This window comes from Ziziphus jujuba, chromosome 6, assembly GCF_031755915.1.
Source record: "Ziziphus jujuba cultivar Dongzao chromosome 6, ASM3175591v1".
In the NCBI taxonomy this organism is placed as follows: Eukaryota; Viridiplantae; Streptophyta; class Magnoliopsida; order Rosales; family Rhamnaceae; genus Ziziphus; species Ziziphus jujuba.
The window spans coordinates 12,011,492-12,072,439 of NC_083384.1; the positions used below are offsets into that span (position 1 = coordinate 12,011,492).

General features: G+C 30.9%; 5 protein-coding genes and 1 long non-coding RNA gene across 7 annotated transcripts; 3 read left to right on the top strand and 3 right to left on the bottom strand.

Annotated features, from left to right (window-relative positions):
- Positions 1-15,263: 15,263 nt before the first annotated feature.
- On the bottom strand, positions 15,264-17,682 carry LOC107407869 (transcription factor DIVARICATA). The gene is made up of 2 exons (XM_016015195.4): positions 16,401-17,682; positions 15,264-15,983 (listed from the first exon to the last, which is right to left on the bottom strand). The coding sequence occupies exons 1-2, from the start codon at positions 16,823-16,825 to the stop codon at positions 15,482-15,484; spliced, it is 927 nt and encodes a 308-aa protein (XP_015870681.1). The 5' UTR covers positions 16,826-17,682; the 3' UTR covers positions 15,264-15,481.
- A 7,791-nt stretch (positions 17,683-25,473) lies between these two features.
- LOC107430702 (laccase-4) lies at positions 25,474-29,088 on the bottom strand. The gene is made up of 6 exons (XM_048463439.2): positions 28,865-29,088; positions 27,874-28,025; positions 27,494-27,738; positions 27,247-27,375; positions 26,235-27,161; positions 25,474-26,029 (listed from the first exon to the last, which is right to left on the bottom strand). The coding sequence occupies exons 1-6, from the start codon at positions 28,949-28,951 to the stop codon at positions 25,899-25,901; spliced, it is 1,671 nt and encodes a 556-aa protein (XP_048319396.2). The 5' UTR covers positions 28,952-29,088; the 3' UTR covers positions 25,474-25,898.
- Positions 29,089-33,535: 4,447 nt separating this feature from the next.
- Positions 33,536-36,354, top strand: LOC107430703 (protein NRT1/ PTR FAMILY 8.1). The gene is made up of 4 exons (XM_025078777.3): positions 33,536-33,641; positions 33,825-34,042; positions 34,169-34,719; positions 35,340-36,354. Exons 1-4 carry the CDS (start codon positions 33,536-33,538, stop codon positions 36,166-36,168), a joined length of 1,704 nt encoding a protein of 567 aa, XP_024934545.2. The 3' UTR covers positions 36,169-36,354.
- Positions 36,355-46,015: 9,661 nt separating this feature from the next.
- Positions 46,016-50,505, top strand: LOC107430722 (protein NRT1/ PTR FAMILY 8.1). Of its 2 annotated transcripts, none has more exons than XM_048463998.2 (5): positions 46,016-46,119; positions 47,603-47,780; positions 47,920-48,137; positions 48,398-48,948; positions 49,508-50,505. In XM_048463998.2, the coding sequence occupies exons 2-5, from the start codon at positions 47,675-47,677 to the stop codon at positions 50,337-50,339; spliced, it is 1,707 nt and encodes a 568-aa protein (XP_048319955.1). In that variant the 5' UTR covers positions 46,016-46,119; positions 47,603-47,674; the 3' UTR covers positions 50,340-50,505. The 2 variants fall into 2 exon arrangements, with proteins under 2 accessions (XP_048319955.1, XP_048319954.1); XM_048463997.2 differs by lacking the exon at positions 46,016-46,119 and adding an exon at positions 46,163-46,375.
- Positions 50,506-51,291: 786 nt separating this feature from the next.
- On the top strand, positions 51,292-52,687 carry LOC107430717 (uncharacterized). The gene is made up of 2 exons (XM_016041590.4): positions 51,292-51,852; positions 51,942-52,687. Exons 1-2 carry the CDS (start codon positions 51,523-51,525, stop codon positions 52,383-52,385), a joined length of 774 nt encoding a protein of 257 aa, XP_015897076.1. The 5' UTR covers positions 51,292-51,522; the 3' UTR covers positions 52,386-52,687.
- A 693-nt stretch (positions 52,688-53,380) lies between these two features.
- On the bottom strand, positions 53,381-55,163 carry LOC112493447 (uncharacterized). The gene is made up of 2 exons (XR_003057920.2): positions 54,464-55,163; positions 53,381-54,387 (listed from the first exon to the last, which is right to left on the bottom strand). It is a non-coding gene; the product is annotated as an uncharacterized LOC112493447 (long non-coding RNA).
- Between the last annotated feature and the right edge of the window lie 5,785 nt (positions 55,164-60,948).

The following is a 60,948-nucleotide window of genomic DNA, read 5'->3' on the forward strand; positions in this document are numbered from 1 at the left end:
TTGGTAATAGTTGCTGATTGCCTTGATTGTCCAAATCTAACAAATCTGGTATTTTCAGCAACTCCTACGATATTTCCCAAAAATAGATTCAATAAGTGAAAAAAAATATTTTCAATATGGGTTTGGCTTGATTTTTTCAACTTTTTTTTTATTTTTTTCTATTTTTTAACTCAAATCAACCGTAACCATAACCATGCGAATAAGTCTTTGTTTTTTTTAATAAATAAATAAAAATAAAGTAATTAGGCAACAATTAAAATCCGTAAGCTGTAGTTTGTAGTTTGTAGTAAAACGAGCAAGATCTTCATTTGCAATTTAGCCCCATTTTGCTTCTTAATTCTTCTTACCCGTGAGACAAAAGACCGGTTTTTGCTAATTTAAAAAATAAAAATAAAAATAAAAAATCTTATCTTCTTCCAAAATCCAAATAATGGGGAGCCCAGAATTTTTATTTATTTATTTTAGGTATTGTCATATAGACATTGACATAATTTGTAATATAGGCATTGCATAATTCATAGATAACAACCAGAGTCATGAAAAAATATTTATAATAAATGAAGGAATAAATAATTAACTTGCGACTTATCTTATTAGTGTATATGACTAGCAAAAATAAATAAATAAATAAAATCATCTGTAGGTTCTATTATAGTGCTTCTAATGTACATACATACATATATAATTTTATATAATGTAGACATTTAAACATCTGTACATTAAAAATGTGTAAATATACATAAGACAGATATGTTATTTGATGTGTGTCTATATATTTATTATGGTAACAAATGTGCAAAAATTTTCACTTTATATAAATATATTTATAATTAAATATAAAAGAGTTAGTACAAATATGATTTTAGTGGTACGTAAGGCAGCCCACCATTAATAAAAAAAAAAAAACACAACAAAAAATGTGCCATCATGTTGCTTTGGGGTAGCAACTGCAAGGAAAGCCATGTTTATACTCTATATAAGAAAAAAAAAAGGCATGTTTATAGTCTATAACAGTATCTTCACCCGACAAATTTCTTTTGCCTTTTCCCATTTGCTAGTACGGTATTCTAATCAAAGTAATCAAACTCAATTTTTCCTTTTGACCCTAAAAATAAGTTAATAAATTTCATGCTCAACGTGAAACATGAATATATAGATGTACAAACAGATAGTTTCTAGATACCCAATCATTTTTTTTGTTCCGTACAGGGAAAATCTGCTTTACCAAAAACAGGTATATATAATTAACATGTTTATTGTGTGCGGAATAGAAAACACTTCCAAGTTCATGATCGTCACCCTTCTTTTTTAACTGCGGCTTGGCCTTATTCTATTTGAAACTAACTAGGAAACTAAGCAATTCCTACTTTTTCTTTTTTATTCATTTTATTTATTTATTTTTTTTTCTTTTTAAACTTTAAATGTGAAACAAGGCAGATTTCCACATTGTCTTTGTAAGTGGGGCTGTTAGGCGCCCATACCTTTACGAGAAGCCAATATATTTGAGCAAAGAGATAGAAGCTATGGTGAAGAACTAGTACCAATCAACAATGCTTACATAACTGCATTTATGTGTGGACAACCTGGTAAAACCAATATTTCATACAATGATTTAGACTGGAATATGCCAAATTTAATGTCAAAAAAAGAAAAAAAGAACCGTTCATATATTCTTTCTTTTATATGAATTTAATTAGCTTCATATATTCTTGCTTTAACTTGGAATTGCAATGGAAAAAGTAAGAGAATATCTAATTCATGTTCCTAAGTTTAATGGGCAACGTTCTTTCTGCACATAAATAAAGCAAAATTTTATTCTTTTTTTTTTAATATTATAATATCGATCGGCTTCGATTGAACCTGCCAAGAGCAAGTTACTTATTGCGAATATTTATATCTCATTATTAAATTAAGAAAAGCTTCCAATTAAAGGTCCATATCTTTTTTCCTATTTAATTTGAAAAATCCTTAATTTGGTTTTGAATTCATTGCTGTGAAATTCTAGCACCTTTATATATATTCTATAAATTTAAAAGATACGAGATATGTAGATATTAGGGGGGTTAGATATATTCTTTTCTTTTGCAATTTTTAGAAAAGCTGGTTGTTAATTTCTAATTCCTAGAGAATTGATAGCAACCTAATTTCAAAAAGGGTAAAGAAATATACACTAGCTAATTTATTTGCGAGCTATAGATTTAGATACCAATTGATGTGACATGAACAATATGCAAAGATTGCTGAACTCAATAAGTAAATAAAATATTTTTACATCAGTTGATATTTAACATGGAAATCCTACTTAATTTTAACTTACAAAAAATGACTTATGATAATACTATTGAATTTTAACTTATATATATATGACTTCGATATTCATATCAAATCTCAAAAAATACTGATTAAATTATTTATATTTTTTATTGTTAATTTATTTATATTTTTTATTGTTAATTAAATGGTTAATTGCATTTTGATATGTTTGATTTTCAAAATTTTATGATTTAGATATTCAACTTTTAAACATAATTATTTTGATCATTAAATTTTCACTTTATTATAAATTGGTGGTTCAATTCCCAACTTTAGCTAAAGAATTTGGTCATAGTTTCACTCATATGGTTGTTTTATTCTCCTTGATCAAAATTTTAATCTCCTTTTTCAAGAACATTAAAATTTTTTTGAACAAAAGGACAATGTTAACTAAATTAAAAATCATATCAAAAATAATCAAATCCAATTTAATCTAATCCATTAAATAAATAGGCACTATATATTAAAAATATAAAATCATAATTAACTCTTAATTAAAATAAATATGAAATGAAAAGTCTAAAATACTAAACAAACTAGTGATAATCGCATAGCAAACTTATTAAAAATGATATATAGGCAAAGAGCGGCCCACATCATTTTGGTGTCTAATATACTAAATTATTAGTGCTCTTGAACAAATCTAAGCAAATCTAAAGTGACCAAAAAACATGTCTATATTGACGGATAAGAACTCGGGAAAGTAACAAAAGAACCATGGATTTATGCACCTGAGGCCATTATGCATTTGTTAAATTATCTCGAATAAATGGAGCCCATCATCAAAAAAAAATAAAATAAAATAAAACTTTGTTCCACCATTGATACCACATCCATTCCAACTCCCAAAATTGCCAACGAATAGACCATTACCTGTATCGCATGCTTAAGCTTATTTTAGCCTACAGCCACATGTCAAACCCACTGGCTTGCCACAATCAAATACTCTTATCATTCATTCTCTTGACTTTCTATCAATTGTTTACTTTCTTTTTCAATGTAAAAACTAAATAACAAATATCTATTATCATAATTTTTATCATTTATTTTTTTAAGGTTGGAGATTTTGAACAAAAAATTATTTATAGCTTTATCATATGACTATTCCTAGGAATATTATTCATTACAATCTTGTTACGCCTTGATTGAACCTTTTTTTTTTTTTTTAATGGACTAATGATCAAAACTTCATTTATATAAATATTGAATGGCAGGGCTTTCAAATTTCAACCACTGAATTGTCCTACTTCATATTAAAAAATAAAAATAACATAAAAACAAACCCACTGATTTGTCCTTTGATAAAGACGGTCTTTTTATTTCTTATTAAAAATTTTAAATAATTGAGAAATATATTTTAGCTCCTACTGGACCTAAGCCCATAGGATTATAACAAGAAAAAAAAATGAGGCCCACTTTACTCCATGATTTTTATACGCCAAAAGAAAATTAAATAAATGAATAAAATAGACACGAGTCAACTGTAGTACGGCCACGTTCATGCATCTAAAGGAGTTGACGTCCCTTATTTTTAAAATAAAAATACGGTTGGGCCAGTTTTGTAGGCCCACATGTCATTGAATTACGCCAACCCTGTGAATTTTAAAAATCAAGCACTTACCTATGCAGCCTATAAGCCCCTTACGCACAGCCTATGTTATAATAATGAGATCACTCACCAAAATATGCAATCCCTTATTGTCCTTTTCCAAAAATTTACCCCATGTTAAAAATCTCTCTCCTTTCTTTTCAAAAATCATCATGATTGATAAAATCATTTTCCTATTTTTTTCGTAAATTCATGATTGATAAAATCTTTTCTGAAGATCATACCACATATTTTATTTTTGTTTCTAAACTTTATTGTTTCATAATGAACATCTAAAGTGATAATTTAACCAAATGAAACGTTTTAACTTTTATATATGTGAGTTTGAAAATTAAAATTTAAAATTTAAAAAATTTTATTAGTTTTTTAGATGGTACGATGCGGCAATATTATACTATATAGAATTACAATATGATATCTATGATACTTTTATAAAATATTTATTTTTTAATTTTTCAGGTAAAAAAATCTTTATTGTTCATATCATAATGCAATTTATTTGAAAAAAAAAAAAAAACTCACAAGCTATTGCGTGCCTGAGTTGTTTTTATGGATAATCTAATAATAAAGTTACGAGAAGAAAAGGAAAAAGAGAGTTAAGGCTGTATAATCCGTTGCAAAAGTTTTACAGCCACAAAATTAATATCACATAAGTGACGATGAAATAATTTACCACCAAAAAGGAAAAAGTGACAATACAATAATCTTTTCTTACAAGTTTTGGTTGTTAATGAAATTTTATGACGCTTGGGTTGGAGATATCAATGCCTATGATTGTTTGGTTATTGGTTGTCTAATAGATATAGGGCTATTCTATGAGATAGAAAAATAAAGATTATATTATACTGTATATTTTTAAGTTTTTTTTTAATTACAATCAGATACTTTCATGCATTTATAAAAATATAAGTACAAATGTATTTAGTTGTAATAAAAAAAAATCTCAAAAGTATGCAGTGTAATATACCAAAAAATTAAAATGTCGGTAATGAATTATTTTATCAAGCAACCAAGGAAAAAACAAAGTTTAATTAGATTTTAATGTTTTAAAATTTTTTTATTTTTAGATAGGGTTAAATATACTCAATTCTTTTTAACTGTTACAAATTTTACATCTTACTTTTTAAACTATAAAAAAAAAGTGTCATATTACCCTCTAAACTATTATTTTTTGTTTAACTTTTATTATGCATTTTCAACATATGAATTTTATGAAATTACTTATATATAATTAATGTAACTCTATTGAAAAACTGTTTTATTCTGTTTTGTTACATTTTGAACTGATGAGCATGCTTAATTTTTATCAAATTTATTGGAGAAAATTGAAAAATTAGATTAAGGTAATAAAACAACCAATAGTTTATGAAGCAATATGACACTTTTTAAAATTTGGAGAGTAAAGTGCATAACATGTATGATAATTCAGGAGGGAGTTAAATATAGTTTAACCTTTTAATTATTGATTAAACAAAAGAGCTTGGAGTCTTTGTTTTGAAGATGTATTCAATTTTACAAAAAAATAATAAAAAATACATTAACCATGCTAAAAAACTTTGTAAGCTAGTTCCTAGGGCGTTGAATTTCAAGCATAAAATAAAAATACTGAAATCGTTCTCAAGGAATAAATTTTCATGAACCGGCCAAGTCATAACTAGCTATTCAATAAGCGGTTGCCATCAAATATTGTAGCAAACATTATGTCATGACAAATGTCTAAACCTCGAGATAGTTCCAAACCAGAGTTGGTAACAACAACCAAAAGCCATCTAAACAAGTCTTAAAGCTCTCAAGTACACGTTCCATTCATGGCATATATATATAAAAAGTGCGTTTTTGACTATCATAATAAAAAAGTTCACTATTCAACTTCCCTTGAAAACCAGGTATGAAAGCAAACTTTTCACACCATACAGATAGTGGTATTATAGATAAGGAAATATGTATCATATGTGGTACTATTATCATTGTATTGGAAATATGTGTGTATCTTATAATTAATGGCAGAGGTAATATTACTATTGTAATACTATATAATAAAAAATTTGTAATAGATATACCAAAAAAATAAAATTATAATAGAAATGAAGACAGAGGCAGTAAATTAAATTTGATTTTAGATAAACTCAACTAAGAGGGGCAAAACTCATTTTTGGATAAGCTCATATGTGGATTCAAACTAATCTGTTGGAAGGATTAGTATCAGGTTCATGGAATAATTGATAAGAAATTTGAAGTATATTCTCAACAAATAGGTAAGCTGACTTAACATTCCAATATTCACCATCCACCTCAAGGTCCAAAAATTAAAAGAAGAAAAGAAAAAAGGAACAGTAGGTCATTAAGTCAATCCAATCACAGAAACACAACACCGCCCCCACCTCCGAACCCACCCCCCCTCTCCAAAAAAAAAAATAAATAAATAAGAAGAAAACACAAGAATAATATTATATGAACAGATAAGCTGTATCCACGCTCTATGGTATATACATGTATACGTGTATGTGTGAACAAGTTTGATATTGATATTGTAAGGACTTATTAAGTGGGATTATGAAGGAGTCGTTAGATCATGCAGATTATATGATTTGACGGCTGTTGTGTTAAATTTCATAAGCTTTTACTATATATATACAAAAATAATTAGTTATAATTAAATATTATTAACAATTAAAATATATAAGATAAGATTATCTATTTAATGAGTAATTAAAAACCCAAACAGCAACATTTAGGCATATAGTAATTTATAAAGATGAAATAGTTATTTAAAATTGACTGTGGATAGTTGTCTTTTACAGTTTTTCTTCATAAATCCTTTACCATATCAAAATTGTACATGTAAATACAAAAATAATTAGTTATAATTAAACATTATAAACTATTAAAAATAAGATATGTAACTAAAACATTACAAACAATTAAAAATAAGATAAGATTACCTATTTAACAAGTAATTAAAAAACCAATCAGATTGTTTTTGATCGATGTTAATTTGTAAGGATAAAATAGATATTTAAAATCATGGAGAAACAAAGTTGTTAATTTTTTATTTTAAGTTTTTTATTTTTTATTTTTGGTTAAATTGGTTTTAAGTTGTTTGTCATTATTATTATAAAAGTGAAAGCCGTATCTTCCATCTTTTTACCTCAAAAATTATATAAGAATATAACCCAATGCTTGTGCTTTTATTTCTATGTCATTGATCAGTTTTGGTGACGGAGATTGGATAGTTCACTAGCCATAGGAGGAAGACAGCCAACCTTCATAGTCAATACATTTCTTCTTGTGAAAAATATATATATATATATATATATATATCAATGATCACTTGAAATAATAATATGTTATTGGGATCATCGATTTTATAAAGATATCAACTAATGTTTCGTTTTACATGATTATCCATTCTCAAAAAGTAAAAAATTGTGACATTTTCTTCGTAGTCTTTGTGACATTTTTCTTCGTAGTCTATTTTTGAACAATTAAAGTTTTGTCATAGTACATGCATAGTTAACAAAATTTAATAATTTTAGTATTTTTCTAATATATAATGTGGTGACTAGGAAGGAAATATTTTAGTGGTGAATTGTCCACAAAATAATCTTTCTCAATTATTATACACTTTTTAAATATGGAACTTCCCTTGGAAATTAAAGAAGGATTAAAAGTCAGTCATGAGCATCTATAATGCTGGTTTTAGCTGTTATAAAAAAGTCTAAAAAAAGAAAACGAAAAAAGAAAAGAAAAAGAAAAACCCAAAGATAGATAGAGAATCAATGTTGTTGGAGATTACTGCATAAAGCTACAGGTTATAGGTATGTATGCTAACGGTATATGCCTTTGTGCTGATGTTCATCATATAATAATCAATTAACAAACAAACAAAATTATAATATAAAAAAAAAGAAAAAAAAAAAAGAAAAACAATTTCAGTTGAATATTTGCAAGCTCTCTGTAAAATTTTCTAGTCCTGCATGCACTTTTGACTCTTTCCGGGAATCCCCACTTGTCAGGCATAAGTTTTTCTAAAACAATTAATTATTGATCTTTTTTCCTTTTTCTTTTTATTTTATTTTCTTTTCTCTATTTTTATTTTTTGGAAGAAAAAGAAAGATTGGCCGAATATGATCTTTGATTGTCCTCTCATCAACTTGTACAGCCAAGTGAGAGAGAGGGACGTGTAAATCATATCTCTCATCCTCATCTCTAGGATGAAGAGGGAGTCAAAAGACAATGGCAACAAAATTAATATTAATTTTAAGAACACTTTTTCCACACTATTAAAATGAAAGATGGTATTGTTTGATTGCGCTTTGGACAAGATGCTAACCGCCCACTAATCCTGGTCTAGAAAGTTTGGTGTTTGTGGGTTTTAGGCATTTAACATTAAATTTTTGGCAATAACAACTTCATTATTGGAATATTTGGCTAATGATTAGTCTCCCACTTTGGTGCATGAATGTAATCATTAATTTACCCAACACCACCTTCAACTTGAGAATCTCATATCTGGACTCTTTCACTTGCACTTTGATACTTTTAATTATATTATTACCAGCTTGCAAATTTTATGTACTTTAATTCCAAATTTCATTTGCTAAAAAGCTGTTTTCCATCTTCTATCACCAAATTGTAGATAAGAATCTACACTGCAGGGTACCTCTGCTTCATCTTAACCTGTTTCATGGTGAAATTGGAAATAATAAATAAATAAATAAATGAACAAAAAATAATATCGTAGAGGAAACAAAGAGATGTACATAAAATTAAAGTAGTATCAAAAGCACATGATGATATGGTATTTTCTTGGCCAAGCCATGCTGTCTCTCCCCCATCTGCCATTGTTAGGTTCAATGCTGGACAACAACTCATTAGGGTGCTTCACAAGCTCACATAACCATGCTTTCTGACAATTGTATCTCTTTCTCTCTCTTCCCCTCTATACATGGTCGGGATGAAGACAAGGTAGCTAAGGCTTTCAAACTAGTTGGCAAGGCATTTTAACAAACAGTTGGCAGAGCTTTAAGAGCAGTGTGTCATTTAGCTGAAGGGCATAGGAACTATGTGCCATGCACCGAGTGTTGGTGGTTGGTTTTCGCAGTTAGAAGTAGCCCATGTACAATGCTTCACATTCTACACACACAAAAACAACAATGGCCCATTCCTTTAAAGGAAAGTCTGTCACATTTGTCCAAACAAGCAGCTCTTTATTTTTAATATTTTTTGCTTTTGGTCACAATCGCCTAACCAAGCAGGTCTCTATGCTGGCTTTTGTGAGCTTTGTCACCACTGTCTGATTCCCAGTTGGGCAAATTAGCTACTTCTTGTAGTATACCAATCCACCAATTATGCACCAAACCAATAACCAAAAAAAAAAAGAAAAAAAATTAGCCTCCACCCTTTGCTGATATTTTAGGTACTATGTAAAAAAAGGATCAAAACTTTAAATAAAAATCATCCTATAACCACTATATAAGAAGTCACATCATATTATATTATTGATTATTCTCATTTTGTTTTGAAAGCATTACTCGACACAATTTTTCAAGTTAGTGTCCATGTGCATGTTCATTTGGAATACTAAAAACCAAATGGGATAAGGCGTTAAACGTAGCACGGTATAAGTTAAATTTGGTTGTTGGTGGAAAATTTTGGTCAATTATTGAGTGCGGCAATGATTAGGCACAAGGCTATGCAACATAGGGAGACTTGCAACAGGGTGGTGGCGGCTGGCTTTGTCGTAGGCCTTGTGTGTGGGGGGGGTGCAGACGCCATTTCTTACTAGTACTAGCAAAGTTGGTGATTATTGAACTAATCCAATTACTAATACTATGTAGGTTATGAATTATAATATGTTTTATTCCCCATTAGAGTCCATGTTATAGCTAGAAAATTAGGATGGGTTTGGTGGTTATTAATAATTAATGATTAGATTTTTTGAAATATACATCTTATCTATTTGATTCACATGTATTCAAAATCATACATGAATAAAGTTAAGGCTTGTTTGATATGTTGAATTGTACTATATTAAACTAAGATTATTTTAAATTTTTATGAGACCAAATTTAAAATAGTTTATTCTAATCAAGTGCAATTCAGCATTCAAAAGGAGCCTTTAATGTTCAAAAAGAACTTTCAAAAGATTATTGGGTTAATACTATGGCAAATTAGTGGCTAAACCCACTTAAGCTATCAATTTTTTATTTTTATTTTTTCCCTTTTTAAAAAAAATAAAAGCCCAAGTGATAAACTAGTGTCTGATCCTTCTATCGGTAACTCATAGTCCTGGACGGATTTAAGAGGGAAAAAAAGAGGAATAAAATATTTTTTCTTAGTATTTTAGGAGTTTTACATTACTTGAATGTTTTCTCAGTGGAAAAAAAATGTATTATTTGTGACTTACCAATATATTTGTATATAAAGCCATCCTATTTATTATCATTATCATTATTATTATTATTATTATTATTATTATTATTATTATTATTATTATTTTTATAAATAAAAAAGAAAAAAAAAAACCTATCCTAATTAAAATATACAACCCCATAAGCTACAACAAGAATAAGGAAAACCCCACATGTTCAGGTTCCTCCGAATAATAAATAAATCAGTACGATGAAAATATTTGAAACTCTACCTTAAGCCAGGATTAATGTTTTTTGAATAAAATTACATGATTAATGTAATGGAGCTAAGCTTCTGTGGTCAAATATCTGAATCGTTTTTTTCTCCACTAACCTTCTTCATAATTTAATTTATCAAATATATTGTAAACAAAATACCAAATATGTATGTTTGGAACTGTTTAATATTTAAATATTTATAATGTATTCAACTCATTTGCCAGATCAATAGGTTTAACCTTATGTTTATTTATTTTTTTATTTTTTTGTGGTCTTTGAATATTTCACTCTAAGGAAAATTGAAAAAAAAAAAAGTAAAAAAGGAAATTAAAATTGGGAATTTTATTTTATAAATTTATTTATATTTTCCTGCTGGTTTAAGCTCCCAAACGACACCTTAGGTGAGTGGTGACAGGTCACGGTTGTCCAATAACCTTAACTTCCAAAGGTACAACGCATGTGAAGAGTAAAGACAAAATTTTGGTTGACACGTGTAAACGTGGGTGGGAGTAGGTGCATGCATGAACACCCTGAGCCCAATCAATCATGATGACCAAGCCTAATGATTTTCCGAGTCGGTTCTAATAAATATTCAATGGTTAGGGGCAGCCGATGGACTGGGTGTTACATGGTTACACGAAGGTTATGAACAGCTATGGATGTTAATGGAAGTTTTCTGAACCGATGATATCCATCGGGAGGAGAGGAAGCTTATTTTTTATTCACCAAAAGAAAAAATATATTCAACGGTTAGGATTCATTAACATTTGGATGCACCAGCAGCACCTGATAATTTATTCATTAACTTCAGTCCAATAAGAATGAATGAGCCCACTAAAGATGGGCTTGGGTTTATAAGGGCTTTCATTAAGATTTCATCTGAATCTGGCTTCAAGGGTAGTTCTATTTGCACCATTATTTGGATTCTATACACTAAATAAAAAATTATAAAAATTTGGAAATTTCACCTCCAAACGAGCCACAAAAAAAAAAAAAAAAAAAGACACTTCCGATGATATTGGCCAAAAAAAAAAAAAATTAATAATTTTGTTCTTAAAAAATTAACTATGTAGTGATTTTAACATAAGCATCAATTAAGTAATTCTTGAAAAACCACTTCTTTTTTAGGGAATGATTTTTGGCAATTCCAAAACGGGCACCTGGCAGAAGGACCACTTGAAGTTGAAACTCAAAAAGAAAAAAAAAATAAAAAATAAAAAATAAAAAAAAGAAATGAAAGAAGGTTTTGGTTTTAAGTAATTTGAAATAAAGGGCGTATATAAACCCAAATAGTTTAGCAAATATAACCAAATAACCAAAGAAGGGCTTTCTCAAGAAAACTCGAGTCAAATGAATGGGCCAAGGTTACCTCTTCCTTTTTGGGGTTTTGGTGTTTCTTTTCCGTCGTGATTTGGATCTTGTAGCCCGTTACATTCTCTATATTATCATATTGATATGTATTTTTTATTTTATTTTATATTTTGGTAGAAAATAAAAGTCTTTTAATAGTATCATAAGCATCAATCAAAGTTCTCTCCCATGTGGCATTGCAGTAATCAACATATATAATACGTATTGAGTATCAGCATATATAATATGTATTAAGTTCTTTCTACTAAGCTACAACACCTTTAATGGTACCATTGTTTTTATTCTTTTTTTTAAAATAATTTTGGCTAAGTTTTGTTGTTCTTTGTTTGATAGATTTCTTCTCTAAATATACAATAAATCATTAATATTCCAAATTCACCGCCTTTCAAGGATTTGAATTCAATACCCTCATTTCCATTGAATGTTGTGTGTGGAATTGAAAAGCCATTTTTTATTTTTTTTTTAATTTTTTTTCCTATACCAAGTTTTGGTGATTATTATGCATATTAATGCTTGAAGCGAAGATTATTATGTTCATCGTAAAAGAAATATGGTAATATTTTGTGTAAAAAAAATTGCGTGTACATATTTGCTGCCTATCCAACTACTCCACAAACTAGTTGCAATTGTTTAATCTTTGGAATTCATGAGGAAAAGCTTTTAAATTCTTCAACCAAAAAGGATTTTAATCTTTTCTCTTATTTCTTTTATCTAATGGATTCAAAAATTTCGTCCAAAAGGTAAAATGTTTTGCTCTTCAGCAACACTTTTTTACATTCTTGAACCAAGAAATGGAAAACATGACTTGGGATTGCACACTCAAATTGCTTACGCAAATAAAAACAAAGCACAGCTCATAAAATCCACTTTTGGGTATGGATTGCTATTTCCCGACATCACTTTTTTTTACTATACAAAAAAATATGTTTTTCAATTCAATACAACCACTATTGTATGCCACATATCTCAATTTCCTGGCTATATATACACACACAAAATATATATATTGCTTTACTTTTTTTATGCTCATTGGTTTTATAAAGACTTAATAAAATATCTTCCACTTTCTTCCTACTCTTAAAATCTTTTTTTAGTGAGGTGGAAAAAGAGCTCTTAAAAGAGATTGTTAATTAACTCAAATATCATGGTCCTACAGAGGTGCACCTAGAAGAAAAAAACAAATTAATCCAATCAATATTTTATATATTTTTCAATCAAACATTTTTAAAAAAGAAGAAAAAATCATTATTGAAGAGTGATTTTAGTAATTGAAGTTTGGAAGACAAACTTGTTATTGTTCTACTGTAATTAAGAAAGTGTAATTGACTGTAAAATTAAGCAAAACAAGAAATCAAAGGGGCAAAAAGAAATAAAGTGTAGGCTTTGAAACCAGGTATATGGACTTAAATCAACCTAAAAGTTTGATCAAAATTAGAATAAAGAAGGCAAAGTGCTGTCCTATGCAACTTGCAGAAAAAGTTGATGCTTTTTTTTTTTTTTTTGTTAAATAAAAATAAAAAGTGGCAATTTTGTCATTTACTAGATGAGTATTGTAGGACTTTATAAACTCTCTCTGCTTCATATTGGCATTGAAACAATTGTTCAGTGGGTGGGACCTAAATAATGTGTGCAAGCAACATGGTGGGCACTAGGCATTTCATCAAGGCTTGCAAAAGCAACAACAATGTTAGTGCCACCAATTACCAACAGCATCAACCAGAAGAGAGCCAAAATATTGACACATCTAGGTAAAGCAACCAAAGGGGAACAGTAAATATGTATATATATATATATATATAAATATATATTTTCATTCTTCAATTTTAACTAATTCCCTTTTGTTATCTTATGAAATTTAATTGCATATTAAGAATATTTGTATTGTTCTAATTGCATATTAAGAATATTTATTGTTCTAATTGCATATTAAGAATATTTGTATTGTTCTAGTCGTTTGGAAGATAATTCAAGCAATTAGTGGATATAATTTCATAAGCTTGAGTAGGATTGTATGTCAACGGTATAACGTTTCTTTCAATACTGTATATTATATAAAATAAATTTTGTATTCTGGAAATTAGTAACTTGTTGTACGAGTAATGTGATACAATGATTGTAGCAAAGAATTATTTTCACTGGACTTGACTAGGGAGAAGATTCTCACTATCTCAGGTATGGCAGAGAAAAAAAAAAAGAAAAAAAAGAAAGATAATATTTCCAAATCCAGTTAGAGAATCTTAACGCCAATCCTGAGAGCTCTAAAAGGGATTTATATAATCTGCCTTGACATCCAAAATGATTAATTTATATAAACTACACCAAATTATACACTTAAGAATCCCAAAACCAGGATTCCATGATTGATTACCAAAAGGAGTCATTTAAATGCAAATCTTGGGTGCCGTACAGGATTGGTTCTTTCTTAAAGTGAATACAAAGAAGAAACAGACAAAAGCAAAAGAGAAATAATTAAAAAAAAAAAAAAAAACAAAACAAAAGAAAAAATTAATTATGACAAGAGTCGGATTGTTTGGTTTGATTGCATTATTTCACTAACAGACACTAAAGGATCTTCTTCTTCCTACCCACACCCCAGCATCTAAAATTTAATAAAGGAACAAAAATTACTGTCACTCTCATGAAGGGGGAAAAAAAGAAGAATCAAGCATGAGATACTCAAACTAGTGGCCTTTATTGTCAAGGTCTGGTCAAGATTCGATTGTCAAGACCTGGTCAAAATTTATAATTTTGCCCATTAAATGTGTAAGTCATTTTTTAATATTGGTTAAAGAATAAAGGAAAAACTAAATTAGACGAAAATCATGTGGGACTAAAGAAATTGCATCATGACTAGGCATCCCATGCCATTTGCCTATTGGCCATATTAACTGCTTCCACTATAGTTAATGAACCATGAATGGCTTTAAACCACACATGATTTTGCGCTTTGAATTTATTATCAAAACCCATTCTGTATCCAGGTCCAGCTCAGAATATAAAGTCTGAAAGGAAATCAAACCTTTCATATTTAAGAGAAGAAATAAATGATTTTATTACAGAAAAGGTGGATTTTTATGCATCTGCATTTTCATCACCAGGTTTAACATAAGGAATTTATTTATTTAATTTTTTTTCCATTGACGTCTGTAACTCATCCACAGCTTGGAAGCTTTCGAGTTTGCTTCATATTATAAGAAACTCCTAAATAATTTGAATGGTTACCATCTATTAGATCTATCATGGTGCTTATTTTCCAGAAATCCTCTTACCTAAACAAGTACACCAAAACTCACCCCATATCCCAAACATACAACACAACCTGCAGAGAACATCACAAGTGATCAAAGCTCAACCTTTTCACTTGATTAACTTCATCAATTTGGTTCAATGATTCAGAATTTGAATCTTAAATAAGAATATGGACAAAGGCGATCGATCACTTTATAAGAGTCTAATTACTAGGGACTAACTCAAAGTCCTCATCAAATATATTCACATGAAAACCACCATTTTTTTCACTAGATTTCTAAAACATCTCCACTCTTTGCACAGAGGTTCACTGATGTTGCAGGGATTGCATCTGCAGAATTGTACCGTAAGAACCCAATTGAGATCCATGAAAATTGCTACCGAGGAAATTCTGCGCCTCAAGCTTCGGTTCATACGAAGTTATACCACAAAATGGTCCCATGAATGTGTTACCAATTGTGGGGTTGAAAACCATAGGCATCCCTTCATTTGGTGATTTCCAATCATATTGCTGCTTAACCATAGCACTAATATTTTTTGGATGCTGCTGTGGCTGCATAACCATAGCAGAATGAGCTGGTGATGGAGGTTTCTTAGTATGACATGGTGGAGATTTAGTGTCAGGGACATTAACGGTTGTGATGTCATGGATGCTGGATCTTCTCTTATCTTTCCCTCCGGTAAGCTGCCTGATAAAGTATTTCTGAGCATGACTAGCCACCTGAGTTGGAGTCCTAGTAGTCACGAAATTCCGAGAGATATTTCTCCAATCCCCTTTACCATACTTTTTAAGCCCCATCAGAAATTGCCTGTAGTTTCAATTACCAAATAACACATTATGAAACATGCAGGCCCAAAAAAGAAGTGATGTGAACAGTTAAGGGTTATTTTAAAACCATACAAGAACTATTCATCTGCATATTTATATTCAAGTCTAAAAGGATTTTGAATAAGTTTTTTAGATTTAATCAAAAGAAATAGATTTGATTCTTAATTTCTGCATCATTTTCATGTTATATATATATAAATATAGATACCCATATCCGTTTCAACATCTCAGCTCAACAAGCTTGACAATCAATCTACCTATGTTCAAAGAAATGCATTGAGCAAGCAATAAATTAAAGCCAGGTTCAAAGCTTTCACGCACTTGCATTTTTTTTTTTCCATTGCAGAGTAAATATTAGGGAGAAAAGCAGAATATTCAAAAGACAGGTAAAAGATACCTGTGCTCTTCTTCTGTCCATGGAACCCCTTTCTTTCTTTCCTGTTCAGAAGGCCTTGTTGATGTGCCTCTCTTTCCACTGACACTGTAATATGGTCTTAACCCATCAAAACCCTGATTATTAGCCCACTCCAACGTGAAAGAGTTGCTGGAATACCCAGGAATTGGGATCAGACCAGCTTCAATATCACTAACATCTTCTTCCAATTCTCTATACTGCTTCATCACATCACCTACCGTCTTTCCTGGAATCATAGCTGCTACTTTCAGCCATCGATCTGGGGTATCCTTATCATACAAAGCAAGGGCATTTTCAAATTGCTTGTTTTCTTCATGGGTCCATTTGGCTTCTTTGCTTTCCTGAAACAACCAATTTGAGTTCTGAAGATAGGAGGCTGGAGAGAGAACTTCAATTCCTCTATACATGGTTGGGGGTTTCAGGGATGGTTATACTGTGCAATTGAAGCTTATATCAAAACATGCCACCTATAAATAAACAATGAGTCTTTGTTTGTATGTGTGTGTGTGTGTGTGTGTGTGTGTGTCTCTCTCTCTCTCTCTCCGTGAAAGTTCAAAGAGAGAGAAAACCCAGACGGGAAAATGCAGAGGTGGAGGTTTCTATGACCAAACATGCATTAATCAAAGAAGCATTTGAAAAAAGATTCTCAGAGACCTTTTCACAAACGCATAAGTTGAGGAATCTAGAAAAGGTTTCAACTTTCCAAAAAACAAGGAGAAATTCGGGAAGCAATTTGAAAAAGCAGATCTTGGGTTGTCGAAAGATAAACCCTAGAATTCCATACCAGATCCGAAAACAAACTAGCTAGACAATAAAGTTAAACAAATAGAAGCGAAACCCTGCCCAAAAAAAAAAAAAAAAAAAAAAAAAAAAAGCAGAAAAATAGTGTTTGGAAACTTCGATAACTTGAAAGTTCATACAAGCTGCTGAGATTCGGAGCTTCCCTTCTAAAGAAATCGAAAAGATTCTCAAAACCCAGAAAAGAATACCAAGTTTAGGAAGATTACGATAAAAGAAAAACAGAGAAAGAGATTACACAGAGGTTAAGTTGCTAAAGATGGAAGCTTTAGTCTTTTTTTTTTTTTTTTTAATTTTTTCCCCTCCTCTTTAGAGAGAGAGAGAGAGAGAGAGAGAGTGAGAGTAAAGCGAAAAAAGCGAGTAGGAAGAAGGTTGAAGAAGAAAAAAATATATAGATGGTGGTTTTTGGCTGCTCCTTGTACTAGTGGCTCTGTGCTTGAGAGTCAGGGATCTATGGAACAGGTACAAAGCAGAAGGAAAGGGAGTGAAAAAGAGAGGTCAAAGTTGTTGAGTTGTGATTGGTGGGCATGGTGTTTGTGGGCGCAGTGGTGGCATAAAAGGAGGAGAGAGAAAGATGCTCAACCCAACCAAACTGTTGAGACTTGACATGGACAGCCTGTGATTGGCTAGTTCTTGACTGATTGTGCAAGGGCATTTTGGTTATTTGGTAGAAAGTGACCAATCCTGAGAAGACCGATTGGTGTTGATGGTTTAGCTGCATTAGATGGGCAGTGTTGGTGGCTTTATTATTATGCTCTTTTAGAAATTCAATTTTTCAATCTATAATTTCCTTGCTTATTGCATGATTTAGAGAATAAGGTCAGAAACTCAATGCTAAATAAGGTAGCTATCATCTTTTTCTTTTTCTTTTCTTATTTTTTTTCTGTGAAAAATTATAGCACAAAAAACCAGTAGTGTCATTAGCTTTATTGATTTTAACATCTCAAAGGTTGTTGTATAAATTGTCCCAGTACCGCAAATGAGAGAAAATGGAGCATACTATTTGTTCTATTCCTCATAAAGTTGAGTGAAAAGAGAAACAAGAAAAAAAAGTTGGCAATAATAATTGGCAATTGGGTGCATTATTGGAGGAAGAAAAATGCAAAAGTAAAAAGAAGTTTCATATTGTCTATTGGGTGTAACCCATTTGGATCCTTTCCATTTGTCCATTTTATATGTTACCTCCAATACTTTTGAATTGCTCAATACTTAGTTTGTAGCATTAATTTTCGTGATCTTGTACTTATTCGTCTTTTTCAAAGATAGGTGATGGGATATGAATTTATAAAAGATTCAATTTTTTTTCTGGGGGGCCAAAATGGGGGTTTAATAATTTATTTTCAAGTGTCAGAACAAATGAAGATAGAAGGAAAAACAGCGATTTCACCTTTTATTTTTATTTAAATAGATGTTGTGCACAAGTTTTTCATTTTTATTTTTTGAAAGATAATGCATTTTGCCACCGAACTGTTGTTGAAAGAACCAAATTTATAAAAATTCAACTTCTTAAAAATTTATTAGTAAGAAATGGTGATCATATGGAATAAAATTAAGAGCACAATAATATTGGCATGACGCTATGGTCTCTTCTTAAAATCTTTTTTTCTAAATATATATATATATATATTTACAGCAACTTGACTATGATGATGCTGCGAGCTGAGTGTATTTGTAACAAATTTTTTTAATTGTGCTGAGTGTATTTGTAACAAATTTTTTTAATTGTGCTTTATCACTTTTAAAAGTACTAACTAATGCTCTCCAAAAGTTTAAAAGGTCTGTTATTGTTTCAGAACTGCTTAGAAGATTCATATATATATATATATATATAATATTTTAATATACTAAAGGATTTATAAAATGAATAGTTATCCATAAATCATAAAAATCATATATTTATAAAAAAAAATTATAAAAATTATATAGATCTAACGATTATTATTAATATTGTTCGTTATACTTTTTTTTTATAAGTTTATTATTATATCATTCGTGTGTATGTGTATATATATATATATATATCTATGGAGAAAAAAAAAAAAAACTAGTGGTTAATAAAAAGTATCTTTCTTTTACTTGTTAGACTGAAAATTCACCCAAAAATTAGAAATTAGAACCTTCTCCTTGATCGTTTTCATGGCTATATATGCTTGATTTCCAATTTAATTCTTTACCTGTAAATATCACTTTTATAGGATTATATGTAATTGTCGTTTTCATCAAGTATTAAGAAAGCAAACATGCACAAAAACAAGTAGCAAATCTGGATCCTAAAATTAGACCCACAATGTTTTAACAGGGCTTTCTACATTATTGACTTTTGAAAATTGCCATAATCTTATAAAATGTTCAATTTGGAAGTGTCATTTTCCACTGTTACAAGGAATATTTTAAATATACAATTTGAAGACCAACGAGTTCTTTATGCTTCAATTGCACTATAGAATTAATTCGCGAGAGAGACTTCTAAAGCTTGACAACAAGCTTATTCAGAAGCTTCCTCCTTTTAATAACAATTTTCAATAACTATTCTTTTAATTTCTTTATTTAATTATGATTAAATTGAAATTTGAAAACAATAATATTTAGTATTTCTTATTTTTTATTTATTTATAAATTCTTCTAAATTTAAATACTATTTTTAAAAAGCTCATTTTGATCACGTTACTTTCATGAAAAAGTTAATATCTGACCTCATTAGATAATTTTATTAAACTTATTGTGTCATTAATGTAATTGTCTTTTCCACAAAGCTTCATCGATCTCATATTTTATTTAGATTTTAATAGATTTAAAATAAGTTATAGAGTTTGAATGATTTGATTGATTGTTATAAAATTTTATAGACTCCATAAAAAATTCATAAATATCCAACGAAATATTTAAGGTCAAGATTGGATTTCATATTAAGGGGACATATTCAATCTAGAGTTTGAAGAATTTTAAAAGTATTTAAAGGTTTGGAAGTATTCAATTTAGATTTTAAAATATTAATATTTTAATTGATTTTTTTAAAAGTTCATTAAAATCCAGATGTATTCAATTAGGATTTTATAGAATTCTTTTAAAATCTAATGGTATTTCACAAGTTATTGCTTTTAAAAGATTTTAAAAAATAATAGATTTTAATGGATTTGAAATGATTTTAAAAGTGAAATTGTAAAGAAAATTGCCAATATAAAATCCAATCAAATCTCAAAAATTTCTTTGGATTCTTATAAATTCTTTATGAAATCTATGGAATTCCATTACAATTCATTAAATCATTTAAAATCTATAACTCATTTTAAATCTAGTAAATTCTAGATTAAATACATCCCCTTAATAATTTTTTTCACAATTTTACTTTAAAATCCTTTAAAATCCATTGAAATATATCATTTTTTAAAATTTCTTAAAATCAATAACTTTTTGAATACCTGTATATTTTAACAGATTTCTACAAAATCCTAATTGAATACATATGTATTTTAATGGATTTTTAAAATATGAATTGAATATTAACGGACTTGTATGGACTCCACCAAAATCTAAATCGAATATATCAAAACTTTAAATACTTTTAAAATCCTTTAAATTCTAAATTGAATACATCCTCTTAGTTTACATCTATTTAGTAAATATTTTACAGCCAATCAGAAAATGAAACTTAAATAAAATATCTATGCCTATGTAATATATATATATATATATATATACACACAGAGTTAGAAACCATCGTCAATTCTCTTGCACATAGACGAGAATTGACGATGGTTTCGTAAAAAATCATTGTTAATTTTTTTGGTCTGCATACGAATCATCTGCACTGTAAACTTTCTATGTGTGTAGATATATATATATATATATATATATGTTTTCATTTTTTTCTTCCTTTTTGTTTTTTTTAAAAAAGTTGCATTTTCGAGTTGGCCATGAACTTGAACTCTCTAATTTGGATAGAACAGGTACTGCATAATATATTATTCATCATATTTTATGAATTCTTTTAGGTTTGTGGGCATCATTAAAAAGTAACTCTCCTAATAGTACGAGAACGCAAAAAAAACAAAAAAAAAAAGGCATAGATTTAAAATCAAGTCAGGAGTCCAACTACAAAGCAAAGTGAGCCTTACTCCTTACTCTTAGTCTTATATATCAACCAAAGAGATGTGGCAAGCTCATATTGGTAGGTCTGCAAATTTAAGGCAGTTTAAAAGCAGACTGTATTGGTGCAACATCCACATAAATGTTATAGAAACAAAAAATTACAAGTCAAAAGCCAAAAAAAAAAAAAAAATAAACATTGGAATCTCAATCTCCAAAGTACAAGGAAGGCAAAGTGGGATGAAAGGGAGATATTCTTTTTTTTTTTTTTAATTTTTGGTTACTTTAAACGAAAAGGAGATTTCTCATTGTACTTAAAAATATGATGAGTTTAGGTAATAAGGTATAGTAATCATGAGGTTGTCATTATGCCACAGATTAAACAATATATATTATATATAATAAAGGCTTTAAGATTATGGTTTAGGTAGATGGCATATTAGCATTTTAGACAATGATATACTATTCGCAGATTTAATACCAAGCGTGTTTGAGAATGGCAAATGAAACAGCGAAAGAAAATCAGAAGGCGGTTTTAGAAACTCTATTCCTCTCCAATGGGTCTCACACACCTCTCCTTACATTTGCCTTGGTGTTCCTTTTACTTTGTTGCCGTTGACACTTTACCCCACTTATCAAAGACAAAAGGAAAGAAAAAGGAAACCATTATAGTATTTATGTGCTATCTTCTTTTTGAGTAAATTTTTTTTTTCTTTTTTATAAAAAAGAAGAAAAAGGGACTTCTTCTATTAATTTGACATTTCTCTCCCTCTCTCCCTTTCTTTCCTATTCAATTTGGAATCATTCTTTCAATCTCTCTCTTCTTCTTATTCTCCTTCTTCTACTTCTATTATTTTTATTGCTTTTGATGGACCAAAGTTATTCTCTCCCAATTTTAAAAACTAAATGGCAAGCTCAAAATGACAATGACCACCTCTTGGCAAACTATAAATGTATTCCTTAAATGGGAAGATTCTTCAATTACTTCAATTGAATATTTTGATCAACAAAAGAAAGTCTCATAAGCTTGTTTTTCTCTGTGTTTTCTTCCTATTCCACTTACTTTTTTTTTTTTTCTTTTAATTACTTCCATCTTCCATTTTACTTTTTTTTAAAATATTCTAAATGAGGTGTACTAAACAAATTTTTAGTGGTCTTACAACTTTAAAAAGCATAAAAGAATTAATACTGACTTTGGTTAGAAATTTGCCCACAATGTGGGCATGCCTTGCTCTTGGCTTACAAAAGTGCAAGGGACCATTTCTGATGGGGCATAGCTACAGCATTTTGCATCATGGTTGTGAAAATTAAGTATTAGTCTCAATCGGCTTATAATTAAGGATTTATAGGCAGTAATCCACACAATATCTATTTCTATATATCCTCTCTCTCTCTCTCTCTCTCTCTCTCTCTCTCTCTCTCTCTCAGCAAAAGAAAGCAGAAAATTCCTTAAATAATTTTCCTACCTGAATTTCATAGTTATGCTGGCCATTTCAAATTTTCAATTAAGTTGGAATTTTGTGTTGTCTTAACCTATAAGGACAAAAGAATTTTAAAAGATAAATTAAAAAAAAAAAGAATTTTAAAAGATAAATAAAAAACTTAGTACCATTGGAATATTGGGATGAGAAAATAATTTAATATACATATATGGGATTTTTTTCCACGATAAATTCCACAACTGAGAAAGTAGGCTGGCATTGCAATGATGAGCTAGCTCAATGCATGCCTATATAGTATAGAGCTCATTAATTATGAGATGGTTTCTTGAACATGGGGTTCACGTAGAAGCTTTTCTGTGCTGTATTTTTGTCATGGACCAAGTTCTCATTAAAAATGCACCATGTTTTACCAAATCTTAGCTATTTGTGGCCTTATTATAGGTAAATAGTGCAATACAGGGTATAATTAAGTAGAAAATTTGTGTGAAGGCAGTGCAGATAAAACTTCACCATATTTTCTATTAAGATCAAATATGGATAAGAATAAAAAAAGAGAATAAACCAAAATCAGAATTCAAAGGGAGGTCCAAACCTATTTTTTCTTTTCCTCCATAGATATAGGCAGAATGATTCTCATTTTTGTTGACCCCAATTTACTTTCACAAAATACATAGTAGATGCATGTTTGTATTGAAGGGGAATAGTTCTTATTTGATTTTGTGGGGAGTCCAATTATTCCTCATGTTGGAGTGCCTGATCAATGTCAGTATAACCCTTCTTTTTTTTTTTTTTTTTTTTTTGGTATTGGGGGAATATCAGTATGATTGGTTTTGGTTTAATTTGCATTTTTACATTTCATTATGCTAAAAAGGTGTCACACTTGCAAGGGGAATCATTTTATGGCATATACCCTAAAAACAGAGCAAACCACAGGTTTGTCCTGCAAAATTATGCTCATTTTTTTGTGGGCTCCAGTAATTCAAGCTCTTTCTGCATTTTGGATGTTGACTAAAATGATGAGGTTGACCGTTTTGGCGTTTTATGTAAAATTATTTTTGTCAAGTTGGAGATTGATTTTACCCAAAAAAAAGAAAAAAGAAGGAAATTAAAATTAAAATTAAAATTGTTATTCTTTGATTATTTAAGTGATAATATGCGTTTTGAAAAAACAAAAAAAAAAAGGGGTGATAATATGCGTTTTCTCTAACAAAATTTTAATCAATTAAACTGATGGAGACTAAGAACGCAACTTGCCATACACTAAAAAAAATTAATCTCTAATTGTTCTCTAATTTTGGAGATCGAAAAAAAAAAAAAAAAACATAGAACTATAAACATAATGGAAGGAAAAAAAAAAAAAGCTATATTATTTTTTTCCTAATAATTTATGAGAATTTCTAATTGCACAAACGATTTAATTTCATACAATTTTTTTTTAATTTAAAATATATCATAAAGTCCTTAAACTTTTTATTTTTTCCTCTCTAATTTCTAAGGCCTTTCTCCACTTACCCTGCAGCCATATGCGGTGAAAAAATAGTTGGCTTGTGGTTTGGTCTATGGCAAAAGCAAGCCACCGGCAGCTCTTCCATGATCAATCAACGGTGATGGTTGATAGAAATTTTTTTTTTTTTAATTCTTTTCTCAATATTGGTAGAAGTGGAAGAAATGAATCAAATGAAAAAAAAAAAAAAAAAAAAGACAAAGGATTTTTTTTTTTAATAAGACATTAAAAAATTAGGAAACTATATAAAGAAAATTTGGAATTGCAAAAAGAGGTAGTATAATTTCTTTTTTGGAATAAACATAACCTAGGATTCTAATGTGGCAGAGTCCAACTCAATTTTCTTAATCAGAAGGTCTGTCCATTGGGCTATTTGTGATAAAAAAGATAAGTTAAAGCCCGGTTCCATTTTAGTTGGTCTTTTAGTCACTGGACCTTATCCAAATGCTCTATACCACACATATTCAAATCCAAATACCACATTACGTTTGGTATTGCATTTTTTCTCAACAAGGATGTAAAATAGACGCAAAAGCTTTAAGAAAGGTCCAATGTTATTGTATTTCGTTGCTATATTACAAAATTTTGGTATCCTAGTAGTTTTTGACCCTTTTAATAATAAATGGTAAAATAGGCCAATCGCACAGTTGGTGCCAAACAACAAGTTAGTTTGTAGGATGTACATTATTTATGAAGCAAATTTTTTATTTCTAATTATTTTTAATTGACAAAACTAAAATAGTGTGGGGTCCATACTGTATCCTTTCCTTGTCCAGCCATTTCCATGTTGATATTTCCCTACCTTCAACAGATTCTTTATTTATTTTTTTATTTATTTTTTTTCGCAATGATCGAGCTTGATTAAATAAGATATATATTAGTCAATGCTAAAGCATATATTATTGAAACAATTATATTTACCGTTGGAGAGTTCAGTATTTCTTTTTAATAATAGTTTTATATGTTTTTAAAGTTATAAAACTGTCAAAAGATCAAAATTTTTATTTTCATTCAAACATTAATAACTTTTGACTAAAAATTCATCTTCTAATGGATCTATTGCCAAAAAAAAAAAAAAAAAAAAAAACTACTAAACTCTGCTTAGAAAAGCTATGCCAAAAGGATTTTGTTATTATTTTTATTTTTTTATGGGCTGCGCGCATACACAGGATGTATAATTTGTTTGTCTTGCACTCAAATAAAAAAAAAAAAAAAAAAAAGGAGCTAAAAACCAAAACGAACGAAAGCACTTTGGACAAATTGATTAATATACAAGCAAGTATTGTAGGAACTTTCACAAAATATGACAAAAACTTACACATCCCTTATGATTTAAATACATTAGGCCCTCCAAAAAAAAAAAAAAGTCTTTTTCTTCATGCTTTTCAACAATCAAAATTGCTCGTAGCAATATTTATTTTAAAACCTGCTTGAGCAAATATTCCTTCCCATTCACTCAAGAAACAATATTGGAATTTATGATATCATTATTATCTTTATTCAAACAATTCTTTCGTCTTCCTTTTCCTCTATTACTTTCTTTATGTCCATTACTCCTTTTTCCCAATCCGGAGGTCGATCTCTCTGCCATCTTTGTTATGAATTAATTTTCTGTACTTTTTTCATTCTTTTATTTTTTTTCAATGAATTTTAACATTTCGGAAGATCCTTTGGAGGTGGTAAAAGTGATTGGTTAGGTCCTTTCCCGTTGTCCACCAAGAATGCCATCTTTAACCCCCACGTTGTATGAACTTCAAGATGACAATGCATGAACCAAACTCCTATAATTGCAGCAAAAATAGGATTCAAATTTGAGTTAATTTTCATCCAAAATGGCCTTCTAAAAATTTATCAAAATCAATGTAAATTAAAAAAATAAAACCAAAGGGATAGATTGCAAGCCAACTATACGGTAGGTGTAATAAATCTCTAAAGACCGACTATATTTATGCAAATTTATTATAGCAAAATTATTCAAATATATACCTGGATTGTCAGCACGGAATCTTATGGCAACCCAACCACCAGAAGGTACGCCAATGGTGTTCCTTTCAACAGGATCAACAAGATTAAAATTCTTCGAATCCGTAGTTGCATTGTAATTCCCAATTCCTCTACCAACTTGGAAGAAATTGAATCCATGAAGATGAACAGGATGGTTCTCCGGTGCTATGATTCCGGTATCTTGCAAAATCAGCTGAACCGTGGAGTTGTACGCCAGTCTATAAACTTTGGTGCCGTTGGTGGTCTGCAAATTGGTCGGCGGTGCGCCGGAAAAGTTATAGCTGTGAGGCGGGTTCGCCGGAAAATCGGTGGTGAAGACCCCACTGATATTGAAGAAATGAGCCTGAAGAAGGGCCGTGGTTGGCATCACGAAAGTGACATTGTTGACACTGGCCACGACTCTGCTTCCGTTGCCGGCTTTGCAGGTGGGACAGGGATTGACTCCCAAACCGACGGTGAAAAACAGGTGGTGATCGATCTTCAAGGGTACTTGAGCAGGATATTTCTTGGAATTCAAGCTCTTGAGGGAGTTGGTGAAGTTGTTAGCCACTTGGGTAGCGTTGATTGGAGGAGTCTTGGTGGGAGTGGTCTGGGTGGTGGAGAGAGTGCCGGAGTAATGAAGAGTGGCGGTGGCGGTGACGTTGTCGACCGCGATGGGGGAGTCCATGAAAGTAGAGGCGGCGACCAGGTATTTGCCGGAGTTCTGATCGGCGGTCAGGAGGACGTTGGTGGTTTGGCCAGGTGCGACGAGGATGGTGTCGATCTTGAAAGGCTTAACGTATAGGGCATCCACTTCCACCACCGTGAGTTTGTGGCCGGCAATCTTGAAGAAAAGCTCCTCATTGAGCGCAGCGTTGATTATTCTCAGCAAATACGTCTTGCCACTTTGAACTGGCAACGTATACCCTTCTGCATTCCATATACAATTGCAAGTTATTAGCTTGTGAATATATTTATTCTATACATATATATATATATATATATTGTTGCGTACTTTGGGAAGAACAGTTTGAGACTGGTCCAGGATGGCCATTGATTGTATGAGCATCAGAAACATTGGGTGCTAAACCAGCCTTGAGAGCTTGATTGATAACGTTCTCAGTATCAGCTTTCCACCACTCAGCTGCATTTATTTTACAAATACAGTCAGTTTGATTAATTGGGGTTCGGTTGTTGTTGTTATGATTTGAATATCAACTATAAATATTAATTGCTTAAGTGGGAATTTAGCTCTCTCCCACCTAGAACGATGACGACTTCCTTGTGAGGAGCAGGGAAGGGATAAGGAACACCGCGCTTTGGGAGGATAACGAGAGCGCCATGAACGGTGGATCTGAGCCAGAGAATATGAGCGTGCCACAGAAGCGTGCCACGTTGGCCGGTGAGAGTGAAGTTGTAGATGTAGCTCTGTCCTGGCTGGATTGGGCACTGTGTGATGTATGCTGGTCCGTCGGACCAACCTGTTCTGATCTGCCGGACTCCGTGCCTGTCAAGCAACAAAGTTTATTCAAGCAACCTTGATAGTGACTAATATATGTTATATATATTATCACATTACATTTACGAAGAAAGAAACGTTCTGATATATATATATATATATATATATATATTATTAAGTTACCAATGGATGGAGACGTTGTATTTAACGTGGTTGACGACTTTGACAATAACGTTGTCGTCTTCTCTGGCATAGAGAGTGGGACCTGGGAATTTGCCGTTAACGGTGACGATTTGCTTGGTGGAACATAGTTTGGTGCTATTTCTTAATACCACCTGCAACAGGCACGAGAAAAAAGTCGAAAAAGGTTTACTATTTTTTCCATTCTTATTTTGCTTGTTTTACGTGGGTTGGGAAGTAGAGGAGTGATTTTTAGGCTTTGAGGGTGTAACTGCCATGTACTTTATTATTATTTTTTTAACATGTAACATTATTTTCTAAAAGCAATTTATATTCTATATAATTAAAAAAAAATTAAACATGTGTATGTTCCGAGTATTCCTCTAATAACATATATATTTAAGTAATAGTATATATTTTTGAAATTTTGATATAGTATATTTTTCTCCTTGCTAATAATAGTAATATATATTAAAAAAAAAACAGTAGTGCAATTTTCATGTAAAATATCATGAGCAAGAGTAGTGCTCAAGTTGGTTATGCATGTATGTTTTTCAAACCAAACTTTCTTCGTATAACCACTTGGAAAGAAATAATAATGCAAAATTACCTTCAAAAAGTTCTAAAGTTTAAAGTAATTGTCAAAAGACATTAATAATTATACGTTTGATTGTAAATCCGATGACTGTTATGTTTACAAATATATATATATATATATATGATTACACCAATAATGACTTTTTTTTAATTATACACTACAATACATATACATATATTTTAGATATTGTATAGTCAGAAAAGATATTGCAATTATTTTGAAAAGGCTCTCTTGACATTGAATTAAAAAAATAAAAGATGCAACCTTTGTTTTCTGTTTTTTTTTTTTTTTTTTTTTTTTTTTTTTTTTTTTTCTCGATTGGAGATTAATGTAAGAGTGGCAAAAAGCTCAATATTCCTAGAGAACCTAAAGATGAAGAATGATAACGTAACTTACATTGAACTTGTAGTTTCGAACTCTGCATTCAACCAAAGCCGGAAAAAAGCAAACCACAAGAACCAGAAACCGAGCCCAAGAGTCCATTTCTGAGTGCTACTTTTCTCAGCTTCCTTTTTGTTTTTCTCTTTCTCTATATATGTCTCTGTAACTCAGAGACCTATAGTAGTTAGTAGTAGAACTTTTGAGAGGGGAGGGTTTTTTTTGCTTTTTTCTAGCTTGTTACATTCATATGGATGACTAGCCAGCGCACCCTTATAAAGGATGACACGGCACCTTGATACCACGTCGTTTTTGTTTGGTTAGGTGGAGATGATGGTATTCTTTAGAAACAAGGTTTCTTAACACAACTAAGCCCTCCTTTACCTACGATTTCTTACATGTTACATAAAGTTGCTTCTTTCATCCACCAATGGATATTGTTTTGGTAGTAAAATTATTATAACGTCTTAAATTCATTCCCTTTATTTTTAAAAAAGAAAAAAAAATTCCATTTAATTACAACCTTTTTAAGCATTTTGGTTTTGTTGATTTCTGTTCGGGTATCTAATTGTGTCCCCCACTAACTTGAAAATTAAATTTTGTAATTAATATTAAGTATTTGGGTCGACTCATCTGGTAGGAAATTGCCAACATTTTGATATTTTAATTGGGATTTCTCTTTTTCTTTAAATTTTGTTTTATTTTGGATAAATGACTTTAAGTACATTTTAGCTTTGAATAGACAAATTATATTATATATAGATATATATACGAAGGTAAAAACGAGCTTGCAGATTAAAAGGTAAAATGGAAACGCAATTTCTAATATTGTATTCCCATCTTAATTGTAAATCTCTCTCTATGTTGGTGATTAAAAGTCATTGATTTCAAATCCGTACACGTTTTAACATATAATTTTGAAGTAATTAGTACTGTTCAAACTCTGAAAATGACTATAAATATGTTTAAGTTCTTTAATTATTACCACATATAGAATACCATACATTAATTAATTGAATCTAGCAGTTTTTGCAATGCTTTTAAATGGGGTCTGAATATTGGAGTACAAATTTTTAATATATATCGTCAAATTTTTTTGTCTCAAATGGATTATTTGAACTAAAAGCTATAAAAAAAATCCCAAGGCTCAAATTTTAATTATTATTTATTTGGGTGTGTGTAATTTCAAAGGTGTGATAACTCATTACGACTTTATCAAAAGTCTAATCGAATAGTTGGAAAGTCAAAATCTAAGAAGAGCCAATTTGCGTCATTTTCTCATTGGCTTCCTTTGTTTTTTTTTGTTTTCTTCCCCATTTTCTTATTATTGTTGGGGAGCGTATGGTTAGCCCAAGTCATAAAATAAGTATTAATTCTATCTTTTTGTCTTTGTCATCAAATTAGAGTATAATATTGCTAAAATATAATTCAGGACTCAAATCATGAACTCTTGAAGAATACAGAAAAATAAAAAAGTAATAAATGTAGAAATTTTTAATTTTTATTTTTGGGGGAAAAATAATAAAAGAACTGGAACTGGGATGCTTTGCCCACAAAATAATTAATGGTTGAGAAATGGCTTTCAGGTCATATATCAGATAGGAGCCCAACAGATGGCCATCATGGCTTTTTTGAAAGCCAAGATTAAAACCAACGGTGGGTAAGTTTCATCTCATACTCATCCGCTCCATCTTTTCTACTTTTTTATTTTTTTATTTTTCACCGCCTAATTTTGTCTATATTTTTATACATAGTGCCTGTAAAAACACACAAAAAACTAAGAAACACGCTAATGAAAAAGTTACTTTCAGATTATATATGAAAATGGTCAAGCAAGTTTAGAGATGGGTCTTCATCATATGGAGTTTGGCTTATCCATGAATATGGATTGGGTCATTGGAAGATTGCTACATCTAGATTTATAAAAACGTTTTTCATTTTTGTTTTTTAAGAGTACCTCGTTTTTTGTACCGTGGTGTGGGAACTTATCTAGTTGATCAGGTAGACTTTGTTTCATTTTCAAGTGAATTGAGCTCTACCAGCAAAAGGGTTATTTTAAAATAATAATAATAATAATAATAAAAATAATTAAAAAAAATAAAAAAGATTCTAAATATAAAATAACCCACCCTGTTGCCCCACCCCACCAAAAATAAATAAATAAAATAAAATAGAAGAAACAAGGATATAAAACCTTTATAGTTCCAACTATTCTAAGCATGTGCCTCCCAGTTTTGACTAAGCAACACTTTCTAGATAATTAGGATTGATTAAGATGCTTCACTAATGCCTGTGCCCATTTTTTTAATTAATTTCGGTCGCTTAATTTTTTGCCAATATACGGTTCAACAGCATCTATCACAAGAAAAAGTTAAACTTTGATGCTAATTGTTTTACTTTTTGGCATATATATCTGAAATAATATTAATATTGTTAACATTTTCTATTTTTTTTGGTATTTGACATAATAACATAAAACAATCATTGGTTTGAATTTTTGTATATTGGTAAATTTCTGTATTGCTTTTGCAAATGCAGTATTAGTTTATATTAAATTAATTATATTTCAAAATTTAGAATGGAAATAAGTTTGCCATTTGACCAACCCCAATATCATTTTTCATAACTATAGTAAAATAAAAAGTTAATAGACGTAAGTGTAGCTAAAGAAGGAAGTTGTAGGAAATCGTGAGAGAAATTTAGAGGTTGAAATCGTGAAAGAAATTTAGAGGTGATATAAACAGTTTAGCTAATTAATAAATGTATGATTGAATAATTAAACAAACAAAACTAATGTCGGATTTGTACTTTGCAGATAAATTGGATCGCGGAAAAAAGTTGATTGATCATATCTCTCTCGACCGACTAGTTAGCTTGAAACTGAAAGAAGACGGTTTGCAAATTACACAAAAAAGATAATTAGGAGTTGTGTACCATTCGTTTATCAAAACCGTTAAACATAGGAATTGATATTTCATCTCATGGATATACAAGTGAGAACTAAAATTGGACAAAAAATGAGACTGAAAATATAACCATCTCTAGCTCTATCTTTTTCTATTGAAATCACAACCCTGTCATCTTCTTGTTCCAAAGGGACAGTTCCTTTTTTTTTGCCTTTTTTTCTCTTCTTCATAAAAGAAAATTCTATGTTGGTCATTGTAGGCAAAGACCTATATTCATTTTGTTTCTCGAGTTATCAAATTTTTTGCACAATTGGGAAACTTCTTCTTTGGGGTAAAAAGAATACATTAGTAACAAAAAGTTACATATATGGTAAGTTGATTAGATGTGCACTAGAAGAAGATTATCTCATTAATTAACATATCGTTAATTAGTAGAGATCAGAGATTAATTATGTTGATTAAATTTTCATTATTTGAATGGAAAACTAGTGATGTGGATTCTTATGTGATCATAAGTTCTATACGTAAAACATTAAAAGAAATTTAAATGAAAATCTATCATTAACCAACGACTAATAATTTTGCTTAGAAAGGTAAATAGGGTTTTACCCGTGTACTAATGATGATGATGATGATGATTATTATTATTATTATTATTATTATTATTATTATTATTATTATTATTGGTGTTTAAAATTGCTATGCAAGTAGATTAGAATACATACTTAAACTTCATTAAATTGTTTTCAGTATAATCATATTTGATTGTGAATGTTAAAAAATAATAGAAAAACATGATTAAGGTTGGAACATTGAAAGATATTTAATTCTCCTTTGTCAAGTATAATAATATTCAAACCAATTAAATAAAGTATATAAATAAAATATATTACATATGAATTAATTAAAGTTCTAAATTTCTACAATAAAAAAAAATTATGTTTTTAAATATAAAAAAATATGTCTCGTTCTTATATATTGAATATTTTAATAGTATTTAGTTGGAGTCTATCAAATATTTTTAATAAATGTTTGATATTATATATTTAAATATTTGTCTTTAATAAAAAATATGATATTTTTGAAAATTTACTTGAGAGAGAAAAAAAAAAAAAAAAATCTCACCATGTAAAAAGAACAGCCTTATAACTTTACTTTTATTAACATCCAACCCAAAGGATTTGAATTATTTCACATCTAAGCCCAACGTTGAATGAAATGAGCACACTACTAAAGAATGAAATGGGTCATGTTCCTCTGTCCCACTCTGCTTCTCCACCGCTCACCTAAACACTGTAAGAGCAGCACTGAAACATCCACACCATGCCATGTTTCTTGCACTGCCACTCTGCTACTCAGCAGAGACAAATCGCTCTTCATAAGAAAGCGTGCCACCAACACAATATCTAGAGATTTTCCAACTTCAATTTGATGACATTTATTTCCTTAGTTTTTTCTTCCATATAACTAATTATGTAACAGCCATCTTATTTATGGTATAAACCGGACAATCTATAATGCCAATGAAAATTAAATGACAAGCCACTTTACGATCGCATTTAACCAATGATCCATGCATCCGGCTAAGGCCAAAGGTTTTCCTTCTTTCTTTTTAAAGGAAAATTAAAAGCATTTCATTTATAAGAGGCAGAGCTAAGGAAAATGATTGAATGGCGTGCCATTGCACAATGTTATACGTATATATGTATAAAAAGTCACTTCATCTCATATAATTATCATACTTGTTTTCCACGGTTTATATAGCCTTTTAAGTTTTGTGAAAATGGCAGAAGAAGATGTATATACCAAAGATGGAACAACTGATTTCTGCAACAAGCCTGCCATTAAGAAGAAAACAGGAACGTGGAAAGCTTGCCCTTACATATTGGGTAACTTTTGTGAATATGTGAATGTTAAAATTTTCTTCTTCTTCTTCTTCTTCTTTTTTTTTTTTTCCTAAAATTTTATAGCATATATAATTAAACAAAAGTTTACTTAATTATTACATTTGGGTTGTGTCTTAATTAACCTTATTGTGACCAAATTTTTATAGAAGTACTTGATTTCCACAGGAAATGAATGCTGTGAAAGATTGGCTTACTATGGGATAAACACAAATCTAGTAAACTACCTCAAATATCAACTCAATCAGAGAAATGTTGTGGCAGTAAATAATGTCACAAACTGGTCAGGTACTTGCTATGTCACACCTTTGCTTGGAGCTTTTCTTGCTGATGCATATCTTGGAAGATACTGGACCATTGCTGTTTTCTCTATCATCTATGTTTTTGTAAGTTTTCAAATTTTACCCAAAGTTAGTTTTAATTCATTTATTCTCCCAAAAAATGACCAATTTTTTTGCTACAAATATATATATATGTATAGATACATCAAAACATTTATTAATTTGTTTCAGGGAATGACCTTATTGACACTGTCAGCCTCACTCCATGGACTAAAGCCATATTGCAGTGACAATGTTTGCCACCCAACAGGGTTACAAACAACAGTATTTTTTATGGGACTTTACCTGATAGCTCTAGGAACGGGAGGGATTAAGCCATGTGTCTCATCCTTCGGTGCAGATCAATTTGATGACTCAGATGAGATAGAGAAGAAAAGCAAAAGCTCATTTTTCAATTGGTTCTATTTATCTATCAATATTGGTGCTCTTGTAGCTTCTTCGGTGCTTGTTTGGATACAGACAAATGTTGGTTGGGGATGGGGTTTTGGTATCCCAGCTGTGGCTATGGCTATTGCTGTTGTGAGCTTCTTCTCGGGGACCCGATTGTATAGAAACCAGAAACCCGGTGGGAGTCCAATCACACGGATTTTCCAAGTGATGGTTGCTTCGTTTAGGAAATTCCGGGTTCAATTGCCTAACGATAAGTCTCTTCTTTATGAGATTTCTGATGAGGAATCTGCGGTTAAAGGAAGTCGCAAACTTGATCATACCGAACAATTAAGGTATAAATTGTAGGATTTTTTTGATGACGTTAAGAAACAGCTTAATTTATTCTTAGAGGGTTTATTACTTTCTCTGATAGTCAGGTCACAAATTTATAATGGATTAATTTTATCCATATTTCTTAAAATTTAATTTAAATATATTTTGATCTAATTTTAAAAAATCCATCAATATTTTTCATTCACATGTTCTAAATTAATATCGGTCCCATTTCTGTAGGATATTATAAATTAAATTATAATAATCTAAACTTTAGAAGTATACATGAAATACTACCTTTCATATATAGTTGCGCTTTAATCTTTGGTTAACTTCAATTTTGATGGGAAAAAAAAAAAAAACTGCAATTTTGATGCGCACTAGTCATTAATTATTTTTCGTCTACTTTTTATCAGTATTTTTATTTTTACAATAAATGCAATATATGCTTCAAAACTCCTTAAAAACTAAACTTATAAATAGTTTAAAGACCAATAATGCATCAAATATTAAACTTTAAGAACCAAACTGCTAAAATGAGTGATTAGCAAAGGTAATGACCCTTTTGAAAATTATAATTTATTTTTTTTAAAACAAATGGGTTATAACTTTTTCTGACAAACATATGATTTTTCCACAGTTTCCTGGATAAAGCAGCTGTGGAAACAAAACCAGACCGAATCAAAGGAACCGTAAATCCATGGAGACTCTGCACAGTGACCCAAGTCGAAGAGCTCAAATCCATAATAAGATTGCTTCCAATTTGGGCCACCGGAATAATCTTCTCCGCCGTTTACAGCCAAATGGGTACCTTATTCGTCCTCCAAGGAAACACCATGGACCTCCACATTACCCAATCTTTCCAAATCCCCTCTGCTTCTCTGTCACTCTTCGACACCCTCAGCGTCATCTTCTGGGTCCCAATCTACGACCGAGTCATAGTCCCACTCGCCAGGAAACTCACGGGCCATAAAAACGGCTTCACTCAGCTCCAGCGGATCGCGATCGGGCTCGCGATTTCGATCCTCGCGATGCTCTGTTCGGGTACTCTGGAGCTCGTGAGGCTGAGCATGGTGAAGACCCACCATTACTACGAGCTCAAGCACGTGCCCATGTCGGTGTTCTGGCAAATTCCGCAGTATTTCATAATTGGGTGCGCGGAGGTTTTCACTTTCGTCGGTCAATTGGAGTTTTTCTACGAACAGGCTCCGGACGCCATGAGAAGCATGTGCTCGGCGCTTTCGTTGACCACGGCGGCTCTGGGGAACTACCTGAGTTCGGTTCTGGTTAAGGTTGTTAGCGAATTGACCGGAGGAGATGATCGGAAAGGTGGGTGGATTCCGGATAATCTGAATTATGGTCAGCTTGATTACTTCTTCTGGCTTTTGGGTTTGCTGAGTTTGATTAATTTTGCTGTTTTTGTTATGGTGGCTAAGTGGTATACTTACAAGAGTGTTGTTTCTGGTTAATCTTCGGTAACCAATTTTGTTTCTTGTAATGCAAACGCAGTTGGGTTGGTTTTTGATTTTTTTTTTCTTTTTTTTTTTTTTGGTCTTTTTTTCGTTTTTCAAATTGGAAATTTACTACAGAAAGAGAAAGAAAAGGAGGGCAGAAGAATATTTCAAAACTTGAAATGTTTAGATCATGATTATTAATTTTTTTTTTTTTGGGCTGTATTTTTTTAACAAATGGTTGATTTTAATTCTTTTTTTTATACTGATATATAATGCAATATATTATTTTGTTCATAAATTATAAAAAATATTTATAACCAAATTAAATATAAATATCATAAAAATAATATTAAATTTATTTTTTTAATTCAATACAACTTTTTTAATTTTGAAAAACATTTTAGAATGCCGTATTAGTAGTTGAATTGATAGGTTTTTCATTTTTATTACAAATAAATATTTTTAATTTTTTTTATTTGTAATTTTGGAGACTCCAATATATAGTTATCTATGACTGAAAACTAATTTTTTAAAATAAAATTCAATATACGAAGGAGATTGATTTTAGCTCTTATTAATAGTTATAGCATATGATACAAGCAAAGGATATTTATTTATTTGAAACTTAAAAGGTAACGTTGGATTTAATGGAGTTAAAGTTATTCTTGAAATAAAAATTTTAAACCCGACATTTCTAAGTTATTCTTGAAATAAAAATTTTAAACCCGACATTTCTTCTTGAAATAACTTTGCTTTCGAAAACATGATTATCAAACCTTTGTAATAACCAATCTAGTTCTATTGTACAACCTCGAAAAATGATCAATATTTCTTGATAGTATAACAGGTACATTGACCTCCAATTTCAACTGATGATTAGATATTCCATAATATTTTGTAGCATTTAAAAATTCAAGTGTATGAAGATCTCCTATAAAATCAATATTGAAATTTGATATGCAAATTGCATTAGAACTTAAATATGTATTTTCCTTAATTCATTTAAAGAAACTCATGTATTCATCTATTAATTTAACAATATTAAAAGTTGAAGCAAGTATAGCTCTTTTTTGCAAATATAATGGGTCATTAATGATAAGAATGCAGATAAGGAAATAAAGCTCGATCTACAGCTCGCACCACTACTAGATAAAAAGCTGTTTTATATGCAGCCTACATCAGATCAGCTTACACCAAATAAGCTAACACTCACACCATCAATACCAAATCTACCTCCAAAGACGAAGGAAAAACTCAAATCAACAAACAAGGAAAAAAGTGATATTGCAAAATACATTAAGGAAGTTTCTGTCTAAAAGGAAACTTTCTCCAAGAATCTGCTGGTTGACTTCCTATACAAGACAACTTATACGCGTTAAGATTTTTTGCTTTCTATCAAAGAGTTATTTTTTATCTTTCTTTTGTATATAGAAATTTATTAAAGATACTTTTCAAATTGCCTTATGAAGTGGTATTCTCTTTTGTACAAATACCATAGTTTTCTCAATGAAGGATACAGATCAGAAATTACAAGTTTTATCAAATATTCTTTATTTCTTCATGGTATCAGAGCAATTGACTTCCGCAAAACTGTCTTCTGTAATGGATGCTCAAAATGAAACTTCCTCCCAAAACATAATTCCCTCAAATTCCCCTATAGAACTAGTACTCACAATTCAATCCTTCCATCACTGTTCTAGTTTAGTTTCTGCAAAACTAAACAACTCTAATTTCCTTCTCTGACACTCATAAATACTTCCATTGGTCCGTAGTCTTGGAATCTCACATCATCTTACCAACCTTGAACCACCCTGTGAATTTTGTCTCGATGAAAAGGAGGTCCTGATATTTGATCCAAATCATAGCAATTGGATTAATAATTATGGACTTCTCACAACCTGGTTACTTAGTACTATGTCCAATGATAATTTAAGTTTAACTGTGGGAATAGACAATGCCTATTCTCCTTGGAAATCCGTGGAAGATCAGTTGCTGCCTACAACCAAGGAGCAAGAGTATCTTCTCAAGGATAGACTTGCATCTATCAAAAAGGGTTCATCTTCAACAGATGAATACCTACGTAAGTTCAAACAGATTTGTGATAATTTGAGTGCTATTAATGCACCTGTTTCAGATGTGGACAAGGTGTTTTCCTTTGCTAGAGGACTTGGCCCAAATTATAAAGATTTTAAGGTAGCCATGCTCACAAAATCACCTTATCCATCATTTAATCAATTTGTTCTAGCTTTACAAAGCCATGATCAAATGACTGAAACTAAAAATGAGACAAGCAAACTAGAACTTGATCAACATCAAGTTTACTTTGGACAACGTGGCAGAGGAAAAGGATATGGAAACCAAGGTGGCATATTTAATTCAAAAGGTAAAGGCTTTACACCAGCAGGAAAGTTCACTGGAAACACAGATAAGAAGAAACCAGAATAGCAAACATTCAATGGTCAAGGCTCGAATTAAAGAACTGAAGGTAAAGTTTTCTACCAAATTTGTGACAAACCAAATCATATTGCTTTAGACTGCTGGCATAGGTTTGATCACTCCTACACCGAAAAGGAAGTTCCAGAGGCACTAGCAGCTCTCAAAATCACAAAAAATGATGAAAAGTTTTATGCAGACTCAGGTGCAACACCACACATGATCAACGATGCGAGTAAGATTCATAATTCATTTCCCCATACAGGTAAAGATAATATATATGTTGGAAATGGACATGGTCTATCAATAACTCATGTAGGAAAAACATCCATTAGAACAAATAAAGGAGATTTAAAACTTAAAAATGTCTTAGTAGTTCCTGAATTGAGAAAAAATCTGCTATCTGTTAGCCAATTGACTAGAGATAATGACTGTGTTTTTGAGTTTTCTTCTAATGGTTTTATTATAAAGGATTGGAGCAACAAAATTCTCTACGTCCTTGATGGTAAAGAACATCAGCTTTAAGCACAATAAAGGCTTCCTCAGAGACTTGGCTTCAAAGGATGGGGCACCCAAATCAAAAAAATTTAAGAATTCTTTAGTCAAAAGACATTATTAATATTTCTAGTTGGACAAATAAATCTAGGGTCTATAAAAGTTGTCATTAGGAAAAAGTTGCAAACTTTCTTTTGGTTTATCTAATAAAATTTCCAAGTTTCCTTTGGAAAAGGTTCATTGTGATTTATGGGGACCTACCCCTAATAATTTTCTCACAAAATATTCGATTCTATATTGTTTTTGTTGATGATTTTTCCAGGTACACATGGCTTTATCATTTGAGGAAAAAGTCTGACTTCTTCGAATGCTTTCTCAAATATCAAAGGTTAGTAGAAAACCAACTTGGTCATAAGATAAAAGTCTTCCAAAGTGATGGAGGTGGTGAGTTTAAATCAAATATGTTTCAATAACATCTACATAAGTGTGGTATTGTGCACCAAATGTCTTGTCCAGATACACCTGAACAAAACGATATTGCAGAGAGTAAACACAGGATCATCATTGAGATGGGACTACTAATGCCTTGAAGCATGAAATTCTTTATTTTTGTCTTTTTAACAAATATCCTAACTATACATATTTAAGAACTATACATATTTAAGAACCTTTGGTTACAGATGCTATCCATATTTAAGAGATTATGGCAAAAATAAATTCTCAAGAAAAACATTGCCTTGTGTGTTTGTTGATTACAGTCCTCAGTATAAAGAATTTAGGTGTCTACATCCTCCAACAAATCGCATTTATATTTCTAGGCATGTTGTTTTTGATGAAACCAACCTACATTATCATTCTCTTGATAAAAACATCCCTAAACAAATTGAACTAATCAATTTTCCTGAAAATGAAGATAAGTTGCAGGATAAAGATTTTCACGCTGCAACAACAAATGCAGCCGAAATAAAATCTTCTTTATTTCCTAATAAATGTGTTTGTGCAGATTCTATTAAGTATCGATAGGTAACAATGACAGAACCCAACTCACCTACAAAGGCTATGGAATCTCTTGGTAAGTACACCAGTCCTATTGACGGGCATGAGGATAATTCTCAAAACAATTCAGAAAGTAATCCCATTTCCAGTCTTACTGTCGAACATGACAACAGTCTCCAAAATAATCCAGACAGCACTCCAATTTTAAACCAGTTCACCAGTGAAGGAAACAGAACATATAATGTTTTCTCTGTCTATAATCCCGAAAGTTTACAAAATAACTTATTTGTTAACATGCAGATACTCGCCACAAAGATTTAGTCACCACCAAAAACACATCCCATGATCACAAGGCATAAGCTTCTAACCAATCCTGCCTTGGCATCTCAAATGGCTTTATTAACAAATACAGAACCTCGAACCATCAAAACAGCTCTAAAAATTCCTCACTGGCTTGCCGCAATGCATGAAGAACTGGATGCTTTACACAAAAATGAAACCTAGACACTTGTCCCACGACCATAGCACGGCAACATCATTGGTTCCAAATGGGTGTTCAAAACCAAGTATAAAAAAGATGGAACCATAGACCGATACAAGGCATGTTTGGTAGCTAAAGGCTTCACTCAAATAGAGGGACAAGACTTTGAAGAAACTTGTAGTCCAGTCATAAAACACACAACGGTAAGACTAATTATTTCTGTTGCTGTAACTTGTAACTGGCAGATTACACAATTAGATATTAAAAATACCTTTTTGCATGGACACCTCAAGGAGACAGTCTATATGGAGCAACCCCCAAGTTTTGTTCCTTACATGGAGCAACCCCCTAGTTTTGTTTCTCACACTCATCCACATCATGTTTGTCTTTTAAGGCGATCTTTTTATGGACTTAAATAGGCTCCTCGGGCCTGGTTTGATAGATTATCTCAGTTTCTAATTCTTCTTGATTTCTTGTGTAGTAAGGCAGACCCCTCTTTATTTGTGCTTCATCAAACAACTCTATCATTTTGCTTCTTGTATATGTCGATGATCTGCTTTTGACAGGTAACAATCCTGAGCTGGTTCATCATCTCATCATAACTCTCAGTCAGGAATTTGCCATCAAAGACCTTGGCTAACTTTATTTCTTCCTTGGCATCGAAGCACGGTACTTCTCAGGGGGCATGCTTCTCACTCAAACCAAATACATCCACGACCTTTTCACTTGAGCTTAGATGGTCGAAGCAGCTCACATCAAGACTCCAATGGCCACCAAACTCACCACTCAACTAGATGACCTCATATCTGTTGACCCTACTGACTATCATCGTTTGGTAGGTAGCTTGCAATATCTGACTTTCACACGGCTAGATATTACACAAGCAGTCAAAAAAGTATGCCAACATTTTCGGAATCCGACTGTGCTCCATCTACACGAAGTTAAAAGAATACTTCATTATCTCAAGAGAACAATGGACTACGAGATTCGATTTCTTCAGCAAAGCTCTCTGAACCTGTCTGGTTTCTATGATGTTGATTAGGGTGGATGTCCCATTACTCGTCGCAGCACCAGTGGTTATTGCATCTTCCTTGGGGCCAATTGCATCTTCTCGTCTTCCAAGAAACAACCACTGTGGCTCGGTCCAACACTGAAGCCGAATACAAGGCCCTTGCCGCTGCTACAACTGAACTAACTTGGCTTAGTTTTCTTCTTTGTGACATTGGCATACCTGTACACAAACCCCCACAGTTGCTCTGTGATAATATCAGTGCTCTACACATGACAATAAACCCCATCATTCATGGTCGTACTAAGCATATCTAGATCAACTACCATTTCGTTCGTGAGAAAGTTGCTGCTGGATATTTGGTCACCAGATACATAACCACCTCTAGCCAAATTGTTGATATACAGACCAAGCCTTTACCAAGTGATAAGTTTCGTTTTTTTCGCTCCAAGCTTAGACTACTCTCTTTACAAGCACTCACAAGCTTGAGGGGGCATGACAAAAATGCAGATAAGGAAACAAAGCCAGATCTACAGCTTACACTAGCACTAGATAAAAAGCTGCCTTATACACAGTCTACATCAGAACTAGATAAAAAGCTGCCTTATACACAGTCTACATCAGATCAGCTTACACTAGATAAGCTAACACTCACACCATCAATACCAAATCTACCTCCAGAGATGAAGGAAACACTCAAATCAACAAACGAGGAAAGAAGTGATATTGCAAAATACATTAAGGAAGTTTCTGTCTAAAAGGAAACTTTCTCCAAGAATCTGCTGGTTGACTTCCTGTGCAAGGCAACTTATACACATTATGATTTTTTGCTTTCTATCAAAAAGTTATTTTTCATCTTTCTTTTGTATATAGAAATTTCTTAAAGACACTTCTCAAATTGCCTTATGAAGTAGTCTTCTCTTTTATACAAATACCATAGTTTTCTAAATAAAGGATACAGATAAAAAATTATAAATTTTATCAAATATTCTTTATTTCTTCAATTAACATCTTTGAGAAACAAACATATGTGCTATTTATAATATTAAATAGTAATTGGTAATTCGTAGGCGTTTGTGAGTTTTAGTCTTTGATTTTTTTCTATTTACAATATTAAATAGTAATTGGTAATTCGTAGGTGTTTGTGAGTTTAGTCTTTGATTTTTTCTTAGGCACTCTTCAGCCTCTCATCTCTAAATATTATTGATTTTAAAACTATTTTTAGTTTAATAAAAACAGTTTTATGGCATGCAATGGTTAATGAAAAATAATGTAAGAATCAAAATACATTAAAAATTAAAAATTAAAAATGAAAAAAATACAATTACAGAATAATTAATTATTCACCAAAAATATTTTCGAATAATTATAGAACTAATAATGCTAATAATTAATCTTTTTCTATATAACAGCTTCAGAGTATCAACTATACATACTTTATAATCTCCAACAATTTAATTTCCATTTTAACCAAAAAAAAAAATAGAAAAATAGAAAAAATTTAAATTTCTGTTTTGGTGTTGTTTTTTTTTCCAGCTGGAAAACACTGTTATCATCTAATAAATGATTGAAACCAATGGGTTTTATGATACGAATACGATACAGCTACATTATTCTATTTTAATTGGTTGCTGAATTAAGTATGCATAAAAAAGGGAAGAAAAAAAAGAAAAAAAGAAAAAATGGTTTTTGAATTATAACAAAAATGCTATTTGAATTTTTCATAAAATATGGAATATATGTTTGCATCACATTCACGTCATCCGGAGGCTTTATAATCATCAATTCAATTATCAATCAGTCTACCACAGATCCTTCTATTTCTCATTATTATTAACCCACCAAGACCATTAACCAGCAGTCTAGCACTATCCTTTTTTTAAAAGTATATATAAATGTACGGTGGTATAAAAGAAACTATAAACTTTATTTATATTAATTGTAAGAATAATTCTAAGGTACATACTGGTTCATATGTGGAATATATGAAAGTTGATGTTTTTAAAAAATAGCATCGAATTTAATGCGGTCTGCATACGAATTAGCCTGCATTGTAGAATTTTTCCTTGATTGCATTCTTCATTTTATTTTATTTTAATTTTTAATCATAATTTTTTAGTTATAGATTAAATGATTCACCAATTGATATAATTTTGCAGAGATTGTTGAATTAATAAAAAAATATAAATTGTATTAAATGATATTAAATGAAAATAATTGTTACTGAAGATAAGTTGATAAATTTTTAAGATTACTACGAATTTTAAAATCAAAATTATATCAAAATTAATTTTGTAAGACATTAGATTAAGTTTTATCCCTTGAAATATTTGGGTGGTTTTTATTTGCTACTAAAATCTTTAAAATAGAAGATCCCGTATCAGAACAAATTACCGTTACGAGACCAAGAGATTATTTCCCTGAAGATCCCTCACCTTACGTTTCGAAACAATTTCAAAAAGCTTTTAGTTTTTGACGCCGTCTTCTTCTTTTCCCATATTATTATTATTTTATTTTATTTTGGGTTAAATTATTTTTAGTTGTTTTACTTTATAATTCTTCCATGTGATATAAACTCCTAACCGTTAGATTGTTTCCCGATTCTATGATCTTCTTTTTTTTTACTATTTTTTCAATTTTGTTGGTAGAAATGAGTTTTGTAATGATCGTAGCCGGGTTGTGGTCTAAGTACATTGTAAAATGATTAAACAAAAATCCTTCTATTAAATAGCTAAAATAATAATTAAGTAAAATTGATTCAATCGGCATATTATTTGCACGCATACATGAGAAGCACCGTGAAAGGAAAATTTGTTGTAAATAGTATGAAAAAATAGGCATTTAGCAAAAGTGTTAATCAAATTTATTTTGGAAATGATGTGAGATATAATGTTACAATATTTAATTAGATTATTTTTATTTATTTAAATATTTATTTATTTAGATTTAAATTATATTAATATTTTATTATAATTTATTAATATACGTCATTTAATAAATAATTTAATACCCTATCATATTTGAAAAAAAATCTAAAATTTCAAAAGTAATAATTATTACTAAATATTTATTGTTATTATAAAATTTTAAACAATAAAAAAAAATAAAATAAAAGTTCGATTTCATTGAGATTTTATTGCCACTTATGTACCTTTTTTTTTCTTTTTTTTTTTTTGGTTGGGAAAGAATACTGTCACTTATATACCTAAATTTTAGGGATGCAATTATCCATGTCATAATATATTTATAATTAGCTTTCTAAAGCAGCATTAGACAAATAAAAAAAATGCATTTAATCATCATCGAACGTCAATCTAGATCAACCTTGAGCCAAAAAAAGAAAAAGAAAAAGAAGATATATATATATATATATAGATATTACATATAATAAATAATTTTAATCAGAAATTTCTTTTTCCTTAACATAAACAAAAGAAAAGAGTACAATGCAAACCCCCGCGCATTGATTATCAAATAATGTAATAAACTGGAAATAGAAACATTTTACAAGACTAGTTCTTAGCATATATATTTTATGAAATTTAATTCATTTTTTATATTTGAAATTTAATTATTAAATTATTTAAAGGAGTTGAGGGAAAACAAACAAATAAATAAATAAAGATGCGTGAGTGAATTATTATTGAAAATAAATTGAGTGGGAATATTTAGCAAAATAAATTGTGTGGGAATATAATGATTTGTTTTTCTTTTTCCAAACCATAATGATTTTTTGTACCTTTTATAAGCAAAAAGGCTCTTACCCACCTATATAATATATTCTCGGTGTATTACCCAATTATATCATATTTGCCACATGCATGGTAGCGTACTGTAAAAAAAGAACCATAAAACACTAGGAGATGATTTTCTTTTTGGTTCTATTGGACAAATAATTAATCATCCTTACCCATTCGAGTCATGGGGTTGGTAAGCTAACATCAATTTCCCTAGCATCTCTATTATATTTCAAATACAGAAAGATGCTTCCCAAATATCCAAAAACGTATCATCATAAGTTTTTTTTTCTTTTTTCAATGAAACGGACTTAATTAGTAAACTACTTATATATATATATATATATAAAAGATCATATTTATAGTTAAAAATGATGGGCTCAAAATACCAATATAAAAAAAAGAGAAATTATTATAATTTTAAAGAGGTATTATAGTAAATGATAAAAAAAAAACTACCATTAGTTTTAGTTTACAAATGAACAAGCAATTTTAATTTATAAAATTATATAAAAATAATATATATAATTACCCAAAAAATTTAATGAGATTAATGAGTTTTCCTAATAAATTGGTTACAAAATGGCATTGCCAGCATGTTTTTTGTTTTGATAAACGAATCTGATTCGATAATTTTGGCATTACTGTTTCATTATTGTTGTTGTTTATAGGTATTATGTTAAAAATAATAGCGTTATCTTTCAAAAAAATAAAATAAAACAGGCAAGGAAAGAGAATACCGAGAAATACAAGGATTAGGATTCTAGGGAGAAAATTGAAAAGCATTTGAAAAGGCGTACAGAGAAGAACATGTGGTAAAAGCACTATCTATATATATATATATATATATATGCATATCATACAATATGACAAGTTGGCTCTTGCTATGAGCGAGCAAGAACCGGGCTTACTGTCCTGGTTTTGCTCGTATTTTTAAATTCAATATATTACTAATACACTTCCACTACAACTTCATCACCAACCACATAAAACTTCCCAATTCTTTGTTCCTTGTTTTTGGTTTTCTATTAATTTTTTTCCCCTATTCCTCTTTCTCTCTTCACTCTCAAGGTATGTCTCAAAACCTTGTTCAATACTGTTTTGTTTACTCTCTCTCTTTCTGGGTTATTTCTAGTTGCATGCATTTATGCCAAAGGTGTTTCATTTTTACACCTTTATTATTATTATTATTATTAATATTGTTGTTTTTCTGTGGAAGAGAACTCAGTCTATTATGATTTGTTTTTGTCTTTGAAATCCCTTATTGGGTTATGTTTTTTAATGTTTTGGATTTTTGCTTTTTTTCTTTTCTAGATCTTATATAATTTGTATTTTGGAGATGGTTATTGTTGGTATATAGGTTTCCTTTTTCGCCATTTATTTATATATTTTATGTATTTTTAATTTTTGTTTTCTGAAAATTTGACTTGACAGTGTGGAATTATTCGATTTATCTTGTTCTGTGTTTCTAATTTATTGTGTTTGTTTCTTTTCTGAGATTGAGATTTGGTATTTACAATAAATTAAACATTGCTTTGGCCTGACGCTGGTTGTTTTTATCTTTAAGAATATAGTTTAGATTAAATATATAAGAGAATCATGATTGATTATCTATTAGGACGAGTGCTTCTGTTAGGTGGATTCCTTGTGTTATGAAGAATTTCTAAAGATATATAGGTGTTGGGGAAATCTACAGATATATCCATTCTTTTGTCTTTTCGGCGGTCCCCAGTAATAGATTTAAAAGTTGAAGTCAAGAGAATGAAAACATTATTTTTATTATTATTTACTATTATTTTTGTTGGTCAACCCCGTTAACCATTGACTAATCATCATTTAAGCCGTTTTAAAAATTTATGATTTTTTATACATTCCAAATTGTTTTTTCTCATGTTATGTATTATATGTCAACTTGTCAGGCCTGTTTTCTTTTTGTAAAGGGTAGATTGCAAATCATGCTTACTATGGAATTGGGTACATTTAATTTGAACTTTTAGATTGTTCCAAACTCAGTATATGAACTGTCTTTGTTGGTTTTAAGCCATGTTACATTATCATGTGTTCTGTTATGCGTTGGTGAGGTTTCTGAGATAGTGCATATCTCAAGTTCCGTAGATAGGCCATATGTTTCATCACTTTCGTCTAGTTCAACGCCAACCTTTCCAACTACAAAAGCGTTTCAAAAAGAATTGAGCATTTCTGCCATCTTTCTTTTTATTTTCAAATAACTTTATGGTAGTAGTGGTTGGTTTGGGTTCAGTTGATTGATTCTAAGAATTGGACATGATTACATTTTAGGTGAGTTTTTGGACAAAAATACTAAGAAAGACGAGTAAAGGCAGTAGCTGATAACAAATCTGGAAGGAGACCATGGCAGAAGATGACATTTACACAAAAGATGGAACGGTGGACGTCCATGGAAAACCTGCTAATAAGAAGAAGACTGGAAATTGGAAAGCATGCCGCTTCATTCTTGGTATGGTTAAAGTTATTTTCTTTCCCTTTGATGTCCTGATATATGTTAGCTGAATCTAATTTCATTGTTTTGCAATATATTTGTATATAAATATTTATATGATACTTAATATGCTTATCATTAAATGATTTTTGTGCAGGAAATGAATGTTGTGAAAGGTTAGCATACTATGGGATGAGTACCAATCTTGTGAACTATCTTCAGGATCGTCTCAACCAGGGAAATGTCACCGCATCGAATAATGTTACGAATTGGTCTGGAACTTGCTACATCACACCATTAATTGGAGCCTTCCTAGCAGATGCATACTTGGGAAGATATTGGACGATTGCTGGTTTCTCAATTGTTTATGTCTTTGTAAGTTTGTTCTAACCAAAACCCTTTTCATCTCTAAACATATACAAGTGCTTGGCTTGGGTATAGCAATAATATTGGTGTCAAGCTTCAAGTGCTAAATTTTTAATGTAGCCCTTAAAAGGTTTCAGTCTCAAAATTAGAGCTGCTGTAAATTTGTTATTCATTGAATTTTCTTTCAATCTGGTTTCTCCCCTGTTTTAAACAAGGTAGATATTATTTTCTCCAATTGTCTTTACTCTAGAATGTTGATTTTCTTATAGGGGATGACACTCTTAACGCTGTCTTCATCGGTCACTGGACTAAAGCCATCATGTAACAAGGATGGTTGCCAGGCAACTACTTCACAGGCTGCTGTTTGCTTTGTAGCTCTTTATTTGATTGCACTTGGTACTGGTGGAATCAAGCCTTGTGTTTCATCTTTTGGTGCGGATCAATTTGATGAAACTGATGAGACTGAGAAGAAAAAGAAGAGTTCTTTTTTTAATTGGTTTTACTTGTCAATCAATATTGGAGCACTAATTGCATCATCAGTCTTGGTTTGGATACAAATGAATGTGGGATGGGGATGGGGCTTTGGAATCCCGGCAGTGGCAATGGCCATTGCAGTTGTGTCTTTCTTCTCAGGCAGCAGGTTATACCGCCTTCAAAAACCTGGTGGAAGTCCCTTTACAAGGATATTTCAGGTTATTGTTGCCTCCTTTCGGAAATTGAATGTAGAAGTTCCTGCTGAAGAGTCTCTACTCTATGAGACTGCTGACATGGAATGTAATATCAAAGGAAGCCGTAAGCTTGAGCACACAGACAAGCTAAAGTAAGTAAATTAAATCCAAAAATTCCAATAAGCCACAAGTTGATTCCTATCACATATACTTGTCTACTATAAGGTTTTTCAATCATCATTACTATCTGATATATCCATTTCTTTCTTATATCCTTACTTTTGATAGTCAGTACTATAAATGCAATGAAGATAGGAAACTTACATGTCTTGTGTTTGTTGTTATGTATTATGGTCATCATGCAAAGAGATGAAGGGAGGGTGTGCTATGGCCTTGACCATCCATTGGAAAGTAAAAGGGAATTCTGTATTTTGAGTTGTTAATAGAATGTAGTGCCGGTGGATTTCAGCTCCAGTTTCCCATTAAGTGTCTTAAAATTTTTGCATGAAGAAAGCTGGCTATCGCCTACTCCATTAGTGTGACAGACAGAATTTTATGATTTTTGTCTATCTTATTTGATCCTCTGGAACCATTTACTTAAATTACACATTGGTTTAGCACATGCAATCTGTGTTTGAAACAATTTATAGGTAAAATATTTTGCTACTTTTTTATTGATTTAGACATATTGTGCATGTTGTTGAATTGCAGGTTCTTTGATAAGGCTGCTGTGGAGACGCAGACTGACAGCATAAAGGGCTTGACAAACCCATGGAGGCTCTGTACAGTTACTCAAGTTGAGGAGCTGAAGTCCATTATCCGGTTGCTTCCAGTATGGGCAACGGGAATAGTCTTTTCTACTGTATACAGTCAAATGAGCACCATGTTTGTGTTGCAAGGCAATACGATGGACCAGCACATGGGCCCACACTTCAAGATTCCATCTGCATCTCTCTCCCTCTTTGATACTCTGAGTGTGATCTTCTGGGCTCCTGTATACGACCAAATCATTGTCCCTTTTGCAAGAAGGTTCACTGGCCACGAACGAGGCTTCACCCAGCTTCAACGTATGGGCATTGGCCTTGTCATATCCATCATTGCCATGATCGCTGCTGGGGTTTTGGAGGTTATCCGGCTTGACAATGTGAGGAAGAACAACTATTACGACCTTGAGTACATTCCCATGTCAATTTTCTGGCAGGTCCCGCAATACTTCCTTATAGGGTGTGCAGAAGTTTTCACATTCATAGGACAGTTGGAGTTTTACTATGACCAGGCACCGGATGCTATGAGAAGCTTATGCTCGGCTCTCTCACTCACAACTGTCGCATTAGGCAATTACTTGAGCACGCTGCTTGTTACCATTGTAACTAAAGCCACCACCAGGGGTGGGAAGCTTGGTTGGATTCCAGATAACTTGAACAGGGGGCATCTTGACTATTTTTACTGGCTCTTGGCCGTTCTTAGTCTGCTCAACTTCTTTGTTTATCTCTGGATTTCCAAGTGGTATACTTACAAGAAGGTTGCAGGGCATCCTGGCTGATATTACCCTTGACGACCTGATAGTTAGTTTTTCAGTTCATCTTATAGCCTACTTTTACTATTGTTTTAATTTTTCAGTTAGTTTTAATGGTACTTGTAAATATTGCTTGGGATTTACTTTAATTCTCAATATTAATATGACGTGTTTGTTAGCTGTTTTATGTTTTCTTTTCATTTTACTTCACAGTTTATTTCTTGAAATGGTGCATAGTGGCAAGGCTGCTTTCAGCGGGTCTAATTGATGGAAGAATGACATGTCCTCCAGTTAGCAATTTCTCATTCTCAATACCCCTTTTTTTTTAATTTATCAAAAAAAAAAAAAAAGGTAATTTTATTGATAAAAACATATAAATTTTACAGGGTAAGTTTCAATAATTTTGTGGGAAACTGCTTGTATCACCCAATTAATTGAAAAACAATGGTTTTGTTGAGATTAATAATGTTCTAAACCGTCTCAGCAAAAAATAAATAAAAATAAAAATAATGTTCTAAACCTCTATAAAATTGTGCCTAACACTTACGTTTAAATTTTAACTTTTTTTTTTTTTTTGTGGCAATAAAAACGTCTTAAGTTACACCTGGTTAAAAGCGTTAGTCGATTTTTATTTAATGCGTAAACCATAATAATAATAATAATAATAATAATAACAAAATTTTAACAATCTTTTTAAACCTTATTTTTCTTCTTAAAAATCACAAAATAAAACTTTTAGTTGTACTTTTTTTAAAATAAAAAAATATATATATATATTAAAAAAAAAAAAACTTTAAAAATAGTAGCAGACCAACACAAAAATAAAACCCAATTCATAGGATCGGGACCCCCGTGGTCCCTACTGCGTGGGTGACAGACCTCCGTATTCGCTATGTTTGGTTGGCCGCCCACATAGTACTAATCTTTGCCCACTAAGTTTGTACGTGGTGAATAAAAAGATAAAACCACCAAAGAGAAAAAGACCTTTACCACTTACTCTTAGTCCGCAGGGACTGCTGTCCCGGTCCTTCGACATTTTCTATTTTCATAGATAAGCATAATAAAATCATCTTTCTCTTTTTTTCGAAAAAATTAAAAAGGATAATATGTACACCTAATGAGAGGTTCAAAAGACACACACTCTACATGTAAATATCTACTACCATTTTCTCTCCCTTTTCCTCTGTTTTGCCGCTCCAAAAGATAAGAGATGATAGTACTCAAAGCTATTCAAACCTCTTTCACTGCTATAAAACATACCTCTTTTCACACCACAAGACTTTCCAACACAAAGCAGCATTCCAACCTTCGCATATGCAAGTCCAACGATTCAGACTCCGAAGCATCCTCACCTGAAGGAGATACTAGAAAACAAGAGTTGCTTGCCCGCATAGCCCAGCTCCAAGCTCAGAAAGTCAGGCTTACTGATTTTTTGGATGAAACGTCTGCCCACCTCACCCAATTTGCAGAAGAGGCTAATGTTGAGTTTGACAAGATTGGAGAAGATGCTCAGAAAGGACTCGATGAAGCCAGTGACAGGGTCTGTATAAAGTTTCTAATTATCCATACAATGCATGAAAATTTATAATCATGATTACCCAAATTTTTGATATGTTTTGTGATTAACAGATAATGGAGAACATAAACAGCCGTATGCAGGCCTTTGAGGAATCTGCAGAATCATACAAACTTGAGATTGAGAAGAATGATAACGAGTTAGCAGAGTTCGAAGGTCAGATTGAAAAAGATAGAAATGAAGGGTTGTTCTTTAAGAACCTGAGGACGAGGACGCCTAAAGAAAAAGCAGAAGCTAAGGAGGAAATGAATAAGATTAAAAAGCTTACTAATGAAAGTGCAGCATCAAAACGCAGGAGAAATATTTACCTGGCATTAATTGGGCTGCTAATCATTGGAATTGCTGATTCTTTCATATCTTCTTCACCTGATTGGCGAAAAGTCGCAGTTCTTGGGGCAATTCTAGTGGCCTTGATTTCTCAGTTCATCTATGAGCAGACATTGTTATCACAGACAAAAGAAACAGAAAACGGTAAGAAAGAGGAAGAAGAAAAGTGACCTCCATCATTTTCCCTAGGAAGTGTTACTGTGTAAAAATATTAAGTCCAGCTTGGAGAAATATAGCATGATACAATAGGCCCAAGTGAAATCTAATGACTTGGGCTTGATACATCAAGCTGTTTTGCTTTTGCATCGACATCAGCTGGCCTTGGTGATACAACTTCAATCACCAAAACATGTAAGCTTAGTTACCATACTGATGGCCTGATGCTTTATGAAATTTTCTTTGTAATTTGTTACCATATTAATACAGAAGAGATGGCTAAACCTCTCAAATCACAATAGCTTGATAACAAAAATTTGGACAGACCTATATTCTTCTATGCGCTTGCAGGTAAATCTGCCTAAGTACAGCTAAACTAAGCATAAGTATGATACTTTTGTATCATAATTGCCCAAATGCCCAGACGATAAGATATACTTTTGGTCTACTAGAGGCATAATAAAGCTGAGTTGGAAATTCAAGTCGCAGATTACATATTGTCAATTAGATATTTCGATTTACTACCAGGGTGTCCCCTAAGGACATGCATATGAGCCAATCTTGGTAGATTGTTTTTCATTTGTGATCTAAAAATGCCTTGAAATTTCAATCACTGACAAGGTTTTTGACATGAAATCTATAGATTCTGATAACCCGACGGCCAATTCATGCAACAAAATGTAAACGACACAGAGCTATAACTGATTGGCTATATAAACTAGAAATTGGTAATCCAGGTAAAGTGATCAATGGTCTAGATTGTGGCGGACTCACTGCTTTGCTAATAGTTAACTTAGAACCTTGTCCAGGATACTTAAAAATATGGAATTCAACCTGCATTGACAAAAAACTTTTGCAAAGGTAAAATCTTAATGCTAACAACCTTCAGGATAACTCATTAATACCTTAATATCACTTTCAAAAGAAGAGCAGCTCTTCCTCTGGAGATATCCACGTGCCTACTCAGTAGTTCCGTAAGAATGTTTGGATATCAACACTTTAACCCACATTTGAACTGATAATCCAAGCATCTCACCGCTAGCTGAAATTATTAGAAGCAACTGTACAAGAATGTGCAAAGCTCTGAAGTATGAAGCATCTTAAACAAGCTATAGAGACTATAAGGAATATTATGATAGTCAGTCAGCTTTTCTGATTACATAACTCCATATTATGATAGTCAGTCAGCTTTTCTGATTACATAACTCCAGAAGCAACAAATTTAAAGCCAAAAGAACAGGAAAAGACTTGAGATCCCATTGGCCCATTGTTGAGTACCGCTGCAACAAGTATGTACCATGTTATGGCAAACGGTAGAATTACTAAATCCAAAGCGTCATCCAAAAACCCAATGGGCATCTGACGTTCTACAGCACGAGCAAAGCCCTTTGAGAGTAATATTATATGAAATGGTTTCCGGGTGTAGCTCGAATTCTAAAGAGCAGGCCTATGTCTCTGATGCCTTACCGCAATCTCTGGCCTTGAAGAAGCTCTCCATCAGGGCGTAATGGGACACAAGATTTGGAACACAATCCAACTCCCCGGTCTGAACTTTGCCTGCCAAGTGAAGCCCATGAATTATACTGCATCATCAAATCAGGATTAAAATCTTGTAAATCACTTGCTGCCCCAAATTGATAGCCATGTCAATTCTAATATCTTGACAAAGGCCATTTATCAGTAAGCTATGTGATCATATCTGGCTTGCAACCTTCTCCAGGTTTTCCCTTACAGATGGCAGAATCATATGCTTCACTGTATCTTTCTACTTCGCATAAACCTAAACAAACTCTCACAAGCCTCACTGTAGGAGACTCGGCCAACAGCAGGAGAGCAGCCTTTATTGCTTCTTTCCCAAAAATGTAGATTGTGTCCTTCGCGAAACCCAGGAATCAAGATACAACAAGAAACAAATTTCCAAACTCTCATTGTAACTTCCCACATGTGCAGAACCCATTAATCAGAACATTGTAAGTCAGCACATTTGGATAATCCAAAAAAGACCATGTTAACAACCTGTCACAAATCCCATTAGCCTCCTCAAATCTCCAACCGTAACAAACACATGAATCAAACTAATCTAACATCTTACACCAAGAGCGACCCTCTTCGGGCATTTCATCGAACACCTTCAAAGCACCACCAAGTTCCACTCGCAAGCTTGCATTTTCATGCCTGCATCTTTCTTACCTCCATTAACGTTTCGAAGCTCGGCGGCGGCGATGAGGCAGTCGGTTATTCAGGCTTCGCGTCCCGGTCCCGTGCAACCCATTAGAGCCCTGTTAAAATGTCTGAATGAAATGCAATAGTGAAACTTGATTCATGGTAAAATTTTAAGGAAACTGTTGTTTGGGATTTTTTTATTTTATTTTTATTTAATGAAAACTTAGTTTTCATTTCAAGCGTTTGGTTAGTAATGTGAAAACATAATTTAAATGAAATTAAACATGCAATGTATTGAAAATAAAGGTAAGATTCTTATCATAAAATATATATTAAACTATTATGAGAAGCATATGTTTTTTTAAGAGAAGTAGTCTCTGTCGAACTTTTTTATAAATAATTTTGCATAAATACACATAAGATTGTCATTATAAACATATAGTAAACTAATTATGCAAAAATTTGAGAATGGCACATTTTTCTAGCTTCACTTTTCACCCGCATTTTCTCAATTTTTCTGGTACCACTTTTCTATATAATTTCTCAGATACTGAGAAACTAATTTCTAATAGAATAATTGATTAATATTACAGAATGTTCAACGAAAATGTTGATTGTTAAAAAATAATTATCACATCACAAAAAATTAGATAGGTTGTATTATATAAAAACAAAAAAAAAAATTTGAAAAACTTTATACAATTCCATTCAAAATTATTTACCGAAAATATCCTATTTTTTCCAACTTATTTTGTTGACGTAATTAAAAATTTTATATATTACTGTGTTATACAGTACTCAAAAGCTTTTGGCAATGATTTTTCTCCCGTCATACAATACTCCAAATCATTAGATTTGCCAGCGGTAATTGGCAGAGGATGAAGAAAAATTGAAAGAAAAAATTTTTAAAAAAACGAAAATGAAATATCAGTTAAGGCAACGAAGAAGAAGAAAAAGGGTATTTTGGTTAACATAATTGGATGGAAGTGTGCAGTGTTTTAGATACTATCAATGTGTTTTAGATAGAAGAATATATAAAAATTTTATTCAATATACATTTATACCAAATAAACTGCAAATCCTTTTTAACTTTTATATCATATAGATTTTTGTGTCATATAAATAATAATCAATATCTTCATTAAAGATGTTCTAGATCTTAGACATTGTGATATTATTTTACTAATAATATTAAAAATACCAAATTGTTGATCAAATAATATGGCAAATGAGTTGGTTTGTTGATGAATTTCACTTATTTATTTAAGGCTTGCTTATTAATTTTCTAACCACTAATGTATATCAATATCATTTACCACATTATTTAGTAAACAATTTTATACTCTTAGTATTTACCCAAAAAAAAAACTCACAAATCCCTTTCAGCAAGCAAAAAAAAAAAAAGAAAAAAGAAAAAAAATCCATTTATTGAAGCATTTTCAATGAAAATGTGAATTATGATCTATGGCATATAGTAGCTAAAAGGGTTTCCTGTATATATGAAATAATAAGAATATTTCAATGATAAATGTAGATTTTTGTTTATGTGATATAGAAATTTGATAATATTTTTATTCGGATGATATAAATATACAGTTAATTCAAATTGTTCTCCAATAGTATTGTATAAAAAAAGCTATTAATGATTATTAATTGATTATATATTTATTAAAAATTAATTTTCTGAAAAAATAATGAAAAGCAAAATTAAAAGAAATAAAGGAAATACCAAAAGGGACTTTTAGTAATTTTATATGAAATTGCAGTGTGGAGAGAAATTCAAGTTGGGTAAAAAGAAGCACCCGTCGTCAAATGATTCTGTTTAATATTAATGTGCCCCTCTATTTTGTCCTTTTAAGAAAAATATATTTTCAATAAAGATAACAAAGGTTTTGTCTAAATATGTCTATATATTTTAAAAATATATTATATTGTTGATAAAGATTATAAGAATTGTTTTTAAAACGTCTAACATGCCTCTCCAAAGCAGATGATCACTCTCACCTTCACAATGTCCTTTTTAATTTTTCTCATTGGTTTTTTTTTTTTTCTTTTTTGGCCACATTAAATTGACAATTATTGAACAATTTCGTTAGAGAATATCTTTTTAACGATAATGTATAAAGCTATTAGAGATGCAAGTTTAGCAATTCACAAAATTATTGAAATCGTTCTTAAAAGTGTAAATAGATCATTAATCAACTGGCAAAAAGTCTCTATATATTTATACATTATTTGATCATTACTATGGTAAAATATGATTTATGATACTATTTTTTCTCATAAAATAATATAAAAATTTTATTTGTCACTATTGATAATTATCATTAATAAAATTTAAATATTATTTGACAATTTAAATAATTATCTAATAGAATTTATTTTAGCAAATTAAAATTTTAAAATAAAAATCAAATACATAATCAAATATAGCCAACTAGTAATTAGCAAGTTACTAATAGTTCTTATTTTTGACAAAACAAAGAGAAAATAGACTAAAATCAAGGTTTGACACTCTAGGTGAATATATCTCTGCGGCCTTCTAAACTCTATTGTTTCAACCCACTTTCACTTGCAAAGTGCTTTCCTAAAGATCCCGGTCGCATGTAGGCACATCTATTTATGAGGACCTACACTTTAAAAAAGGAGAAGGACAAACTTCATCCGGTAGCAGTGGAGTCATCGAGTAATTGGTAACACCATCTCATTTCAGAACCAAATTGAAACATCTAACACTATTTGCAGACAAATAACAAAATTCAAAATAATAAAAAGAAATAACGTGTCATTATCTTATTATCAGTTTTTACTGATTCCACTAATTGTTTTAAACCACAGGCACTACCCTTTTCACAAGACACAATTTCTCGTTAAAAAAAAAAAAAATATATATATATATATATATCCGTAGGAGGAAGGATGCGAATGGACCGCGCTGGTCTTTTTTTTTTTATATCCTTACACCTAAAAACTTCACTATTGGAAAACGGTTTCATCATGGGTCTACATTTTCCTGCGGCAAAGTATATTTGGCATGGATACAAAGAATCTCAAAATGCAACAAAAATCACGAAGAATTTAAACGGTAGCAGCAAAAAAAAAAAAAAAAAAAAAAAAAGAGGCAAAACCCTACCTATTTTCTCTTATTTGGGTAGGTTTTCTTAGCTGCTAATATGTACCCAAATAAATCAAAGAGTCTAAATCAACTGGGTTGAATGGAACCTTTTTAAGATACAAAATGAGAAAAAGATAGAATGAGACCAAGAAAAAGGAGAAGAGAGAGAGAGAGAGAGAGAGAAAAATTACTTGCATAAGGGTATATTTGGCATTTTAGTAATTGAAAAAGTTCGTAAATGCACTTGATTTCTTTTTCAAGGGCTCCAATCTAAACCAAAAAGTGGCTTGCGGAGAAAGTTAAAGGGCCCAAAAGAGCTTCACTTAGAAATGTCAATTTGCCTGCATATTTCGAAAATCGTGGTGCGTGGCCCCTAAGAGGGTGGTTTTTTTTGGAAAAATCGAGGCCGTACGATGGGCTCAGGATAAATCCTTAACGCCTTAATTAGGGACCGGTCAGGATTGGAAAATAAAGAATCCATCCCGAATACATTCGGTATATATTTACTTTTTTTTTATATATTTTATATATTTAGATTGTTATATTTTTTAATAGTGTATTTTATTATAATTATAAATTTAAATTTTAATATATTTTATTATATTTTTATTACATTTTAATTGTTTTATTTATATTTTATTCATATAAAAACAATTTTATATAAATTTTTCAAAAAAAATTATATCAATTATAAAAAAATAATAATAATAAACAGAGAAAACTGTTTCGTCCCACCTATTCTTGATTAGAAAATTTCCATCCCCATCCTATTTTTAAAGAAAATGAAAAAACTACCTATTCCTGATTAGAAAATTTCCATCATGAAAAAACTACGAGTACGGAATAAAAAATTTTCTGCTAGGAGCGTCGCTTTGCATAGAAAAAAAAATAAATAAATAAAAGAGCGAAAAAGTCCAATTCTTTCTCTTTCTTCCACCTGCGTCTTTGAAGCACTTAATGTATAGATTACTTCCATGGTTTCACTTCCATATTCCCATTTCCAATTTCACTGCGACACAAACACAAGAATCACCGATTAAGTTTTGGCCACTATTTGTATGGGTGAGGTGGCAAAAACCTAATATTTATTATGATATTATTTCATTATGGAAAAATCATCAAATTTGATGGATAATAATAATAATAAATGCATATTGTTTATTATATGCCATCCCTTGATTTTAGGAGATTAGGATTTTATCTTTAATTATGTATTTGTTTCCAATTACAATTGAGACTAGTTTGGGAACTTTTCTGTAGGAATTAGGAAAGCGTTTTTCCTATTAAAAAAGAGAAAAAAAAAAAAAAAAAAGCAAAAATCACAATGCGACTCTTGAGTCTCATGGCCCGGAGTTTAAACATTTAGATTTAGTCCTCATTGTTGTAAGAATGAATTTTGTAGTGCGACGCGTGTGGCTTTTTGTAGATTGTATGTGCAATGAAATAATAATAGTACTCCACTAGATGTTATGTATTTAGGTTGTGTTAATTTGTCAACTATTGATTACCATCAATCATAACTTGGGTGTCTCAAAAAAATGCTCCTATTATTTAGGTTGGGCTGGTTCTTATGGAATAGAAGCAATCTGAAGTGTTTTTTAAGCGTAAAAAAATTTGTTTGGTTTACTTTCTCAAACATTATTGGATTCATTTGATATAGCTTATGAAAGTATAGATATATCCTGTAGAATTTTATATAATAGATATTTTTGAAAAATAATTTTTATAAAAAAACTAATAAGTGTTTAATTGTAAATAAAAAAGTTACATTAAATACTCATTAAACTGTATTAAATGCTTATTAAATTTTCATATAAGGCCAAAAAAAAACTTTTTTAGAGAAGTTCAAAATTTGGACTTTTCTAAAATAGTTTAAAAAAACTCATTTTTTAATCAATAAGTACTTATTTACTTTTACCAAAACATTTTAGTTTTTAATAAAAGAACTTTTAACCTTCAAATAAAGCTTTTAAATAAATAAATAAAATAAAACAAAAAAATCTGCCAAACAGATGTATAGTACTTTTACTTAGCCAATACAGCTTTTTGCCAAACTAAATACATCCTAAATATAGAAATACGATTTCATTTATGATTATATTTTATTTGAGTATTTATTAGTTTAGGACTTTTGAAGTTTTTAGAGTTTATTTCCAATTTGAATTCTTAAGTCTCCTAATTGGGTTATATTTTCTTTATTATAAATAGAACTCTTTGTAACCCTAATAGTGACTAGATTTTCTACTCCTAGGTTTCAATGTTTTCTTTTTCTTTCTTTCTTCTTCTTAGTCTTGCATCAAATTTATTCCTTTGGATGCTAAAGATGGCGACTCTTATACCCTTTAGGTGAGTCATTCGGTTTTGTAATTTTGTTTTTGTAGGAGATGTTCCCATTTTGCTATTCTTGGTTGGCTTAAAATTTGGACCATTGGCTCATATTTGCTATATTTTTATTTTGTTTATGCCCTTTATTTGAACCTTGTTTATCCTATCCTTGTGCTCCGTTTTAACAATGGCATTGGAGAATAGGATAACTTGAGGGTTCGTTTTTAAAAATATTCAAGGTTAGGGATTATGATGTAGGACATAGAATCAATTATATGTAAGTGATTCTAATTAATTTCCTTAACCATAAGGAAACCATTTGATTACGTATGATTTTTTCCCCTTAATTGAAGGCATTAACAATACTGATTTCCATTATTTACATTGTTATTTGCTTTTTTTATGTTTTATTTTTTCTAGGCTTGGTTTGGGGTTTCTATAAATCATAAAAGAATCAATGAAAGTTGTGTTGAAGTAACAATTGGCTATTTTATCAATTTGATAAGTGTGTAGTGAACTTTTTTTTTTTTTTCAAATTATTAAAAACCATAAAACTAAAATTTAAATGTTTGGTAAATAATTCTTTAACTGTTATATTTTTACTTTTAATATTAGAAATTTTGATTTTGCGACAACAAAATCTCAAAAGTTATTCTTGGCTACTCTTATATTCCAGTTTGTACTTTTAATACTATAAATCTTGATTTTGCGTCAACAAAATCTCAAAAGTTATCCTTGCCTACTCTCATATTCCAGTTTTTGGAAGGTGGTGATTATTAACAAATCTAAAATTTATAAATTTGCCAAACACTTTTTCTTAAAAAACAAAAAATATTTCTGTAGTCTATTTTAGGGGTCTAAAAGCAACCCCAAAAATAGGCTTAAGCTCCCTTAGAGGTTGTATTGAGAAGTAGATGTTTATTAATAAATAATAAATATATATATATTATATGTTGAGTTTTTTCAAATTTCTC

What these genes read in the sequence shown, in the direction of transcription:
- LOC107407869 (XM_016015195.4), bottom strand. Translation starts at nt 16,825, where the DNA reads ATGTATAGAGGAATTGAAGTTCTCTCTCCAGCCTCCTATCTTCAGAAC. An exon ending in TGGACAGAAGAAGAGCACAG is followed by an intron (nt 15,984 to 16,400) that starts GTATCTTTTACC and finishes TTGAAACTACAG; the next exon opens with GCAATTTCTGATGGGGCTTA.
- LOC107430702 (XM_048463439.2), bottom strand. Translation starts at nt 28,951, where the DNA reads ATGGACTCTTGGGCTCGGTTTCTGGTTCTTGTGGTTTGCTTTTTTCCG. An exon ending in TACAACGTCTCCATCCATTG is followed by an intron (nt 27,739 to 27,873) that starts GTAACTTAATAA and finishes GTTGCTTGACAG; the next exon opens with GCACGGAGTCCGGCAGATCA. An exon ending in ATTCCGTGCTGACAATCCAG is followed by an intron (nt 26,030 to 26,234) that starts GTATATATTTGA and finishes CTGCAATTATAG; the next exon opens with GAGTTTGGTTCATGCATTGT.
- LOC107430703 (XM_025078777.3), top strand. Translation starts at nt 33,536, where the DNA reads ATGGCAGAAGAAGATGTATATACCAAAGATGGAACAACTGATTTCTGC. An exon ending in AGCTTGCCCTTACATATTGG is followed by an intron (nt 33,642 to 33,824) that starts GTAACTTTTGTG and finishes TGATTTCCACAG; the next exon opens with GAAATGAATGCTGTGAAAGA. An exon ending in TCTCTATCATCTATGTTTTT is followed by an intron (nt 34,043 to 34,168) that starts GTAAGTTTTCAA and finishes AATTTGTTTCAG; the next exon opens with GGAATGACCTTATTGACACT.
- LOC107430722 (XM_048463998.2), top strand. Translation starts at nt 47,675, where the DNA reads ATGGCAGAAGATGACATTTACACAAAAGATGGAACGGTGGACGTCCAT. An exon ending in AGCATGCCGCTTCATTCTTG is followed by an intron (nt 47,781 to 47,919) that starts GTATGGTTAAAG and finishes ATTTTTGTGCAG; the next exon opens with GAAATGAATGTTGTGAAAGG. An exon ending in TCTCAATTGTTTATGTCTTT is followed by an intron (nt 48,138 to 48,397) that starts GTAAGTTTGTTC and finishes ATTTTCTTATAG; the next exon opens with GGGATGACACTCTTAACGCT.
- LOC107430717 (XM_016041590.4), top strand. Translation starts at nt 51,523, where the DNA reads ATGATAGTACTCAAAGCTATTCAAACCTCTTTCACTGCTATAAAACAT. An exon ending in TCGATGAAGCCAGTGACAGG is followed by an intron (nt 51,853 to 51,941) that starts GTCTGTATAAAG and finishes TGTGATTAACAG; the next exon opens with ATAATGGAGAACATAAACAG.